The 54468-nt window shown below is 42.2% G+C and overlaps 1 protein-coding gene across 1 annotated transcript; it reads right to left on the bottom strand.

The window, feature by feature from the left end:
- Window positions 1–6085: 6085 nt before the first annotated feature.
- Window positions 6086–32699, bottom strand: midn (midnolin). The gene is made up of 8 exons (XM_086089167.1): window positions 32468–32699; window positions 30766–30997; window positions 29099–29186; window positions 28932–28994; window positions 17367–17900; window positions 16358–16481; window positions 15924–16247; window positions 6086–9707 (listed from the first exon to the last, which is right to left on the bottom strand). Exons 1-8 carry the CDS (start codon window positions 32538–32540, stop codon window positions 9445–9447), a joined length of 1701 nt encoding a protein of 566 aa, XP_085945293.1. The 5' UTR covers window positions 32541–32699; the 3' UTR covers window positions 6086–9444.
- Between the last annotated feature and the right edge of the window lie 21769 nt (window positions 32700–54468).

Raw genomic sequence — 54468 nt, forward strand, 5'->3', positions numbered from 1 at the left:
GTATGGGATTTTTAATAGGTTTTAGATGAACTAATGAGTACGCACTCACACGCACGCACACATGCACATAGAAAATAAAAATAAAAATAAAAGAGAGACAGAGAGAGGTAAAATTTCCAAATGAACTGAGCTCTCGAGAAGAATAAGAAGAAGAAAAAAAAAATATATATATATAGCATTTAGCATTAGCTAAAGTAACAACACAACCAGATTGACAAGCGGTTACAATTTTCATAAATAGTTTCTGGTTATTGTATATTTCATTTTCAGTGTAATTATAGTCTCCCTAATTTTTTTATTTTAAAAATGTGGTCACCCTAATTTTTTTTTAACTGGAAAATGACGAAAATGGTGGCGTTGTCTGTTCGATATCGACTTAAACGACTTGAGTGCGATCTTAGCTACTGTTGCTCAAACAGATAACCCGCCCCACAACTTTGTTGTTATTAGCACCACGCTCTAACCAAATGAACTGAACTGCCATGTGAAGTATGGTAATTTCCATTGGTTTTTTTTGTTTTTTGTTTTTTTTGCAACATCTGCTTTACTGGACAACCATTTCAAACCATGCTCAAGCATAGTGCAGTATATGCAGTTATGTAAAAGAGTGCTAAATACTGTACTTGAGTGCAGTCTGAGATACTGTCACTAAAAGCCACTGGCTCGTACGAAGGTCAAACCCACAACTTTGGAATTATTAGCATCATGCTCTAACCAACTGAGCTCATCAGCCATGAAGGGTCAAACATCCACATTAATGGTACATGGACTGAGACCAGTCAGCTGCTGCAGTCATCAAATTGTAGCTACCTTATTAATATTAAACCATATCCACAGTGAGTCCAAGATGTCCATCTTGGATATGATTCCACACCAGCTGCAGAAAGTCACTATGTGAACCACTGCACTGCCACTTTTCTAGGGCTCTCATCTGTGAACATGTGTTTAAATGGTCTCAGTGGACAAAGGCAACAAATGAGCATTTGGCTGTGATAAAAGCTCCATCTGCAGTGGGAACATATTTTTTTTTGCAGAGACTTTTTTGGTGCGGTGATGTTTGCACGGTCAGCAGGGTCCTTGTTGTCTTTTGTCTAGTTTTTGTTTGTGCGAGGAACAGAGTGGCCGTCTGTTTTGAGACATTACCTGGTGGATATTTATGCAGCTGTGAGGAGAACCTTTGATATCCCTAAACGCGCACGCTAGTCCAGAGACAGCACACACACAGGCACGCACACACAAACATGTACATACACATATATGTTGCAATTGAAGGTGTTCAGCTGTCCAACGCCATCAGTGCGTGCCCGTCTGCGAGCCTGTGTCCGACCTCGCAGCTTGACCCGGCGACACGGCCCAGAGGTCATGGTTAAAATAAACCTTGCAAACTGTGTAAACAGGATGTGTACACCCGCCCAGACATATGGCGCTCCCTAATCAAACGGCACGAATCTGAGCCGGGGTGAAGACATGGAAATCTGCTGAGGTTATATGGCAGTCTAATAGGAGCTAAAGTTGTATTCAAATATCTGCCTTTACAAAGAGCCTTGTGTCCAGTCCAGAATTGGCAAATCTAAGTCCAGAAGCAAAAAGCCTGCCACTTTCTGGACATGCAACCTGCGGCTTTGGAGACACATGTGACTCTTGTGGCTCCTACAAACAAAAAAACAAAAACAAAAAATTGTAGAAATTAAAAAAAATTCTACATGTTTGATTTTTTTTTATAAAATATTCTGTAAATGAATAAATGATTTAGATTTAAAAAACATGAATAATTACATATTTTTTTTAAAAATGTCGGAGTCCAAATTTGTCAGAGAAGTGAAGAAAAAAAAACTAAACATATTCAAAAAGTGACCATAAAATGTCCAAAAAGGAAGAGGAAAAGCAGAAAATGACCAGAATGTACACAAAATTGTCAAATAAAAGTCAGAAAGTTTAGTTAAAAATGGACATAGAAGAAAATATTCAAAAAGTAATCATAAAATGGACATAGAAGAAAATATTCAAAAAGTAATCATAAAATGGACATAGAAGAAAATATTCAAAAAGTAATCATAAAATATCCAAGAACAAAAGAAGAAAGGCAGAAAATTACCATAAAATGTCAAAAAGACAAAAAGATCCCAAAAATTACCATAAAATGTCCACAAAACTGCCAAAAATGTAATTTAAAAAATTGATAGCAAAAAACTGAAACAAATGTAAAAAAAATGTACAGCCATAAAATGTCCCAAAAAGGAGTAAGAGAGGTAGAAAATGACCATATGTCTATAAAATAGAAAAAAAAGAAGCTTACAATCAGTATCAACTTATTTGCTCCCAAAAACGAATAAATGCGTTCTATCTTAAATGTTTTAGTGTCCCAAAGACGCATTAATACGTTTTTATGGGTGTGTGTTTTTATGCTAGAGCATACAGAAGGCTTTGATGCAGCCTCTCAACTTCAAAGAACGGTTGAAGAAATGGTAGTTATTACACAAACGGCCAGCAGATGGCAGCAGAGTATAAGAGATCAACCAGGACCATGTTGAAAAAAAAAGTTATTAGATATATTTGTGAATAATGATGAAACTAATGCTAATTGCTGCAAAACGGAAACAGATAGAAATATACTTTTTTTTCCTGATGAAAGAAGAACACAATATTCTGTGAGCCTTCAATCAGTCAAAATCCAGTAAAACAGCCAGGAGTGAAGGCAATTGCTTCAGTGAAAATGGCTGGGAGTGAATGAGTTAATTGTGACAGCAGCTACCATGTAATTCAGAAGACCTTGCATACTGCACTCCACTTTCTCCTCTTTTTTTTTTGTTTGTGTTTCTCAGTGTTTGGTACAGTCAAAAGTCAGGCTCCTCCGAAAAACGTGCTAATAATCACAAATGTATACAGGACATTTTTCAAAGGGAAACAATCTCAGTTCCCCATTAACCATTCAAGTAAAAGCTATCTTGTGTTCATCACTTAACAGGGATATCTCAGTCAACCCCCCCCCCCCCCAGCAGGAAACAGCAGTTTTAATTGTGTGGGTTTAACATCTTGTCAGGCACCAGCTTCTAAGAAGCGGCGAAGACCGTTTGAACTAACAAAAAAAAAGAGTCCTGTTTGATAGCAGATCTCACAGGATGTCTGTGCGCACGTCTTCAGATCTGTAATTAGGGGCTTGATTATCCTTGACACCTGTATTTTATAAATTGTGATTAATTATTACCTTATTGATATCCTGAAATCATTTACAGCTGAGAATAAAGATAATAATACATGCCCGAGCATGACTGAAGTCGTGAGGTTCTACATGCATTATACTGGACTGTATTATTTGTTTATTGAACCACAAAAACATGGTGCGAATGTCAAGGAGGAACTGGATTGCCACGATAAGAGGAAACGGGTGACAGTAATCTTATGCTTAGGGATGGGATGGAACAGGATAGCGTTTTGAAACACAACATCTCACGGAAGCCGATTTCGTACATCTGTATTTCCTTCTAACAACGTTGCTATTTTCAGCCAATTAAAAATTGCTGATAGGTAGGCGTAGCGTTCGGCTGTCAGCGAGCGCAACGGGGTGAACAGATGCACAAACTGTCATCGCAAATTGCAGCGCGCTCGTCGGCGTGCGTGACTGCTGTTGACGTCAAAAATAAAATAGCCATGGAAAACAACACGTGTTAACACCAGCGTGACAGGTAGGCTCGCTTTGCTTTGCCTTGCCGTGCGCAGCCAGCCCTCATTATGACAAGCAAGCGCAACAACAACAACAACAACAACACCCGGCGAGAGCTGATGTGGCGCGTTTGCATCAATGTGTGTGTGTGTATTTTGAATTTTGATCACACCGAGAAAACCCCCAACTCTTTGGAGATTCTCTTCATCTTGCAAGGAATCTCTCTCTCTCTTTCTCTCTCTCCCACCCCTCTCTCTCTCTCCTCCCCCTCCCTCTCTCCCTCTCTCTCTCTCTCCCCCTCCCTCCCTCCCTTTCTCTCTCTCTCTCCCCCTCCCTCTCTCTCCCTCTCTCTCTCCCCCTCCCTCTCTCTCTCCCTCCCCCCTCTCTCTCTCTCCTCCCCCCTCTCTCTCTCCCTCTCTCTCTCTTTCTCCCCCTCCCTCTCTCTCTCTCTCTCCCCCTCCCTCTCTCTCCTCCCCCCTCTCTCTCTCCCACTCTCTCTCTCCCTCTCCCCCCTTCTCTCTCTCTCTCCTCCCCCCTCTCCCACCTCTCCCTCTCTCTCTCTCTCCCTCCCTCCCTCCCCCCCTCTCTCTCCCCCGCCCCTATCAACGAAGACGGTTGAGAGCGGAGACCGAGAGTGACAGCGAGAAAGAGGCAGCTACTTCTCAGAAGAGGCCTCCTGACTGTTGCAGTTTGACTGGAAGTCATGAGAAGGTTTGCTATGCCGTAAAAAAAAAAAAAAAAAAAAAAAAAAAGTGCCACATGACACATGTATTTATGATCAAGTGGTTTTTATTTATAGAGCGCCAATTCTCAACGAAAGGTGTCTCCTCACACCTTTAAAGAATACCAGCTGCAACTCACGAGCACTCTGGTGACGGAGGCAAGGAAAATTTCCTTATAAGGAAGAGAAACACAGCGAAGACGTTATCTGGTCTCGTAGTTCTAGTCAGTACTCGGGCAGTTGCATTTTGGACCAGTTGGAGAGTCCTGTGATCTGCTGTCGTAGTTCAAGTCGACATCCAAGCAGAGGCATTTTGGACCATTTTAAAATCCTCAAGATCTCTACTCATAGTTCTAGTCAGTACTCAGGCAGCAGCATTTTGGACCAATTGAGTATCTTGTAGCTTTTTCAAATCAGTCTCTCCAAAGAAAAAGGGGCCGTTACAACAATAAAAGTCGAGCAATGAAATGAGGCACCGAAATGTCCGTTTTCATTGGTCAGAATCGTTTCCGGAAAGATAAACACAAGAATGTTTGCAATGGTTAACTTATTTCTTAAAGCATGTGTGATATGAGAATAAATAATTTGTGCGATGTTCATGTGACACACCTGTATTCATTTATGTATTTATTTATTTTACTTTTATTGACACCTGTATGGCAGTTAGCAATGATTTAAAAAAAAACACACACGAAAAAAACGGATCCACAAATCACCCTTCACCTAAAATTGTGAAAAGATAACATATTGTGCCACGCTTTTTTGGTGTGCTCTTTTCACCACAATCTTAAAAGATTTTCTCCTCAGCCCTATATTCACCAATTCTTTATACAAATTAAAGTGAATAATCATTTTTGGACAAAGAAGTTTCATTAATAACACACCGCCAAGAACAAAGACTGAAAGGTTCCAAAACTGCTGCAGTTGATGTCGGCACTACAAAAACAGCTCTAATGTGAAGGTTTCCTTGGCTTTTGAGGCCTCGTCCTTTCATGTTCAATCCACCTTCAAATCCCGTCGAGTTGAGCTCACCCTTCTCGACGTTCGCACTTGGAAAAGTCCGCTGGCGGCGCCGACTCGGAAGCACTATTAACCGCTTGCACGTGTCAGGCTTCACTTGTTTTGATTCACCTTTGTTGTAAAAAATACATCTTATATATGTCCATGTTAGGGCAAACAGTACTTAATTTAGATTATTTAAAAATGCAAGGTTCTAGAGTCAGGGGTTTTGGGATGCTGAGCTGCCAGTCATGCAAGATCAATTTCACAGTTTTGTAAATTTTTAACCCAATTGCTGTAATTTTGATGAAAAATTTAAGAATCAACAAAGTACTTTATGCATTTTGTTAGCTTCTTTAAAAAGCATACATGATATGAACATAAAATAATTGTCTTGAATTTTAGTGCTGGGATTCAGTTTAGGGGTTCTTGAGCCCCTCTAAAATGTGCTAGAAACGCCTACGTATCAATCAAGTCCGTGTCATAATTCATGGATGTTGCCATAGGAATAGTTTTATCGTAAAATTGCCCGCCAGCAGAGGCAAACATGGTATGCTTCAGTCATTAAACGTCATTAAGGGTAAGATCATATGCAATCAATCCAATACTTCTCTATCACATTACTTGAACAAATAGATTCTATCATGAAATCTTAGACCGGCTAACAGTGAATGCAGATGTAATGAACACGCGTGGATACAAGCTTGTATTCTCATTTTGGCTTTTTTATTTATTTATTACCTAAAAAAAGAAAATGTTCTATCACAAGTCACACTGAAATGTATTGCTTAAGAAAAAAAATATATTCATATATATTTTCAATTTTTCAGTTTTTTTTTTTTTTAAAGAAACGTGGTTTGTTTCCATTATATTTCCACCAACAGGAAGAAAAAAAAATCCAGACACGAGCAAGAGCTGCTGCTTTGTTTTTCCCCCCCACTTAAAAAAATGCACAAAGAAATACGTAATTCACAGTTACCATTTTGGTTTCATAAATTAATACAGTCACACATGTGCTACACCGGTCTAGAGCTAGAACATTGTAAATTGTATTCTTGAGTCTGGTTCAATTCCAATAGTTGGCTACAAGTAAGAACAGGCAACTGAAACGGTTGTGATCAGGAATTTCATTGACGTCATGTTTTTTTTTTTTTTTGTATCCCTCTGTAATGCTCTATCATCTTTTGTCATCTTTTTCAATTTCACACAGAAGTGAGGCACACACAGAGTATAGTTCATACATATACAAAAGGAAAATAAATAGAATTTGACAGGGGAGTGAAGGGACAGGCGGATAAACTCCTTTTGGTAATGTTGGATCCGAGGAAAAAGGAAGTGCATGTGGTCCTTACAGGACCTTTCTGGCTCTTTTGTGCCAAGTTAATAGCGTGAACAGTTCAAATTTAGCCTCTTTTTTTTTTCTTTTCAGGGACGTGAGGTTGGGATGACGACATGAAAACAAACTTTTCATCGACACTGCAAGGGCAACATTTTAAGGCACAGAAGCCTTGACATAATAGAGACTCCACCAGCTAGAAAACACAAAACAACACATGCCCCGTGTCCTTGGGAGACCTGAGCCTCTTTTCGCACACATCCTGCAAAATAACCCGCATTTATCCGCCATTGCCTTTTTCACAGAGCCCAGCAAAGGCAGGACAATAACGCCATTACAAAATATCCTAATACACTGATCTGGTACAGTACTAGCAGAGGTTGGTAAATTGAAAAATGCAGTTATTTTTTTTTTTTTTTACATGCAAGTACAAAAATGGGCTACACAGGCTTAGATTATACCTCCATAGGTGGAACATTGATCGGTAATGTCATCCCCCAATTCTGTGTCGTGAAGTTTATACACAACGGCGACATGGAAATACGGGGTGGGGGGGGGGGGGGGCAATGATACTACCTCCAAAAAGGTGGCACTTCATATAGAGGAAAATTACGGCATTTACACACAATGGAAAAAATAGCTACAGCCAACCACTGAAGGCAATAGGCTGAAAATTGTTTATTCCGTGCTGTTGATATTTAACACAACACCGGCACGGGAAAGAGGGCAGGAAAATGCCAACAGATACTACCTCCAAAACTCCTAAGTGGAAAACTCAAAGTCAGCTTTGACCCCCTATTCCGCATTTGCCTTTTTATCCAAAATGCAGAAAAATGCCGTTTTTTTTTTAATGCAGTGTAAATAGGCTACACAGGCACTGTCCTACTGCCGTTTCTTCTTCTGGGGCTTCGGGCACTACATCCAAAAGCGGAGAATTGCTAGGTCCGACTTTCTACCCCAATTCCGCATCATTTAAAAAGAACAGCAACAACACAGAAAGAAGGCGGACAAACGTGGGCTTTTACAGGCAGTGCAAAAGGGGCTATGAAAAGTGGTGTCTTGGTGATAAATCAATACAGAAAGTTCAAACAAACATTCCCGTCCCCATTGTCCCCAATTTCTTAGTGAAAGGTAAGGCCACTTAACAAAAAGATGAGGTTGACCCCAAAAAATGGTAATCTCTCATTGCAATCTCTTGGGAGTGCAACCGTGGCGGGGCGCTCAATAGTTCGGACAAAGTTCCGTGGAAAAAGCTCCGCTGGTTCCTCGAGTGCGTCCATACGTGATCCTCGGTCTCCTGGCGTGAAAGGATGGGGGGCGGGGCTTCAAAGTTTTTATGGAGGGGGGGGATTGGCTCCAACTTCATTGTCACATAACAGGAATGTTCAGTTGGGGTGGGGGGCACACTTAACTTCATCTGTTCTGGTTTGTTGTTAATACTTTCATAGGACGTCCTTTTTTTCCCGTCTCCCCCGAACACGCACAAGTCAAAATTACAAAAACCTTAACAAAAGCAGCACTGTCTGTTTTTTTTAATTTTCATCAGAAATTCATGCATGTGAACCTTCACCTCTGCTCTTCTTTTTCCATTTCATTCCCACGTCATCAGCATGCAAAGAAAACTCGTCCTGACCCTTTTTTTGTATTTTTTTTTTTGTCAAGTGTGTAGCAGCAAAACTGTGATATGTTCATGGATGTCCCGGTGGAGGCACTAGGTAACACACTGATCACACTTTGCCAATAAAAATAGGAATTGCAAGGACTTTAAAAAGGTAGTAAGGGGGGGGGTGTTAGGTCAAATATGAAGAGAAGACGACAAATATGGGGGGACGAGCAACATACACCTTAACAATTCTTTGCCAATTTCCACGTGTATGTACACCATCTACTTGGCTTGCGATTCATTCGAGCGCCACGAAGCACATCATGAATGAACGAATGAATGGATGTTAATTGGTAGTCAACCACAAAACCGCGAAGGGCTGCTGCTTTTGGAAAACAGCAAGATAAGAATAGAAACAAAAAATAGATTTTGCTTTCTTATTAAATGTCATAATTTTCTTTTGTAAAGATTTTAAAATCCCCCATCTAAAGTACTTTCTGTTCATTCTGTTACCACTCCGATCGCTGAGGTTGTTATCAATACTTCCATATTATTTCTGCACACGAGTTAGAAATCAACATCCTGTGCAAATCAACGTTTTGAGCGTTTCTATGAAAACCTGAATGCTTTGTGAACAATGCTACATCTTCTTTTCTGCTTTATAAAATAGTATGTTTAAAAAAACAAAAAAAAAACAACAACAACAAACGACAAAAAGAGACATTGAACCAGCCTGTAACAGGTCAGAAGCGGACTGCTCGAGTGAGTTTGGAGATCAGTAAAGAATGCCCGTCGCGATATTCCAAAGAGTTCGGCAGCTCTGCCATTCTGGGAGTGGCATGGGAGAGAACACTGAGGCATTTGGTGCTTGTGTCCTGTTGGGAAGTCCACTTGGAGCTCTTAGTCACTGTCCAGAGTGCGCCGTATCTCACACACACGCAGGAAAAAGTCAAAAAATACCACCACCACCAAATTCTGCTATGCTCAAATTCAAGGTTTCATCTTCGTCATGAGACGAGTCCAAATCCGTCAGACAAAGTCCCGCTTGCTGTGAAGGATGACGCGATTGAAGTCTGCAAGGAGGGGGCTTTCCCCCGACTTTGCTCCATGCGTCCTTCCTCCTCTCAGGCCATGACGAACTCGGACTTCAGGTCGGCCTTGACGTCGGGCTTCCACACAGAGTCGTCAAAGTCCAGGTCCAGGGAGCCCTCGCTGGACATGCTGCTGTTGCTGTTGCTGCGGCCCGCCTTGCGGTTGGGCAACCAGTGGTAGGGGCCGCGCTGGTCCCGCCGGGCCTTCCGGCGCAGCCGCTTCTGCTGCATCAGCAGCTGCAGACGTTCCACCTTGCAGCGGGTGGCGCGGTTCTCCGTCTGCCGGACTCGGTCGCCTGGGTTGGGAGAGGAGAGGGCAAAAGTTAGCTTGGAAAACTTGCACACTATGCTTTCAATAAACAAGAAATGCATCTACAGCTAGAGAGGAGTTTGCTTTGTGTTCGTAGTCTGGCTTTTTGTCCTTTGTTCTTTCTTTTGGAGAAAATTGAATATGATTATTCCTCCCTTGGGGTTACACAGTATCCTGGTACTACAAATGTAACATAATGCTTTGCTTTCATAAATGAAACAATACCAAAAAATTAAACAATAGTTTGACAAATAGCGAGCATCCCGCCCCCCCTGTTGTTGAACTGTCAACCAAGATAGCATTTAGCATTAGCTAAAGTAATAACACAACCACTAGACTAACGATTAAATTTGTTCTAAATAGTTCCTGGTGAGAATTTATTGTAGATTTGATTTTCAGTGAAATTGTAGTGTCCCGGTTTTTAATTGTGAAAGTCTGGTCACCTTACGTACACATATATCTATCTATACTGTATACAGGGTTCTGAAGGAAGGTGCACGCAACCACAATCGATTAGCCAGCTCCATTAGTTTCAGTTTGGGAATTAAATAATGAAATAACAGGCTCCCATGTCGAGAAAGCAAAGCGGGTCGGCCCATCCCCGCGTTGTGGCTCCGATCCGGCATCGCATACTTGCGCGCATAAACACACACGTGCGGGGCAAAACGGTGCATGCACACACACGGCGCGCACACACAGCAACAGCCGCAGTAGCTTTTAACGTGGATCGATGGCAAATTAAAAAGACCTATTGATTAAACCTTAGCTCTAGTGCAGCCATCCATCTCGGGCGCGGGACAACGGTATTGGCTTTCAATAGAAAATGCAAGCGAATGGAAATTGTACGCGGTGAGAGAGAGCGAGAGAGACGGGAGATTGGGTTTTTCTTCTATTTTTTCTTCCTTTATGGCTTCCTACTTTCAGCTCATTGACCCAGAGCCCTCTTCTCCTCCCCATCTCCCTTTCCCACTACCTCCCACCCTCCTTTGCCTCCCCAGGGATGTTGCTAGGTGGGGCAGTGTGAGGAAGGGCACTGGAGGGGAGGGTTAAGGAATTCCTCCCCCAAGGGGAGAGCAAGGATGGAGGGCGGAGGGTAAAGGATCAGCAGTCTGTGGCAGTTTTCCCAATCGATTATGCCCTCCTTTGCTCTACCCCCATCGGAATGACTTGTGGACCCCGCGTGGGCTTCATCCCCCCCGAGCTTTTGTCCTCCGCCTCTGTAAATACTGGCCACAGTGAACAGGAAATTTGCTGTCATTGACTGCTAGAGATCAGCAAGAATGTTGAAATGGCATCTCTGAGGAACAGGCTGTGGTTGAGGGGGGGGGGCTCTCCTGGTTTTGATCCGTTATTTAATTTCCCCCACAAAAAAATTGGGGACCTCCATCATTGAAGTTGCCTATCCCTACCCTAACACATCACAGCAAGGTTTACACCCCCCCCCCCCCCTCTCTCTCTGGTCGTCCTGCTTCCCCTTACGCCAAAGCATTTTCAATTCTACTTTCCAAAAAGTAGTCGCTAATACAACAAACAGCGAGTATAAAAGGCAGTTTGATGGTGCAGTAGGAGGTCTAAGGCCTTTGGCTTGGCAAGTGTTTTGGGAATGTGCTTGGAGCGCCGCCAAAACGAGTGCGAGTGTGTCTTTGCGTGCAGGCATGTGTGTGTGCGACCATTCATCAGCGTCACTCCCGGAGCCCTGGGCGGCTGGGCCGGACACAGCTGGCCGCAGGGATCTCCAGTCTATGTTTATGACAGTAGGGCTATTATTAGGGCTGGCTAAGAGGGACAAACCATACACACACACGCGCGCACACACACACATGCATTCATGCTGGCTGGCTGGCCCAGAGCCTGACTGTAAGAGCTTTGACGTGAGCACAATAACCTTGGAGGACCCAGTGAGAAGTAGGAAGTGAATGGGAGGGACAAACAATTCAATTTCTTCCACTTGTGCTTTGAAAGAAGCCCGCAAAGACTTAGAAGAAGAAGACGAAGACGATGTGATCTATGAATAATCGATGTGTCAGCCCAGCCCAGCAACAAGACCATGGGCTGAGATAGGGAGAAGGGCGAGGGTGGGAGGGGGAGACGCAGGGTAAAAGAAAAGTAGGGGTGTAGTAGACAGGACACAAGGCAAACATGAATGCTTCACTAAAATCGCAAAGATTGGTGAAGTACAGAGCAACGAAATTTCTCTTAACGGACTCAACCTGAACAAGAAACATGAAAACTGATGTCCAACAGGAAGGAAAGACCGGTCGGTACGGTACTCACTAAAAAGCACCCCGAGATCTTAAATAAGAGGGGAAGACGCGATTGGGGGAGACAAGATTCAAGCCATGACTCCTAATTTTGCAAAGTCAAAGAAAAGGGACAACGAACACGCTGCTTGCCAACAGCACGCCCATTAAGGACTTCGCCCTGTCAGAAGTTGTCAGACACGATGACACTATTTAGTACCCACCATCTACAGGGTGGAGCTAGCTTGCAGTCTGTCGACTGGTCGACAGAATGAAGTCAGACCACAGAAATGCTGGATGGCCTCTATTGCTGTTGTTCTTTGTTTACGCTGTCCACTTGTTTTTGTGGAATTTGTTGGCAGGCTACATCGCATCAGTATGACGTTGCCATGTATGCAGGAAATTCAAGCCAGATCAGGCTAACTAACTGTACAAGACTAAACTGTTCTGCTTGGTAGAATAAAGGCGTTCATGTACTGTTTTGATTTGGTTTGGTTGACAATAAGCGGCATTTATTTGAACTTAAACACTAAGGGGTACCCATGTAAGTAAATTCTCAGTCATCCTAGTACTTGTCCGCAAAAGTTCAATCAAAGTCAACTGATGTTCTTTTTGGTTAACAAGCCTTTGATTCAACTTTTTGAGAACAAGAACTGATGCTGCATAATGATTTAAATCATTAAAAGTTTGCATAGAAGTGCTAAGCATTTAGCGCCTTCATCGACTAACGCAGTCAAAAACAATCGAACCAAGGACTGAAGGTTTCTTTAGTCCAATGAAATGACTTTAACTTGACATTCCAAGCCGCTGGTGACGGAAGCCACCTGGGAAAAACAATGTAGCTCTGCAGTACAAAACAGCAAAGCGGCCAATCAGACGCGCCGCCGATCAAAAACGGGGGGCTAAAATGAGCGTTGTGACAGCAAGTGAAAGGCCGCTGACAGCCCTGCAGGGACACACGCTCTTCAATGACTTTTTAGACTTCATTTGCATTCTCCCTTCTTCTCTCCTTGTCGAAAATGAAAGGGCACCTGATGTGCTTGACTGGCTTTTCATCAAGCTGTACTGCATCACCAGTCGCTGAGCTGCCCCGCACGTGTGAGCGGGTCTTAGCAACGGATAACGGGTGCAACGGAATCGGTTCAAGCCGGTCGAAGCTTAAATGCAGAGAGTCAAAGAGCTCAGATTCTTCCTCACCCACCCTTCTCGTCTGGCTTGCCCGGGACGCTAATGTGACCTGACAAATCTAAAGGGGACAAGTGGGGGTGAAGAGATCCGGAAGGGGGGGGGGGGGGGGGGGGTTCGCAGGAGCCTTCAGAGCGCTATTCTGTGGGCCTGTGTTGAACTAAGGCAGCTGCAGTGGGAGACGGACTAAAAGGCAGCCCTATAATCCCAAAGCCCTCCCTTCCTCTACTCCACAATGGCTCAGCCTGGTGCCCTGTATGCAGCCCCTGTCCCTGGCCCCTACACAATGGCTTTGACTGGGCAGGGGAGCTGAAGGGAGGTCCACCCTCCCCAGTAATGGAATTTATCTAACAATCAGCCTGCCAGGCCGTGAGTCCTGAGCTGAAAAATCCTCAAACTCAGCAAGTCCTTTCACCAGAGCCACGAAACCAAGCTTTTAACCAGCCGTTTTGAGGCCGAGCGTGTCAAGCTTTTTTATTTACGCTTGTCTTATCCTCCCCGCACATGAACTTGCAGTGGAAAAGGGTAAAGGCTCTCTGGAGAGAACCCAGCTATGTGACATTTTCAAGAGGCTGTCTCAAGTATAAGTGTGTACACATACTGAGGAGGACGGAACAGACTGGTTAGTCCTGCGGCTGAATGGAGGCAGGCCTCTGTGAAGTAGAGTTAAGCCGCAGTGTTAAGTCCAGTAAGTCATCCGTCAGGTGTCTGCAGATAAGGCTTCCTGAGCATGCTAAGTTAATGGCTTCCATTGGACGCCGTGCAGAACAGGATGCAAGTAGCCACACAAAGAGACCAGGGTTCATTGCATCAGTCAACCACACCAGGTTTGGTTCAGCTGGTACCCCGTTCAGATCAGCAAGATAGCAGGAAGTTGAGGCAAGGACTGTAAAGTCAAAACAGGGCACAAGACAAGCTTTTCTTTCACCAATTCTTTTTGGAAGCCATGGACGATCCGTGGGCAGTTGGCTCGCTGATGGACAGGATTTAACACCCTTATGATGAATGACGGCTTAGTGTTGTGGTTTTAACACCCCCCCCCCCCCCCAGTGTTGGAGTTCAGAATAAATCTATTTAAAGGTCAAATGAACACAGAGAATGTACAGTATTGATGCACAACACAGGCATGGAAAACGAAGCAGGGGAGGCTGAATAGGCGGAAGATGGACAGATGGATTTTTCAGGCGAGGCTGTTTTTGGACGGCAAATGGGGGGAGTGGGGGGGTGCAATGGCGTGGGCTGTTGAGTGCAGATGTAGCGACAGGACAAGGGGAGGATGAGAGTAACAGGGGTGGAGGCAGCGAGGGAAAGGTCTTCCCTAAGTTAGGAAAATAAGCCTGTGTTATTCCAACTGTTCACTGGACACTTGTGAGGGCACTGGGGGTGATACAGGACCGACTGCACATTCCCGGTCAGTCAGCTGCTTAAACTGAACCTCCATTCTGCTCTCACAAAAGCAAACATTAAACAAGATTCCCTGCATCTCAGGACTGAACCCAGCGGACTACTTCAGCAAACTCCATTTCCCCGACAGGAGATAAGGAGGCGGCACAAGACAATGCTGTTTTCTCTTAGTGTAACCTTACAACACTGGCTCAATGTTATCTGTGCAGGACATCTGTCCGACACTCCAAATCTGGTGTCTCCGGCCGGAAAAGTGCTTTAAAAGAGTGTCATCCGAACTCCAGCACCTGCACCAGCACCGCCCTTGGGCATGGGCAATGGGCATGTCTGATGTTCAGTCCCTACTCGTCCTGACCTGTACACACCCCTGTCGTCTTAAAGCAGCCGAAGCCTAATCTACTCTAAACATAGCTTTGCCCGGGGTGGAAGGGGTAAACCTATCTCCTTGGTGCGCATAAACAAAGCCAACTTGCTGCATGACAAGTGATGCCTGATTGAAAAAGTCAAGAGAGGGTTGTATCGCATTTCTTAGCAGAGCAACCCCTTCCCCTCTTCTCCTCCGTCTTCCACAAAAGGCTATTTTGGGGGACAAAAACTTTTCCTGCCAAATGAGCCCTTTTCGGACAAATATCTGGAGCCGCAAAACATTGGAACATTGTGATGCAGGAAACGGTGTTAGTGTTAGTCTAATGTACTGAGGGCCTAAATGCTAATTAGAGCTGCACCATAACGCAAATATATGCAGCATCCAATACGTACAGATTCATTTTTCTTCTACCTTTTGTCTTAAGTTTTGGGATTTTGGGGTAATTATGATCATTTTCCTTTTTTGGACATTTTATGGTTACTTTTTAAATGTTTTCTTTTGTGCCTTTTTATTCAATTCTCTGACATTTTTGGCAATTTCAATTTTCTTTTTCTGACAATAATTTGGACACTGGCATTTTTTGAAATATTTAATTAATATTCTTTTATCTAAATCATTAATTAATTTTAAGAATATTTTATCAAAATTAATAAAAACAATTGTGTAAAAAACATTAATTTCTACTAATTCTATTAGAGATCCACAGGGAGCCAAAGGAGAGGGACTTAAGAGCCAAATGTGGCTCCAGAGCCGCAGGTTGCATACCCTTGGGCTATACCAGCTTCTTAGGTTGTTTAAATCTACTTCTTCTTTAGCACATTATCGACACACAAAAAAATCAGCTGCTGATCAAGAAAATGATGAACTGGAAATGAACACACAGTCTTTCAAGGCAACAGCAGGAACATCTGTGTCGCGAGTGCTTCAAAGGGATGCGCAGTGAATTAATGTGCCTGTTTGTGTGTCTGTGTTTTTGTGTCACGCTTTCATGTGCGGAGTCACTCACCAGGGGGCTTGCACATGCGGATCTGGCTCTGGCACTGCACCAGTGGATGAAGGGCCGGTGGAGGGCTGCTGGGATTGCCGGTGGGCACCGAGGTAGCTTTGGCTGAGAGTCCCGTCGGGCCGACCACCGGGGGCGAGGGAGGCGGCGACGGGGACGGCGAGCTGGGCGTGCCGCACTGGGTTTGGTAGCGCAGTTGGGTGAGGGACGGCGGCATGCCCTGGTAGTGACGTGTGGCGCTCAGGAGGTCGTTGAGAATCTGAAGGATGGTACCTATATCTCGTCTGGGGCGCCCGTTGCTGTCCTGGCAGTTCGGGTGCAAAGTGCCTGAGAAGAGAGGAAGCAGAGTATTACAGCACGTCTCTAAATATAGCACCACTCGCACACTCCAGAGGAGCGTGTGCATGTTTATTGCCAAGAGTACCAATAAATCTCACCTGAAAAGGTCCCAGAAAAGACTCCAGGAGCATGGTTCACAAAGCTTTCAATGATGGCGCCAGGTTTACGGGAGCGTGCTGATGAACTAGTGCCACTACTCGGGCTGTTTGTGCTGCAGCTGGCCTGGAACAAAAAAATGGCAGTAAAGTGAGTATCATCATGTGTAAAACAGTTAGTTTGAGGAGCAAAGATTTTGAGCAACCAAGTGACATTTACGTCATGATGCAACCACTAAGAGAAATGCACACAAGAATCAATATGATTAACGGGTCACTCAGAGGTGGGCATTCCGTTAATATTGACGGAGGGTCTGTCAATCCGTCAATGACGGACGCCCAATTTGTTGACGATTGACGGGAAACTTTAAAAAATTTACGAGCTTAGCATTGATGGAAGGGGATTTTGTCCGTGAATGTAGTCGTCAATCCGTCAATAAATTAGGCAATCTGCCAATGTCGTATTTTGGTGACAAACTGACGAATGACAACTGACGGAACATTGACGGTTGCCCACTTCGAACGACGGAAATATTGAAAAATGCTAATTTTGTTGAGCAATAGACGATGACAGACTGACAGTTCAGCTTGAAATATTGACGGATTGACGTGGACGGAAGGGTGACCCGACTGTCAAAATTCATTGATGCACCCACCTCTGCGGGTTACACTACGGACTAAAATGACATGGTATAAAGGCCGGGCCAAACTTGGCACCTTAGGCAACTAATTAGACATTCGACAGTGAAAGTGAAACCTCTGCGATATCCTCTGGGAGAGGTAGTTAAGTCACACCAAAACTGACCTGTACTTCACACTTAAAAGTAAAGTTCTGTTGCACTTTCGGGGCGTTTTGATCGGACGTTTTGGTTAGACTTTTTGGTCGGGTAACTTTTATGAAAAGGCATAGGAACAATATAAACTGCCAAAGACGGTGGCTATGTTACTGACAAGCAACAATTTCTAGGCATGATCCAGTATCGTGCATAGTAAGATGATGCTTCAAACTTACCTCAGGGCACAAAACGGGGGCTACAGGGCTGGCCTGCCCCATGTTGTGGCTGGCCTGGCCTGAGGAAGGCTGGTGGTAGTGGTGATGGTCCCGCAGGTGATGAGGAGGAGACCGGAACAGACTCCCGGGGACATGCGACGTGCGAGGGGAGCGGGCAGGAGGCTGAGGGGTAGCCGGGCTGCAGTGAGGAATGGGCGATGGGGATTGATGGTACATGGGGGGCAGGGACTGGTGGTGTGCGGCGGGAAGAGGGAAGCTTGAGGTGCTCGTGGAAGAGGATGTGGAGGGGCCTGGCTGAGGCAAGTGGGGGTTGTGTGGATGATGAGGGAGGTGAGAGTGCGGTTGAGGGATACAAGGCTGTCCTGTGGGCTGGCCCGTTGCAGCGTCTGAGTTGCCCCGGGTGATAAGGTGCCTGTGCTGGAGCTGAGGGCCGCCCGACTGCTGTGCTGCCAGCTGGAGCTGGACAAACATCATGTGATCACCCACGCGGAGTGCCAGCGTGAGGGGAGAGCGGCCAGACAAGAAGTCGCTGACCTGTGGATGGAAAAAATATTTGATTTTCAAAGATGAGCGCTAAGGTCTGCACAACACTAGTTAGTGCTTCAATTGTCATTTGTTGATTGATCTGTGCCTAAAGGAAAAAGACATACAGGCCCACAACAACACAGGGGTGGCAAATCCAGGGACAGAAAGTAAAACCATTCTACGGTTTGGCTTTTGCCACAGGAGCTTCTACTAAACGGGCAGATAAGAGAGCTGCCGGCGTTTAAAATATTTAGTCATATAAACGCGATTGGTATACCTCATTTGAAAGGCAACCCGTTCACCTGCCAGATGAGTAGAAGCACCTGTGGCTAAAGCCACTCTGACAAAACTGTGACAAACTTTAATTTCTGGACCTGGATTTTTCACATCTGCAACAACAGCATTCATAACATGATACTTTGTCCATCCACTCTAGGGTCAGGAGCTACCAATGTTTCCTCATTTCCCCGCTACGCTGGATGACTAACGAGATCCAAAGTGAGTCTGCCAAATTGTAATGGGTTCATCCTCGTCCCGGGCCCTTTCCCAAAGTTAATATCACTATAATGCCTATTACCAACAAACTGACTGTGATGAATACAGCCTTATTAGCAGAGGCAACAGAACTGTTGCAGTCAAAAACCGAGAAGCTCCCCTGCGCGCCGACTTCCTCTTCTGTCAATGAACAGTGGACATCCGTTGAAACACAAACAACAGAGCTTTGAGCTCCCACTCTTATGGAGACACAGACGCACCACATTAGGCCAATCCTGCAATCAATCACTATTCTCTAACACTGGGCTATTTACATCTGCTGGATGAGGCTGACTGTTCGAAAACACACAAACAGAGCCCACTCTCACTCGCCTCCCACTGCCCTTGGGCCCGTTCTTAGTCAGCAGTGTCATTCAGCACGGGGACAAAAGCCACCCTTCTCTCTGGCTTAGGGCCTGAAAAATCAGTCCTACGTCCAGGAAATACACCCCGCCCGCCTCACACACACAGAATGGACAATTGTCTGCAGCGGATCTGGAAGGGTTGCCCATTTTTGGAGCACTCACAACAGCAACAGAGTCTAAATGGCATGTGTGTGTAGAGGGGATTCACTGACCCGCCAGTGGCCCGGATGGACACACAAGAACTCCACACAGACACAGCCGACCTGTCACAACTTGGCTAGAGGATTCGCATTAAACAACAAGAGTTTTGTTGTCCTGGCCTTTGCGTGCATGTGACTTTGCTGCATCTTTTTGCCACTCGTTGCTGAAACCACGTGTGCATGTGACTGCGTGTTTTATTGTGAAAGTCACTCAAAGCTTTCTTAGGGTCTGCAAGCAGTAGCAGATGCAAATGTATAGTATCTGTCCAATACGTTTTCAACAAACTTTGCACACAAACTGTCTGTACAGAGGTAGGGTTGGTAGGACATAATGGAGGGAGGATGTTAGGGGGGAAAACAGGAAGACCGAAATGAGGAGGAGAGTAGGAAGTGGCAAAATGAGAACCAAGCCAAGGCTTTCTTTCCTACCAGGTCTCTGTTATGTAGGCGATCTGATTGCAAGAGATGAAGTCAACCATTCAACTTTTAGAAAGGTGGAATGAGGGTGTGAAGTTTAACACCTGACATTGATATCATCTAATTAACTGATTGTGGGAATGACAAGTTGCTGTGAGAAAGCACCCACAATTGTGACATTTTTCTTCGTTTGTGCATGAAAAGCAGATAAATGCCGGCACTTCTCTTATGACTGATGAGTGTGAAAGAGGATTGGGGGGGGCAGAGGTGTTACTGTCAAGACTTTTGGGATTGCTCCTGAGATGTTGGCCGGTGGTTAACCCTGTGAATCAGCAGGCTCTGCCCTCAATCACTCTTCAGAGCTGCTTATTTATTTCTCTATCGACCCTCGTCTCCCTATATTGCCAGGGTGACCTTTGCACATTGTATTGACATAGGTGTGTGACGACAACAACACAAAAAGGAGAGGCAGGTGAAAGGACAAGGATGGGCTCACAGCTGCCATTTCAACATTGAGTAAAAGGAAAGCGATTACAATCAGCATACAAAGCAGGCTTTGGGATAAACACAAACTCAGCACTTTAGGAGTGTAAACGCGGCCTATCAGGGTCTTGTTGATACAGTCCACACCCACCATGATTACACTGTTGTGGTAAGACGACAAACCCAGCAGGCCTGAGGCTGGGTGTGATAGCATGGTTGGGCGCCGCATGAGAAGCTACTTGGGAAGGGCGTAATAGGCAAGGCGCAAAATCGGCGGGGGGGGGGGGGGGTTGATCACCTGACTGGCAGCTGTCAAGAGAGTGAGTATTGCTGGCCTATAGCACACAGTTAATTACACAAGCCATGGGGGGCATCAATGGTTGTGTTTAGTTTGAGGGAGGTTGGAAGATGGGGTGAAACTGCTGGCTCCACCCTGGTGTGGCCTTGCTTGTTTGCACGGGACTTGCATATACATTTATATAAAAAATATTCATCTATGACACATAGGTGTCCGATAAGAAAACTGATTGACTCCGCATACAGTATAACCATTTTTTTAGTGCATCTTGGTTCAACCTGGATTAAAAAAAACTACTACTACTGTCCACTTAAAAATTTACTGAGTGACAAACCACACTATATTGCTCTATTAGCAATATAAATCAGGTTTCATCCAGATCTAAGCCACAGATCAGATCAGATTTTCATTTGGTGGAAAACCTGGTTACAATGCATTCCCTTTGATCCAGAAGAAATTTCAGGCTTGGATTTTGTTCGTGTTGTTCTTCTAATGTTGTTGTACTTGAATTTCTGGTAGATGGCGCACGATAGGCCACGCATACAAGTAGATTTAGGATTGCTTTTGGATAGAGCATGCGCAGAACACAAACCAATGGTGCTTTCAAACAAAGTATTTCGATCGCTTTTATATGACCAACTATTCAGGTTAGACAAGGGGTAATCGAGGGTTCTTATTCAAGTTTTTCCAGGAACTAGAAATCAGAAGATGATAAGTATCAGTTAAGAACTCTTATTGTTATTGGTCTGGAAAAAAAAGTGGCATCAAACATGCCTAACTCTAAGCATACAGAACTGTTTTCTGAATACACTTTGTCTGTGTCTATTAAATATGCACATTTTAAAAAGTTGGAAAATGTTTAAGCAAACATCCTCATTAGTCACCCAAACGCAATTTTCCACTAGCCACAAAGCAGTTTTTAGATGGCCTTTCTCCTAAAACTTGGCCATAGTCTGAGTTCTATGGGTGCTCTCGTTCCTCCTAAAATTATATTTAAGTACATGTTCAATAGACCGAGCTCCCAACTCAAGTCAAAGTGTATAAAAAAAATAAAAAAAGCCTCAGAGTATTTTTTACCTCATACAGTGAATTTTTTGTCACCGTTGACTCATAAAGTCAATTTGGTCCCTCACACTTGCATTTCAGAGCTAAACATGTTTGCAAACCGACAAGTCGGACTCACAAAAGGGTCTCCAGTTGTACATGCTTGCACTGCCGCAACCTTTTCTTCAGACAAAACAAATCAAAAAGGGCAAGATCGGCAAACGCAAAAATAACAGAGCGCATATTGACGACTTTCATTTCGACAAATGCAGGTGCGGAATGCAGACGCGCACGAGAAGCAGCTTGAGGATCCGGAGGGGCTGCCGAGTGGAACACCTGAAATGGGGCCCCGTTTCCTGAGGGAGTGGAGAAGGGGGGCGGAGGATGATACAGCACAGTCTGCTTGCCAGCGGCCACATTGGCGAGAGCAATCGTGTAGCAACAAGCCTCTTTCAGACGGACAGAGACTGTGAGAGGGAAACAAGGGGAGGGTGTCTGTTAAGTGTGTACGTGCGGTAAGGGGATGAGGAGGGGGGATTGTGGGGGGGGGGGGGGGCGTTCGAGTGCTGTCGAGCTGGCTAGTGAATGATTCCCAGAGGTCTCAGCTATAGCAGCTCAGCTCCAGTCCAAACATGCCTGTCTGCTCTCAGGAGCCCGGCCAAAAGAGAGCCAATGTGGCTGGCTAGCATTGACGTCAGGACAAACACCAGATAGAGCTTTCTGGAACATCACAGGCAAACAAAAGAGAGGCTTCTAGGCATGTCTGAAACCCTCCTCCTCCTCCTCCTCTTCCTGCTCCTCTCTGCAACCTTTATTTCCCCCCACCGGTGCTCCTCGCAGCACACTTGAATTCCAAAGCTTTACAAAAGCAACTTGTGTAGTGGTTTGTTATGAGAGACTCAAGAAGAGCAGAGCGGAGGGGCCTCACTTGAAGCCAACCTCGCATTGTTTCCTTTCACATGCGGCGCCTGCGTGGTATGCAAAGGGAAGAAGCAAGGTGTGGATTTGCCGAACCCGACACACACGCGTGATTAGCTCAGGCTGGGTGGTGCTAATGAAGAAGACGTTCTCTCGTTAAATACCACAGTGCTGTCTGATTCAGGTGCTGATATTTTGTTTAGTGGGAGGCTGTGGTTGCCATGCAGAGATGGGGGAAGAGCGTGATAAGGGGCAGTGAGAGAAGGAGGGGTTGGGTGAAGATGGTGAGAGAAGGGGGGATGGCGGATGCGGGCGGTGGGGGCAGGGTGTCAGGGAGTATTGGTGGTGGTAGTAGTGGTGGTGGGTGATGAAATATTCAGTGAGGATGTGCCTCTGGCTCCTTCCCTCTTTTTTTCTTTCGACATCTCTGGCTGACAGTTTTATTTATTGGGGTCCCTGTGGTTCAAGGAACTCATTTGCAGTCGTTCTTCCTTTGCACACTAAGCGAAGTACGGCAGTGGAGATAAGGAGGGAGGAGGGGGAGGAAAAGAAGATGGAGGGAGCTGGCAGCGCCGAGCTGACATTCATGAACAACTGAGCAGCTTTGTGTTGGAGAAAAGAGGATAGAGGCTTGGAGGGCGGGATAGGAGGGTGGAGAGAAGAGGAGGGGGCCAGCTGTCTCCTGCAGCCATATTCTGGTCTCGATGAAGCCGCTCACCTGTCGAAGCCATTTTGTTAACCTGCCTATCGACTGGGAAGGTTTGATCGCACCAGGACACTATCGACAGTCTTTGTGCGGACACGTACCAGCTAAAGATGCAATAACGGGCACTCAAACGAAGAGAAGAAGAAAAAAAAATCAATGACTTGCATCATGCCCTAAATCCTGAAAGTAGCCAAGGGGCTCTTCAAAGACATTAGGAAGACTGGCATGAGTAATACTGCCTGATATGAAACAGAGACGGGCAGGAAATAGCATTCATAACGGTGAAATTAAATTCCCACTAAAGCCACTCCTTGTGGTCACGGCTCAAGCCAAGCAGAAACTAGAGTAGCCTCAATGTGAAAAGTCCTGATCTCATTGGTTGGCACAATATGTATGTTTACATCACAACAACCCAGTAAGAACGGATACATGCACTGGAAAGTTTCATGGAGATATGACATTTGGCAAAATGGACTTAGAAAAATATGACTACTCAAAACAGTCTTTGAATACACTTAATTGGCATAGATATAATTAATTATGTAAAATTGTGATAAGTAAAAACAATCTGAAAGACAGCAGTGTTATAAGAACAACTGCTTCTTCTGTTTTGGCTGACATACTCGCACATTCCCAGACTGAACACATTTCCTAGTCCAATTTTACATCCATTTTCAAATGCTCCGGTTACTGAATTATCTGTGAACCCAGAGAAGACCCTCTTTGTTTTCTCTGAATAACTTGTGATTTGCCCCAGTCCTTTGACATTGCAATGTAATTGACCTCATTAGACTTAGTAGTGGCCATCATGCGTGCCATTTTTCCATCTCCGCCCACCCACTCGGCAAGCCTACCGGTCACGACGTCTGCTACTTGAATCACAAAAGCTCCACATTGCCGGGAGAATACAAAAACAATGGCGGTCACGACTCGTAGAGATGGAGAAATTGTTCTTGCCAACGAAAGAGGCGGACATTAAAAATGGATGCCGGCCGATGCACAATGAACAAAACCCCCTCAAAAACACCTTGACTACCCACACCGCCCATCCCCCCTTTCTCCTGCTGTGCATTAATACATCACAAAAGGGGATTACACAGGTGCAAAAAGGCTGTGTGATCATCTTATTAACGGCATTACCAAGGCCTCCATTTACATGAGCGGCAGCTCGATGGGGTCTAACCATTATTGGACCATAGTCTTTTATCTCAATTTTAATTCACATGTTTAGGTAACAAAAAGGCAAATTACCATTCTAAAGGAGAGAAGAACTTTTAGGTATGCGCATTAAAAAAGCCTTTAATTCAGATGGTGGCTGGGAGGGCATGCTATTGACCAATACATTGAGTCATGTTTTAGTTTCTTGGCGCGCCTATGTCCTAAATTCAATCATAATGATTTCAAGTAATAATAATAATAATAATATAATAATGCATCGGATTTATATAGCGCTTTTCTAGACACTTAAAGACTCTTTACAATGGAATGGATACATTATTCATGCACTCAAACATTCACACTGTGGTGGCGGTAAGCTACTTAAGTAGCCACAGCTGCCCTGGGGCAGACTGACGGAAGCGTGGCTGCCAGTGTGAGCCTACGGCCCCTACGACCACCACCAAACATTCACACCTTACATACACCAGTGTGAGTAGTAGTGTCAATGCAGCTGATTAACTATCATCCAGGTAATGTGCATGATCGGAAAGGGAAACATGACACACAACGGTATACAGGGTGTCTGTGAGGTCTGGACACAGGGTAAGTGGATATTTTGCATTTAATTGACTATTGCCAATATTTGGGTTTTCAAAGGGTTATTAACTCATTCACTGCCAGCCCATAAAAATGATGTCCATAGCTGTCGATGACAGTGAATGAGTTAACTGCATGTAAACGTAGTCAGTGTTAAAGCCCATTTACCATGTGTCCAAACTTTACGGACACCCTGTATATAATGTTCTGCCAGATTGTCACTATGAGTTCATTCCTGTTCTGGAGTGTAATGCAATAACTCTCCAATCCGCCCATTCATAAGAGGCAAAGCAAAGGAAATGAGGTGAATGTGACCCCAAAGGTTCCTCTTCAGACTTTCACATCACACTCGTTCGCATCACTCTGCTCTGAGACCCAATCATGAGCGTGATCTGTCCCTCCCTGTGGAGGAGGAAGTGTGCAAGGATGAAGGAAGCGTGCGCAAGGACAGCAAGTGTGTATGTGGGGGGGAAAGTGGGTCAGCTATGTAAGCGTCCTCCGCGGGGATGCCGACAATGGCAAAACACGGCCTCCTCCCAAAGCAATCTGTTAGCATTCAAGGGGAAATTTGTCAATTCGCAGCCCAAGCCGGGGCCAAGGCATCGATTCGGGAAGATGCTGAGGTCTACCTATGGATGCAAGCAAATGAAAGCCAACCATATGTGCTGTGGGTTCAAGAGCCCACCTCAAAGCCTCAATCATCGTGATGCCTTGAAGGGCTTGTCAGTTGGTCAGGTTTGGTGCTTTAAGACATGAACAAAGAGGTGGCTGCATGCGGGGGAAGGGCAACGGGGGGATGGTAAGGGTGATGCCTGCTTGCCTGGTTGGGTTTTATTCCAACATCAATGTGCATCAATGAGTAAATAGTCCTGTGTGATGAGAAGGGACATATAATCCTTCTCTTTCTGTCAAATGCCAAGATCAATAGTTGGAGAAAGGACGTGGTTGCCAACAAATGCCCCAAATTTGTGAATATTCCGCTTTCAGCTCTCGTCTTTCATTTTCCTAAGAGGCATCTCCTCAGTCTCTGAACAGGAGCACAAATCCTCTTAAAAATATCCTTTCCACGCCGCTGTTCTTCCGGGATGTGCATATGTAAGATGTACACAAAAAAACATAGAAGGTTGATGAGAGTAGCCCGGCCTAGTGCTGTGCTTTGATGGGCTGTCAGTAGAAAGGGGCTTAACGCCACTTAGATGTCATGCACAGAGTCTCTAGCGAGGTGGCAGAACAGGAATTAAAAGCAGCCAGGATTGTCCTTGTCATCACGGTCAAACTGAGGCGGGGAGTTTGTTTAATTGATAGCTGCTTGGGAGAGCCCCAACTCATTTCAATAAAGGCTGGGCTTTATACTTTAAGTATTTTCACACATACACAGAAGGTGTTCATTTCCGATCACATTTATAAATCCAAATAATCAGGTGAGAAAAGGAGTAGCCTGGGGGTCTTATTGGGATTTTTAAAACCCCCAGTAAGAGTGTATTTTTGGGGGGTTTGCGCCTGTTTGCGTCGCCTTTCAAAAACCGAATATTGCCAATATTTAGGATTTGAAAGGGTTATTGACTAACCTAAACATCGTTAAAGATACCCGTTCCACCTAACTTCATTATCTTGAATGTGTTACAGGATCTCATTAACGACATGCAGTAAGACTACCCAATCTGAGAGATTGTTTACATGCATTGAGAAATTCTTCCATTGTGGTTGCAATAGCCCAAATTGGCTCACAAGTTTACCCGCCCGTGTGTTAACAATAGCCTATAAACTGAGATAATTACACTTACTGCTGATTTTTTCCCTGATGGAACAATTGAGACTTTATTTTCTTAAGTGGATGACGCATCTTACGTCTAATATGGGCGCGGCATCTATTAGCGAGAACGCCACTATTTCAGGAAATGCAACATATTGTGCATCCAACTCACATGCCCAAAACACATGTGGGTGTTAGGAGGATATGAGAGGTCTGGGAGGGTTCATAGGTTAGTGTCTCAGGCTACCAAAGCTAACCCCACCCCATCGCCCCAACTCTGCCAAACATGCACACATTTCCCCAAGGCTATTTTTGGGTGTATGGTTGTATCAGTTATCGTGTCAGACACTTTTAAGAGCTAAGTGCATTGATTGATTTTTGATATCCCCAGCATTAAAGGGGACGAGCGAATGGGGGTCAAACGAAAGGAAAGCTTTGGTGTTTCTATTTTCCAATCAAATCTCGCTGCGATCTATATCGTGCCGTTCAGCTTCATGAATTATAAAGCGGAATCAATTTCTTTGGATAAAAACACACTAAAGCAGCCGAATGCCTTTATTGTAACCTTTTACCCTGCTATCAGTCTGACCGCATTGACCCAGACTGTGCAATTGTGATTAGTTTTGCAATCAGGATGAGCACAGCAATAACGTAGCATAAGAAATTCCACACACACACACAACACACACATGACTAGTAATGCGTCTGAGAGGCCAATGAAGACAAGGGTGACGAATATTCTAAGTTGATGCATCACCTGACAGTAAAGATGCAAAGATAAAGCGCTCGATAGGCAGCTCACTATTCTAAAGTGCAAGCACTCATCCGCTGACACACACCTACACACATGGAGTCCTTGGCTTCTTCGCTGCTACGAGTTCACACGCTCTCCGCGGCCAACAAAGTTCACATCAGGGAGCAAAGTCAGGCCAAAATGTGCTCTGATGTCACAAGGCAGATTTTTGCAATAAGCGCAGAGCAACCAGAGCCTTGAAAGAGGGAGTTTGCATTTAAAAAATAAATTATAAACATCAGCTCTAATCAATTGCACCTTGCAACGTAAATCCAATCTTTAAGAGCCAAAGGTTTGAGGCCTCAAAACCAAACAGTTTTGAAACCAAACCGTTTTTGTAATTTCACAAATGAATTGCTAAATTAGCATCACCATCTATTCCGTTTTTGAAATCAACACTGACGCGTTTGCACATATCTGGCAGTTACTCAACGCTGCAAAAGGAAACCGCTAAGCGCACTTCGCATGTCACGCCGTCCTCTATGTGCGCGTTTACCCTCGCCATCGATCGCCGAGGTTGAGTCATACCCCGACGCGGCCTAAAAGGCGTACGAGCTTTTCGGCGGAATCCGGAGGAGCGGTTTTGCATCAGATGCAGTTGTTCACGGCCCACTGCCGCACAAATTGGCTTTCAGGAAGCTGGCGTTCATCTGACAATCCAGCACTATGGTTTATGAGCGTGTGAGGCCCCAGCGCACTTCCTGGAAACTTGCTTGCGCATGTGAGCGTTACATGAAAGCATCACCGCAGAGGTAGAAGGGCTGGCGCTTCCACATAGAAACCGCAGATGTTACTAGGATACTAATTTAGATGCTCCCTGTTATATCTTAACACATGACGCTCGCTGGTCTTGTTTAAGAAGTGGAGATTAAGACAAGCGAAAGAGGCTTGCGCTTTAGAGGCTCATCCGCTCGCTACTGCATTGCTGGAGTGACAAAGTTGACCCTTCTCACAAACACAATACAGTAGCTCAAATCATGCTTTTGCACGAGCCCCCTATCTGGTATAATTGGAGTGCAATTTAATTGCCTTGACATTTATGGCCTAGAAGCATGTTCCCAAACAAATATTTACACACACACAAGGTTATTTTAGTTAAATAAAACAAACGAAATAACTCAAACTAAAAAAATAATAATAATGTTTTAACAAAATGAAAACAAAAATGTTTTTGTTGTTTTAAACTAAAACTACATTTTACATTTCCAAACTAATTAAAACTAACTATAATTACAGTAAAAATGTCATTTTTATCTTTGGTAATTAATTTAGTACATGAACCTTTGGGGTTGATATTAAATGAGATTTAATATTTATTTAGATGATAACCGGAATAAGGAAGTTTGAAAGTGTGTCACGCGGAGGTGACATCATCTAGTAGCAGCCAATAGAGAGAGGCACCAGAGCCACCCTGAAAACTAATTAAAACTAAGTACATTTAAAAAAAACTAAACTCAAAGCGAAATAAAAAACAACTATAATCAAGTTTCCAAAACTATAATAACATTGCTACTGCATTAATGTAAGTTAGAGATGAACTATGGTGCATTCCAATTTATGTACGAGTTCATGTCACCACTGAAAACCCTGCATATGTTTGTATTATGGCAATGCATGGGCATATGTCATATGTTTGGGGCTCACTAACAACTTCCAACAGTCTGGAAAACTCAAGATCACTAAGACAGCCATCTCATGCTGTTTACTATGAAAAGAAAACCAACCAGGATCAAGTTTACAAATCCATCAACTAATAACCACGCTGACTTCTCACCTGAGTTTCAGTTAAGCTCTCCAAAGCTTGCATTACGGACTGCTCGGGTCTTGATGCTTGAGACTGCGAGGAAAAACAAAGCAAATATTTCATGTAAAAAAATAAATAAATAGATGAAATGAATGACACATGTTGAAACGGCGGACGACTAGGCAGGCTGGCCTCACCATTAATCCTGCTTCGACGGTCGGTACGAGTGTTAACTTGCTCCCATCGGAGACGCCAAGATCCTGGAGTTTGCCCGAACTTAGTCTGCTGCGGGGTTCGGGAAGGAACAAGATAATTAGACTGTGCTGACAATAGCTCTCTTCACACACGCACACACACAAACAGCCGTGGGGGCGCGCCGACTTCAAAACCAGTTTGGAAAAAGAGCTGAGGGTGAAGGGGAAGTATTGATCTGGCTGTCATATTTCAATTTCAAGTATAGCGAAACTCTGACAATTGCTCGCTGTGGCTATTTGGCGGTGTTTGAGGTTACACTGAAAAGCGCAATTTATGAACCACAACCAGATTGTATATAACATAAAAAAAAAACAGAAGACACAAATTTGGATCAAAAATCCTGCTTGATAATCAAGTTGCATTTAAAGGGAGCTTTCCTTTGCATGTAAAGTGACGCAATCCACACGACTGCTACGACGACACTTGCGATGGGGCAGCTGAGTGAAAAGCAGGCGTGACCCAAATCTCACCCTGCACAGCTCAACAAAGACCCCCGGCACAGACTTGCTGGCTGGTCTACAGTTACAAGGGCAGGAGGGGGGTTAAAAAAAAAAAAAAAGGTGGGAGGCAGGCAGACTCTAAAGGATGATGTGATTACAATGGGCAAGGGTGGGTATAGGCTAAAAAACAATACGTACTGTTTGCATCTTCTAAAGCGCCCCCCCCCCCCCTTACTTACTTTTTGCATAACACCACCTGTGCTTTTGGAAAGCTTGCTAATGGTTTCGCTTCACTTCGAACGAGAGAGGCCATCTAGGCGGCGCCCATCCTACCGTGCTACTGCGACGGACACACGCGAGAGCATGACTCACCCTTGACATGTAACAGAGTTACACTTGGGTGGAAAAAAAAATATGCACCACAGATGGAAATGTAAGATCGGATTCGCATTGACGTTTATGAGTCACAAATGCACGAGCATGATCAATTCATTCTGGCCTCCCTGTTTAGAAGGTGGGAGGGATTGATCAATGCACCGTCCCGTCAATACCATCCCAGTGACCGACGCGTCCCCTGTGTGTAATTGCAATACTATTGCCGCAGCATTGGCTACACCTGCGCAATCCGCGCCTATGCTCAGGTTTGAGAAGGTCTATTTAGCTCAAAGTAGCCCTGCAAGCAGAACAATAAACAAATTCTTACCTGAATACCTCCCGTAAAAATAAGGGACAAGAAGAGGTTGCTTTTTAATTGTAATACATTTTTGTGTTACTGCCAACATATTCTTGAAAACTCATTTCAAGGGGGAAATTGACTGACACAGAGCCAGACAGGTGTCAAGTCAATGTTATGGATGTTGCTGGTGTCGAGCCGGAAACTCCCAAGTCAGATTTTATTTTATTTTTTTACAAATCAATACTATAGGTCAGTCCACACGTATGGGTTTTATTTCTACAAATTATCAACCAATCTAAAGTATTTAAAATGACTTGCTATTAGGGCTTTAAATATGCATCTTCCAAGGTTTTATTTGATTTTAGAATTGTAAGTCAGGCCCCCCCCCCCCCCCCCCCGAGCAGAAGGTTTCCCCACCCCTGCAGCCAGTACTTCCTCAGACTAAACTAATAGCTTTTCCCCCTGCTAAATCTTAATGAAACATTTGACTCACGTTTCTTTGTGCAGCAACGCGAGCCTCTCTTTAGGTACTTTGAGCCGCTGCGAGAGTCTCCTCTTCAGCCCGTCCACGGTCTCCTCCTGGGGCAGCGAGAGCTCGAAGCGGGTGCCGGTGGTGGAGTGGATGTGCAGGTTCATGGAGGGCTCGGCGGGGGCGGCCTCGCAGGACGAAGAAGCCCCGCGGCTGGTGCAGCTCCGGGCGCTGGGATGCTGGTCCATCCGATAACCTGTGGGTCGCGCGGAAGGTGGAAGATGAGGTGGCTGGTATCGACGAGGGAGAATTAAGAAGAAGAAGAAGAAAAAAGGAGGACGACGCGGAGGAAGCCGATCCGTGGCTTTTAGTGTCCCCGCAGCTAAACGCTACATGGATGGCTGAATAAACACCACAAAAAGGGTGAGGTTCGTCCACGCCAAACAAAAGCACGTATATTCCACTCGGGTTTAAAGTACGCTTTCAACTTCGACGCACCGCGACGAGACGTTTGGCTTCACTCGTACCCACACAGTCTCCCCGTGCAACATGAGTGACAATGAACGTCGTCGCACACAAAAAGTATCCCAAAGATCCAGCGTCGGCTCGGAAGCCAAACCCCCTGCACGGCGGACCAATGGGGAGAGAGCTCACCCAGGACGAGCCAATGGGGGGGCGAGGAGTACACCCACGTGGAGGGAGAGCGAGTTAAAAGCCATTCATAATAAATGACAGCCTTGAATAAGCGAATGTGGAGCACAAAGCTTCCATTTCACTATTTACACTAATATATGTTTTTAAAAAATATATATATATTAAACAGCATCTTGTTCAAGCATGTCAACTAATGAGGCTGGATACTGTTCTCTCCTTTCTTGATGCAAAACCTTGCAATACTATCCATCTATCCATACAAAAGACAAAACAATTAAATGTGCTTTCAAGTGATTGCATAAAAGACGCAGCACTGTGTGCACAATCATTTCACTCTGACATCTCTCCTTGCTTACTGCATGTATGACTTAAATATCGCCATTATTTATATAATTATCATTTATTTGAATACAAACAAACAGAACAAGACTAGATATTTGCACTATTTGTTCTCCAAATTTCTATCATACACATAACTGTAGTATTTTGCATGATAACATTATTAATTTTGTGTGTTATTGCTCTGTTCTTCTTAAGAAGTTAGCCACCCTTCCACGTTAAAAGATCTCGTTCGCCCCCCAGTGGCCACCGCGGAGACTTTCACTATCAACACCAGTTGATGACTCAGTTGTCTTTCACAATGGTATTTGATTGTTACAAAATGGCCAATTATTAATATAGACTCAATTTTATTTATTATTTTTTAAATTACAAAATAAAAACAAAGGTGCAATGTACTTTGTTGTGCCGGTGGTTGGTTGGTGTTGGTCACTACAGCATGGACATTTTGTGCAAGTTATAATTTTAATTAGCACTAGCCAGCTGCTAATTATATATTTTAATTTACTGTAACTGCCTGGTTTACACCATTCGGTCGATACGAGCCGTGCGGTGAAGTTAATAACGTCCAACACAATTTACACGGCACTCCCTTGACAACATGCTTTATTATTGATCCTTCATTACCTGTCGATATAACAAGCGACTAACCTCCGTAATGTTTTGGACGGAACGGAACATAATATGATTGACTGTTTATTAAAAAAAAAAAAAAATGATGTTCAATGCTTACCGATGACCGTGGCGAGAACCGCGAAGCTTCGCGTGGAAGTAAAAGGTCCAATTTGTTCCCCCAGCTTTGGCATGTAAAGTACGAACCGAAAAGAACAGCAGCGAATTCCCAAAAGGAAGGTGAGTGAAATGAAATATCCACAAGGTGGTCGTAACGCTTCCACCCGTTGCTTCTTAACTATCCAGACTGCCGTGCCTCCCTCTCGGTCTCGAGAACAGCGGCGAGTCAGTGAGACGCCTCTTAAGGACACTTCTCGGATGTGATGTCAGCAATGTTTTTTTTTAAGGTGGACTCGTCCTCCAAAGGTTACCGTCGCTACGTTCTATTTCCGTAAACCGGTGGGAAAGAATGTTCCGACGCGATGATGAAACGTTAAAATAAATACTTTGCAGTGTTGCTAAATGTCTGACGCGCACAAATGGGGAAAGGGACACTTGAGAACTACATACTTGTTTCCGTACGACCTTAAGAGCATAAAAAAAAATAAAAAATTAACCGTGCCGGTTTTGACAGTGAGCTGTGACGTCAGAAGGGCAGGTAACTTACCACGCCTCCTGGATACAAGGTACACTTGTAAACAAACTCGTCATATCCAGGAACAATCAGTTTTGTACATTTGCAAGAGTAAGTATCTTAATAGAAAACAACTTTATTACTTTATGACAATATCACTAATTTTATCTTGGAACAAACATTTTGTTCAAGCTTTTATTTTGCAGTAGTGTGTGAAGAAGGTGGTAGGGGGAAACGTAACGGAGTGAAAGTGTGTATTTTAATTAGGAAAAATAGTGGAGTCAAAGTGAACGTTGACAGAATTATAACAGAAAAACTTTACATAAGCACAAAAAAAGTATTTGGGCTCTGTTATATTACACAGCTGCCACAAAAAAAGTACAATTCAACTGATAAGAAGTTTGTAGTTGCAACAATATTATTGTATTCATTTGTGATAAGTTATGCCATTTACACAACACTATGTTTATTGACTTTACGATTAAGCAAAACCAAGAAACAAATTATGTTTGTTTTAAGGAACTCTGGGATATCTACAATATTATCTACTTTAGATTTTTTTCAAATACTTTTTTTAAGAGCATAAAAATTAACCACTGTGTAAATAAAGCTAAATGAAATTGAAATAAGAGTGGAATGGTGTACTAGTGGTTAGCGTTTCTGTCTTACAGTTGAGAGGTTGTGGGTTTGAATCACATCTCCTATGTCAAGTTTGTATGTTCTTCCTGTTGCTTCCTCCCACATCACAAAAACGTTAACATTAGTTTCCATTAACTATAATTACTTTGCATGTTTTGGGAATGTACTACATGAGTACCCGGAGAAACCTCAATGCAAGCATGGGACGAACATGCCAAATCCACACAGGTAGATCGGAGACAATATTCTAACCCACAACATCAGAACAGTGAGGCAGATCAACACTAGCTCACTAAATGAATACTTCATGAATGTTCAAGGTTGCTTGCGTCCAAAGATGAATGTAATCTGACAAAGATAGAGTGTTGTATGTATTGCCTTCCAAGCGTTGCATGTGTACATAACACTGGTAAGGATTGAAATGCTTGTAAGATAAGATGATAATGATCACAATGCGATTCACCTCAAACATGCCCAAGAAGCGAGCTGTACAATGTGTCCAGAAGCAGCACAGAATGTCTGATCACAAGCACAGCGGGGAGGAGACGTCGCACACCCCTACCCTTAGTGAATGATCACGCTGTCTGAGAACTGAATCATCCTGCTATGTATGTGTTAGTGGTGTGAGTGAGAGAGACAGTGTAGTGTGTATATATATATATAAAAAAAAAAACAGGTGTTATCTTCCAAAGACTCCACGTACAAACAAAGACGAGATAAGCCTTTGCTTAGCCCACACGGCTCGCTCGGTCTCTTAATCTGTCGTCATCTCTCATTCCCGCTCGCACGATGAGTGTGTGACACGATCTTCGCGTTAGCTGCTTTCACACAGAGGTCCTGCAAAATGGCTGCATTTGAGCCAAACAGTCTCAGGATTTACACTGCAGGTCTAAGTTAGTTCCCATTTCCGAATTAATGCCTACATAGTGGTGCCTTAGTTACGTGTGAGTCGTGTGACTCAATTTAGGAGTTTTATTTAGATACAAGCTGAAGTTTTAATGATATTTAAAAATATACATATTTTTAATAAATCACTTTAAAAATGTTTTACTTTTACTTGATACAAACGCTAGATGGTGGCAGGGAACTCAATTCTTCTTCTTCAAAAAGAAAGAGGCTTCAAGATGTTTATTTAATGCCAGTAGAGGTTTCCCGTCATAAAACAAAGACAATTACACTTTGTGTATTTCAAAACCACAACTTAGCCTTCTGCTAGCTTAATGCTAACACACAATCCAAAACGCCAGATGGGCTAACGAATAGTTCTATCGGTCGTTTCATGCCAGTTGAGGTTTACTGTCATAAAACAAAGACAATTACACTTTGCTAACACACAATCCAAAACGGCAGATGGGCTAACACTATCGGTATTTATGGTGTTTTAACACCAACACATTTAGACAAACAATATGACAATACTCATAGGCATATATTTGTTAACCTCGGCAAAAAGCAAACAAACAAAAAAAGTATTACTGCAGTTTAGTGAGTCATTGATTTGAATGAGGGTAATCTCCACATTACTACAATTATTTTGTTTATTTAATGTTGAGAAACTTTTAATGTAGTGTAGACCATATTTAATTGCCAATGTTTTCATTTAGCGTTTTTTTATTGCGTTCATTTAGTTTTTCAGGCAGATGCTGGTTGATTAGACATAACCAATCGGTGTATTTTGATGAAGCCATTACAGGTTATATCCGATCTGACCGTTTCCGCTGCACTCGCATTAGCAGAGGCAATACGTATCGGTATTTCATCCGCATTTGGAAGAGGCTGGATTCCCATCTAAAGATATGGGACTCCAGGCGCTCTTTTTCTGTCATGACACATTTCTTAAAGCAAAATTTCAGCGTTACGTCACTTGAACTTTTGACACAGAACACTGCCAAGTGAACTGTATGCACTTCTTTACAGCGACACAGAATCACATAATTAAACTGTTTCGGGGCCATCATAAAACTTTTTCTAACTGTATGGAGGTTTTTTTAAATCAATATTTTTCCATTTATTCCATATGACACAAATACAGAGAAAGGAAATTCATTTTCAAGCCATCCAAGAAACATGAGAGACAACAATACTTAATAAGAGACAGAAAGGAACGAGAAGACTGACGGGTTGCCAAGCGGTGCCCCAATTTCTTAGATAAGAATGGGGAAGCAACAACTTCCAAAGTATGCTTTTATTGGGGGTCAAAGTGTGGGTCTTAAACAGAAAATTAACACACAAGTTTTGTGCTACTTTAGAGGCATAGTTTGTCGTTCTCGTCAACCTAATGACATACCGATTCAATTCTAGTCCAGCCTAGTCAGCTCATTCGTTGTAATTCACTTCAGAAAGAACAAAACGTCCCAGTTTTATCTTTTATTCTAAAGTAAAGTGTGTTAATGCATGCATTTGTCATCAAGTGGCCTAGAAAGCAAATGAGCTGCACATCAGTTGTTCCGTGATGGAGGACATGAGTACAACCCCCGTACGTGGACGCCATAATGCATCTCACATACTTCTGGGAAGGCTTTATTGACAGGGGAGGAAGGCAGCGGCGGCGTGGGCGGGTTGTAAACATTTCACAGTGGACATGAGATCTGGTGGGACTGTGCAGCCTGCGTTTGTGCCTGCCACGGTCCTGTGTATGTGTGAACAACATGTGTGGGACATGTGTGGGCGTGTGTGTGAGAGCAACATTCCTATCCATCAAAATCACCAACGAGGGCACCCTTTGTTTCGGGAGAAAAATGAAGCATGTCCCACACGGTCAGCCCACCGTCGCTCTTCCTGTCGTCGTTTCCTTCTGATTCACTCTGACTGATTGAAGAAGTGAAGGACTGACTGAGTGAGTGCGGGTGCGACCGCCGCACCTCGCTGCATTGTCGATGCTAGCATACCTTGCCATACCTTTCTTACTTAGGAACTGATCTAACGTGTCACACGTGAGACACGTTGTCACCTTTTGCGCTGCGATTTCAATCATAAAATCATTGTAAGTGAAGTAAAATGATCACGGCGTGTATGCAAGTTCCTGCATGGCGACAAAAATGCAGCTGTGTTGCATGCAGCACAATAATTTGCGGAGGGAGCAAAAGCATGGCAGAAACAGAAAGGTGTACTTTGGTTGAGAAGAAATGTAAGACATAGCGTTTTAGCTTTAATTGTTTGCCAGGGTTGTCACGCAGTCACGTCGGCACCCCAAGGCAACACGACACATTTATTTAAAGTACCTGTTAAGTGAAAAAAAGAAATGTAAATTTGACACACCAGAGAGAAGAGTGTTGCTAAAAAAGACTGCCAAATTTGAATTAATAAAAATAAATAAAAGCGGCTTCAAAACCGTGAACAATCACGAGCTATGGGCTTATCCACAAATATGCTAAAAACACCGCTCAACTTTAAGATGTTAATGCCATTCAAATTCTAAGTTTGAGCTGCAAAAATATATCTGCTTAAAGCCACTGGAGGCTGGACTACATCCCATCGAGTCGTACGGGCTTTTCCACGCTCCGACGAGAGGTGCTAGCCATCAGCTAGCTTGCAGGCTAACAGGCTTCTGGACGCCATGGGCCCGACAGCAGGTTTGTCCAATATGACATCACCTCACTTGATGTTGTGTCCATGTGCGGGTCCGCAATAAAAGAGACACCTCGAGTAGAGTTAACCTTTCATTAACTTAAGTTATTCAGCTTGTGGCTCACACTATGAAAGACATTAGAGCACGTTTCCTTCTAGTTATATAATCACAATGCTTTACGTTTCAACAGTAGCCAGAATAGCAAACTCAAAACCTTCAAACTTGGGAATTTCAATAACAAGAGAGAGAGAAAGAGAGAGAGAGGGAGATGGAGGGAGAGAGAGAGAGTAAGGGAGAGAGAGATGGAGAAAGGGAAAGAGAGAGGCAGGGAGAGACAGGGGAGAGAGAGGGAGGGAAGGTGAGAGAGAAAGAGTGAGAGAGGGAGTGAGAGAGAGAGAGATGGAGAGAGGAAGAGATAGAGAGAGAGAGGAACAGAGGGAGGGAAAGAGAGAGGGGAGAGGGAGAGAGTAAGAAAGAGAGAGGGAGGGAGGGAGAGAGAGAAAGAGAGAGAGGGAGGGAGAGAGAGAGAGAAAAGAGAGAGTGAGAGAGGAAGGGAGCAAGAGAGAGGAGGAGAGAGAGAGAGAAAGGGGGAATTTTTGGTTGTGTTTTTTGCAATGTTTTTATTTGTAGTAGTTTACCTGTTTACTTGTTACTAGTTTCTTTGTGGTTGTTTTGGGAGTTCAATAAACACCGTTTTTATTAATCATGATTTATTAATCATGATTTCAATATCTATCCAAATATTTGTGATTATTATCTTTGCCATAAATGTCCAAACCTATGAAGCAGACATGACAATTTTCTGCCTTCAGTGTTAGTGTCACATCTGTAACCGAGGTGGGCTAGCATGTGTGTAACCCTCTGCAATTATTGTCCCGATTGCTGTTGTAAAAAGCAACAATGACATGGAAGTGGTGCGAAGTCAGACTTGCAATTTTCTGCCTTCCGTGGTAATATCGCAGCTGCAATGGAGGCTGGACAGTTATCTGTGTAGGCTTTTTCAATCTGGCAAAAGCCATCTCTTTTCCCATTTGCTCTTGTATAAATGCATAGACATGAACCAAAAGTTTGTCGGCTCATCAATTTTCATCTCCTGCATGGATGCACTGTAGCTCCACTTCCCATTCCATTGCTGACACCTTGTTATGACTGAATCAACATCTGCATTTTGCCTGCGTTACTGATCAATCAGCAGTCAATTCCACATAATTGGCAAGACTTTTAATCAATTCTTATGCTCGTCAGTAGTGCTGACGACAAAGATTTGTACTGATACGACCCCCTGGTTCGACATTGTTAAGAACGTGTTCAAATCAATAGAGGTCTTTCTCACATTGCCCTTGTCATCACAATCATCCAAGAAAGTTTAAAGAAGGTCATTTGAAAATGGTTACTGGCAGGAATTACGATGTTCTGCCCCATCTGCTTTAATCAAGGAGAGGATGTAATTACAAATCAATGGGATTCCTACTGTGACAGAAGCATAATACTTGAAAGCTTGACGACATTTATCTTGGCAGTGAAGTACCAAGAAGAACATGCACCCAATTGGGTCTTTGTCACTAGCTACCAAAGCTAAACAACATGGATTTAATATAATTAGAAAGGAATCTTGCTACATTGCTATTAAGGCATAATCTTTGAAAGTTTGAACACGTTCAGTTTTTACTTCTGAGAAGAGGCACCAATAGGAAGCTTTCCACTTCAGTACCCTCAACATCAGGGACGTTAAATAAAAAGAAAAACCAATCATGTTCTTGTGCTGACTTGGACCCTCGCAAGACCCTGTGGAAAAAAAACAAAAAAAAAACGGGAGTCCATCTCATGTGAAGTGCCACTCGTCCCGCCTCTCGACTCACAGCACAGATGAGCGATGACACATCTCCAACCCGGCGGCAACTCGTCTGAGGAGTGCGCAGAATGTGCCAAAGCGAACGTGCCGCGGCATGGGGGACAAAAAAAGAACGTGTCACTTCAGACTGCGACGACGTAGTCACAGTTTACAGTAACTGTGAGGTCGGACACTATTTACTTCAAAGTGAGTCACGACAACGACACGAAGCGGGACAAAAAGTTTGTCGCGAGCTAACAAGAACAGTGGAACACAATGACTACCAATTTGTTCCCATTCCAAAACGCTCCCTTTGGAATTACAAAAAGTGGTTTTATTTGTTCCAACCTTCAACTGTTAGCATCATAAAACCTTTATTAACGCAGTCACTGCCATTGACGACTATAGACGTCAAAATTCATGTAAACTTTTTCTTTTAGTTTAACTTTTTTTTCATAATTTTTTTTATGAAAACGTAGAAAACATTTTTACTGTACATTTATAACAGATGAGTCAACTATTGAAGTCATGCAATTAATTACGAATACAATTTTTAATCGTCTGACGCCCCTTATTTTTAATAATTTTGTTAAAATTAGGGGCATCACGCGATTATTTTTTAAATTGTAACCACATGACTTCACTAGTTAACTAACGGTTAATCACAAATATTATATCTGTTCGGAATGTACAATAAAAAAAAATCTAGGTTCGCATATTCTTGTTAGCAAAAGTGGAAAAAAATGTTAAACTAATAAAAATAGTTCAAATGAATTTTTGACGTTTATAGCCGTCAATGGCAGTGAATGCGTTAACTGCCATACAAGTATACATTGAAGTGAATCATTGTATAATAACATAAAAATAATGTAAAACTACTCGTCATTTTTGAGTCAGTGTTTCATTGACGAGGTAGCAGGAAATAGCTAGCCTACGCTTTAAGCTACATGCTAATGATTGGTAGATTATTATTAGGTCCCTTAAAAGATATTATATAAATTTAAGATATTATTATTATTATTATTATTATATATATATATATATATTTTTTTTTATTATAAAATAAAAATCTGCCTGGTACAATAAATTTGATCGATTTGAATTGGTATTCAATTTATTGTGTCACTCATATTTTAGAATTTTGATTAATCACGATCAATCACTTAGATTAACCATTTAAAAAGGCTTTAAAAAGCCCACCAAATTTGAAAATCACCTATTATGTGTTCATTCTTTCAACATTTAATGTTATGAGGATGTTTTCAACCTTTTGTGATCCACTGAAAGTTCGCATCCTACTTTTTTTTCTAATAAGTTAATTACTTGCATAATTTAAAATGAAAACAAAAAATTACCCCAGTAGTTTGACATAAATAAATATTCCGAATGTCATACGCAAACATTTATTAAATGCTTTACTTTAAAGCATGTCGTTGTGCTCATTGTTCAAACACAGCCTGTGCTACCTTTAACATAACCATCCGCTCTCAAGCTAAAGGATCATCTGCGGTCCACATTAATAGTGCGATTAATCTGAGTTAATGCATGATTAACGTGATCATCTTTTGTCATAAATCAATGTGTTAATGCTTTAACTTTGACATCGTTGTCGACTGAAGTAGGGGAAAAAAAATCATACAAACTTTTAAGTGAATAGTTGTGAATATAGGCGAGGGTTCGTTCAACTCATATAACTGGCATTTACTCTATTACTCCAATGTGACGACTTTTCATTCTTGACGGACATGAAAATGATATATTATGAAATTTATGATTCAGCTGATTTCAGGAAGAAATATCTCAGTCTGAACGGCGCCAATGTAGAAAAAACGCTGGACATGGGCCAAAAATATTTCACAATAAAGCTCACTGTAATATGGCTCAACTCCTCCGCATGTGACCGTTTTTTGGGGGGAACTGATGAGGAACACGATGTCTATTTTGTTTCTGTGTGTCAATCCATTCATGCCTTTTAGTCACGACATTCCAACGTGGCGGCGATCGTCGAGTCAACAATGTGCGCGCATGACGTTTTCAATGCATCGTGTCTTGACATGTGATACGGACACGGCTCTAATCACAGTGACTCAATTAAGGTTCAGCCACAGGTGAAGATGGGTGGTGACTCTCTCTTCTCTTTCACACATCTGCCGGTGACATTTTGATTAGTCATTCATTCAAGCGTTTCAGCAAAGGAAAGGAAATACCACGCAGCATTTTTTTTGCAAATGAGCACAGGAAGAGTGATTCTTTCACCATATGTCTTTGAATGGGCACACCCAAACAAAACACGTGTGGTACTGTCATTTTGGGATATTTTTAAAAGGAAACTTGTGTACCCAACTGAACTGAGTACAATAAAAATGGTGACAGACTCCAAAAGCTGCCCCCCAAAAAACAAAACAAAAACAGCAGTCCTATATGTAGCCTGCCTCTAATAATTACATTTCAGTAATTAATTGCTAGTCTGTCCTAGGAGAAATACTTTACTATGATGTCATACAAAAAGTGATGCAATGCGATTAGTCATTCACTGACTAAAAGTGATGACTTTCAAGGAGTTTGTTGTCACTCTTTTCAAAAGTTAATCATGCTTGTTTGTTTTTGATTACTTGAAAGTGTGTAAGATTTTGTCCAAAAAGTCTTGCAGTCTAATCATGTGAAAATTTACCTTGATTTCTTTGGTTACTTTTTAAATTTGGTAAGATTTTGTCCAAAAAGTCTTGTTTTCTAATTATGTGAAAATGTACCTTGATTTCTTTGGTTACTTTTTAAATTTGGTAAGATTTTGTCCAAAAAGTCTTGTTTTCTAATCATGTGAAAATTTACCTTGATTTCTTTGGTTACTTTTATAAATTTGGTAAGATTTTGTCCAAAAAGTCTTGTTTTCTAATTATGTGAAAATTTACTCGGATTTCTTTGGTTACTTTTATAAATTTGGTAAGATTTTGTCCAAAAAGTCTTGTTTTCTAATCATGTGAAAATTTACTCGGATTTCTTTGGTTACTTTTATAAATTTGGTAAGATTAGTCGCACAGTCTATTAACACTTTGGCTACGAAAATTCTTGCACTCTATCCATCCATCCATTTTGCTAATCGCTTAATCCTCACAAGGGTCGCAAGGGTGCTGGAGCCTATCCCAGCCAGCTTTGGGCAGTCGGCGGGGTACACCCTGAACCAAATTCTTGTACTCTAATGGAGCAAAAATGTACCTTAATTTGTATGTCAACGTAATTTTTTTTGTACGATTTCCTACCAAAAATCTCACACCGAAAGATGACAAAAATTGTCCTAGATTTGTAGAATATTTTCTTACTTTCATCCGAAAAGTCTTACCGTCTAATATTGCAAAAATAGACCTTGACCGAGTACTTGAAAATGTACGTTTCATCAGAAAAGTCTTACACTGAAATATGGTGAAAACCGACCATGATTTGTTTGGTAACTTGAAAATTGAAAGCAAATCAAAGAATTGTCAGCACGGCTTGCGTGTAGTAACACAGTGAGGCGTCATCACTGTGAGAATACAATGTTCTGTTATGGCTCAGCCTATCACGTTTGTAACAAGAAAATTTGACACTGCTACTCCATATTATGCAAACCTTGTCACTTGTGTGTCACCGTGCTTGCATGAATCATTGTGGAATTACTCACAATCTGTACTTGAGTACAAGTACAGATACCTGTAAAAAAAAAAAATAATAATAATGAATAAATAACACAGTGTGAACTGACCAAAAGTATAGATTTGTGAAAAAAATATTACATTTGCCAAATTGTGCCCGTACTTCGCCGTCAAGCAAAAATCCAAACGGCGTCGACCAAACACCCCCACAAACTCGCTAATCGCCGATTGCTGCTGGAACTTGTGCTAAATGAGCTAATGAAATCCACCCACCGGGACGCGACGAAAACCTTTATAGAGGCCGGCTTGTTTATTTTGACAGCCAGTGGCGCAGCGCCCGAGGACGTTGTGGTCAGGCAGAGGTTAGGTGTCGGCGTGGAGTGAGTGAAAGAGAACAAAGCCGATACGAAAGTGAAGGGGAGAAAGTGAGCGAAGAGTGGGAGTTTGGGTAGGTGGATTTTGGCAAAGCGCAATGGACGTCTTGCACATTAGTTGTGGCAAAACAAAGAGCGCCGACATTCAGTCGAGTGGTGATGGTGCTCTTTGGGGTCAGCCTGTGTAGAAGTGTGTGAGAGGGAGGAGGGGAGACATACGCGCAACTAATAGAAAACGGGACAAATCACAGCAGTAGTGGAAAGTATAAATATTTTACTTATTAAAAGGAAACCCGACTGTAAAGACATTTTTGCTCTGTATTATTTATCTGGTTGTTGTAAGTATGAGATTCATTTTTCAAAGATCATTTCCAGTTCAATACGTTTTGTGGAAACTTTATTTAGATGTACGCCGCCATTGTTATTTACGTTAGGGGTGGGAATCTTTGAATGTCTCTTGATTCGATTCGATTCCGATTTTTGGGTGTATGATTCGATTCAGAATAAATTTTCGATTGAGAAAGATTTTTGATTCGAAATGATTTGATTGACAATGATTTCTGCTTTAATTTATAGATGTTCAAGGAATCGTAATGATGTACTCCAGTTTGACTCGCTAATGCTAATTAGTGCTCTACTCGCGGAATTTTTATCACTCAAAGGAACGGCTCCACGCTGCAAAAAAAACTACTTTTATTGAAATAACTTGATCGGGACTGTTTTCCTTCTACTCTCTCATGTGGCTACAACTTAACAGTGTATCAGACGCGTGGAACCACACTGCCCCTAAGTAGCCAAATCGGGTACAACATGAACAGCGCTCCCAATAAAGGCACACACAAACAAAAGGAAGACAGTATAAAATAATTTAAATAAAATTGATTTTGGGACATTTTAAAATCGATTCTGAATCATACTAAAGGAGAATCGCGCTTCTTATGAGAATCGATTTTTTGGCACACCCCTAATTTACGTCGCAACACATTCAGTGCGTAGTGACGTAGAATGGCGGCGGCTCTCTGCCGAGCAATGTGAAACGTCCATAAAAAAAACAAGGTAAGCCTCCGTAGCGTTCCTAAAGGGACGATCAAAACTCTTGAATGCGTCTGGTGAATGACGAGAGCACGGCGTGGGGGAGGGTGACTCTACCGATCGCATGTTGTTTCTTTAGGAACGCTACAAAGGCCTAACTGCCGCCATTCTACGTCACTACGCACTGAATGCGTAAATAACAATGGTGCCGTACGTCCAAATAAAGTCTCTACAAAATGTATTAAACTGTAAATGATTTTTGGAAAATGAATCTCATGTTAGTAACAACCAAATAAATAGAGCAAACTTGTCGTGACAGTCAGGGTTCCTTTTAATATTTATGTAATTATGTTAATTATGTTTTTTAAAGTACTATAAACTATAGTAGCCGACATACGTGTTCAGTCATGAATATCGTCAGAATTTTGCAAACTTTTTGGAGCAGTTATGAAAACAGTTATTGCATATAGCTGACAGTAAAAATTTAATGATTACTTCAGTATATTTCAGACTTTGTACTTTTCTTTACAATGCACATAGAGGAAATTTTGTGTGTGTGTGTGTGTGTACAGTAAACAGTGATGAACACCAGATGCAGGCATTTCCTTTGTTGGTGCAAGAAGCAAATTTAGGAATTGCCAAATCGCCTTCCTCCTCCTCCTTTTCCTCCCACGCTGTTGAAAACACACACACGCACACACACAATCCCTGCCCACTAATCCTCCTCCATCGGGGTAGCCGAAGCTGCAGGCTAATTCTATCTTGGCCGGCCCTCCTCGTCTCTTTTATAACTCTCTCGTCACTTTTTGCCTAATGAGGGTTTTTTTCTCTCTCTCTCTCGCTCTCTCTCTCACCCCCCCCCCCCTACTTTTCCAAAACAGACCCCCGCAGCCCCTCTCCAGAAGGTCAACATGGAGAGTTTGCACATCAGCCCCTTTCACCCTCGCTTGGGAGGAGTTTAAGGGGGACGCCCTTGTCCCTATTCCCAAAATAGCCTCAATTGGTGACGTCATCCATTCCCCCCCCACGCTGTTGTTGTGCTTGAACGAGAGGTCAGTGTACTCTCAACTAGTGGAAATATAACAGCAATAACAGCCAAAGCACACTTGGAGAAAATACGCCGCCACTTCCGAAAAAGGCTCAGAGCGTAAACAGAATGCCAGCGATGAGGCGTAGTTAAATATTTACTACGTATGGGCGGAATAGCGCGCAACAAAAGTGAGTTGCAACTAAAGTTCTGCTTCCACGTCATTCATGTTCAAGGTTGAATTTTCATCCATTCGTCCACGTTATTGTCCTCACGAGGGCCATGGGTAAACTGGATACTGGATTTATTTTCAATAAGCATTTATTTAATGTATTCACGACGTAATCCATTATCAGTACCTCTCCAAGGAAAAAAACTAACAATTGTACACTTTGGCATATGTAATAACAACCTTTAATCTAATGTAAAAAAATAAATAAATTATATCCTGTGACTAACACTGGAAGTTCTTTACTGATTATATGAAACACAGAGCCACTAAGTGACAACAAACAACAAACAATTGTTTACTCAGAACAATGCCTTAAAAAATCATCTCAGGCACTGAGCCACATGCTGCTTCACAACATCCAAAGACGTTTGTCTTTGATCATACGTACCAGCAAGCTCTGGTAAATTTCCATTACAAAACAGGGATTTCCAGAAGCAATCGGAAGATAATTGGCTTATGATGCAACCAAGACATCTTGGAAGTAGAAAATGTGAAAAGTTCAACTTCAAAGCATTCCGGTCATGTAAAAAAAAACAAAAAAAACTTTGATGACTGCCATAAGCAAAATTTCAAAACAAGTTGCACTTCTCCTAATAGGAGGCATAAAGTTTCCTTGTTTCCTTCAGAAAATACAGCATCACTTTATGTTGCCCACCAAAACAAATGAAGTGCATTAGATTAATGCTACCTGCTAATTTAGTGTATTCCTTTCAAAAAATCTACCCAAATTGCACATTTTCCCAACCCTTACGACCTATCAGAAGCATTGTGGTTGAATTGAAACGGGTAGAAAAAGCTCAAATTATGCACAAATATCAGTATGCGTGTACCAAAGCTTCAGTTGCTTGCCAAGCATGCTATGATGTATTGACCATGATATCTCTGGCCCACTAACCTTTCCTTCAGCACCGCCATGACATTCACTACGACCCCGACTATTACGCTAGTTAGCAAATGTTAGCATGCAGAAACTCTGAGCGTGATACACGCACGCTGCCTTTTTTTTTTTATCATTCAATATTATGACCTTACATAGTTACCACATGTAATGCGTGCCTCTCTATCAGACTCTCTGACCTTTTCAGTGTCGCACATTGGCTTTCTATTTGGAGTAATGGAACAATCCCACCTCTCAGGGCTCGCAGCGCGTAATCTGTCAGTGGCGGCATTCAGAAGATGTCTGGCCCTCTCTGAACCCGAGCAACAGGCACGAAATGTCATCTATAACACAGAGGCTATTGTTTGATGTTACAAAACTATTGCAGTGTAAAAGGGGCAAAGTTGAATTTGGGGTGTCCGCATCTTAAATCAGTGGTTCCCCAACTTTTCTAAACCAAAACCGACTGAGCTGTAGTAGCGCAGTAGAGACAGATTAGAATTTGAATTAGAAAATAATTTCTGCTAGACAGGTATCTTTATCACCATAGACATTTTAATTGGTTATACACTCCCAAAAATAAAACCGGTAATAATTTTGTGCTTTAGTAACACCCCACTACAAAGAAGTCATGCTAACAACATAGCAGTTTTTGTGTTTTTTTACAGTGCTAATGCTAGCTTAGTTTTGCTAGCGCTGTTCTTTTGTTGAAGCTAAATAAGCATTCTCTGTGAATTTGAGAATGCACTTGCTTTGGTCAGAAACTTGAATTAGTGAAGTGAAGCTACGTTCAAATCTCGCAATTTATAAAAGTTAAATACAGTGATTCCTTCAAGTAGCCTACTGTTAAAAGGCTAACCACTAGTACCACACTCCACTCGCTTAAATAACCCATCCTTGAAATTTTGCTCTTGGACTTGTACGTATAACCCATTTTTAGGATTTTGCTCTTTAAAGAGGGTGTGTCAGAAGCAGGAATCCCCCAGTGGAAGGAAATGCCCATGTTTAAGTTCTCATTCCGAGAGACACACAAATAGTTATCTTAAATTGAAGAGAAAATCCCCAAAGTTAACCACAATCTGTTCCGTGATGCTGGTTGACTTACAAGTTGTTCTCATTTCAAGATTTAAATTTTTCGGGCCAGATGCGAGGCACACCCTGGGCTGGTCGTTAGCCAAACAAAGTACAATTAACACAGTAACAGTTTTAATCAATATTTTAACATTCCTGACTGCCTACTAAAATTACTCAGCCCAGGAAAGACACAGATCCTGTCACCTGGGGGCAACCATATTTATTTGCTGTAATTAATAGTAGTCCGGAATGTTAGCGTGTATATGTTAGCATACGCTTGCTAAAAATGTTTATGTTGAAAATCATTTCGAAAGATTTTTGTTAGATGTAAGCTATAATTACCAAGGCTACATAAAAAAAAAGCATATTAATTAAATATTTTACATTGTGTTAGTAAACCAACGTAATGTTTCACTTTTTGTATTTAACTGCTGGAATATATTAAGTTCTCAATGATATTCTAATTTATTAACATGAGCAAGTACAAGGTCTAAGATCAATGCATTCCAGACAAACGTAAACAAATAACATGGCCGCCAGCTGCCACTTAAGCTAGTAGGAATTTTGATAGTGTATTTATGTCGTTAGAATTAATTTGAGCATGCAATTGAAATCTAATAATTGGCATAGGACCCTTCCCTCTGACACAAAAGTTCCATTTTCTGTTCGTGGTTATCATGTCGCTTTAAAGTTCATCCATTAGAGACTCACACGCGAGTGTTTGTACTTACAAGGTTTCTTTTCTTTCTTTTGTGCTTCATTTTCCCAAATTCCACTGTACAACAACAGTAAGCTAGCAGCATGGCGGAAAAATGCCAGCTTGGATCGAGGGTGACCTTTCACAGATAGCTTCACCCGGCGCTGAGGGATAAGCTGGACTGTTGAAGGTCAAAGGGGAGCACATTAGCACCTGCCACCTAAAGGGAAGTATGCATAAATAATGTGCACTCATTGAGGCTTGAAAGTTTGAAGGAATAACCGGTATAATAGAGTGGCTAGCAGCAAATGCTGGCTATTCCACTTTAGGAGTGTGCGAATGGCTTTTACGCCTGAAATCAGTCAATGTCAAAGTGTGGTTTGTGGCCCGCTAGTGGTACGTGGACACCATCTAGTGGAAACCAAAAGAATTACTTAATTAAAAGTTTAAATGATGTATAATGTTACAGTAACTTTTTAAACTTTTTTTCTCAGTACAGTTCAGTTGTATATAACTTGTATATAATTTGAAAATGTTTCTATTACCTTTATTTGAATTAAAGGAAAATCCTTTTTAGGACCTTTTCAGGAAGTTACACCACCACAGAGATTTTGAGAAGTTTGTGGCCAATAAAAATGTGAGTTTAATACTGCTAAAGCAAATTAAGAGGTACTCTGACGGTAAGACCAACTATTTATGCCACGACACTTCTGCTTTCGGTATGTTGTGGTTAAAGTGTGTGAAAGCACAAAACAACAAAACAAGCTTGCAGCTGTGGTATCACATACTTACAGTGCAATTAAGAGAGCAAAAAACAATTGAGAGAACTTTTGTGTGCGCGCGTGTTTTGGCAACTGGCAACATCATTATTGAACTTGGCAGCAGGAAACCGACGGAAACAAAATGAAAAATTCCGGGAAAAGCATAAAACTAATCATAACCAATAATAACACAAATTTGTTTGAGTGTATTTCTTGAGAAAACATTTTTTATGAATTTTTTTTTTTTTACTAACTAAATGATTCAACTAAAATGAACATAAACGGTCAAGAAAAAAATGTATATATATTTTGTTAGCAAAAGTTCTTAAAAATGAATGTAATGAACTTAACTGAACTGTACTTAGGCAGTGAATTTTTGGCATAATACTTGAGAGAGGGTGTGTGTGTGTGGGGGGGGGGGGGGGCTGGAGGATGGAAATGATGAAAATTACATATAAATAAATAAATGAAAGAATTACCAAGCACATTTGCAACCAGGATGATGCTTTTGTTACCATTTTCCCAACAGGAAATTATTTTCAAAATCAGCTTCAGAGAATTGGTTCTGTTTGCATGTCGTGTGCCAAGTATTTCTTTTGTGTCACTTTTAGACACACAATTAAGACTTTCAAAAACACACTATGCTTTCTGTGTTTAAGTTCTCCATTTCTGTGATTGGCGTAAATCCTGCATGGCACGGCAATTTTGCGCAGAGGCAGGTTAGACCCGTTGTTGGTAATTCTGCAGATGAGTGTGGGCGGGTGAATCTGCAAGAATCCGAATGAACAATACTGAACTCTCCAAAACAAAAAATAAATAAATAAATAAATAAATATGTATATATATAATGAACGTCAGTTATATGCGGATTTTTGCCCGGTCCCTTTTTCCCCGTCAAAACCAAGGGTCAACTATATTTCTATTTCCATTATTATATGAAGAAATGTTTCTATATCTGAACCGCTGTATAAATACAACTAATTATAACACAGTTTAGATTATGACTGACAAGAAAAGAGAGAAAATGTAACACAACAACTTCGGGCCGGGGCACAAAAACGGTGCAATGACTGCAACAGGAAAATGGCAGTCGTCCAAGCCATGACTTAACGACGGGAAGCCATCAGACGTGTGCTGCCTTGTTTGGGAAGACTCGAGCGTCCCGTGCCAGGATTAGCGCCATTCTGCATTGGGCTGCCAGCTGTGGGCTCAGGTGGCCTAACGCAAGCTCTGGCGGGGCGCACGGTGACGTCAACACCGGCGGTGACGCACAGGTGGGACATTTGGTGAGCATCGGGCGTGTAAAGCCGAAGCTTGGAGCGAACCTGTTCGCCAGCCTCGAGCTAAATATAATCGGAGATCCGTAGGACCGATCAAAGACAAGCATCAGTATGCTTGTGTGTGTGTGGTTTGGCTTTCTATTACTGTAAACCACGGCACTCCTATCTAAAACCTCATCTTGCTGGCACGATATTCGACTTTACTCACACACACACACAATCATGTACAAGTCGGGTCCCGCCCTGCTGATGAACTTCTTAGAGGCCTAAAGCATGTGACACCCCCACTTGGAATGCCAAACAAGTACAATCTCCTTTGTCAGCAGCTACAGGGAAAGACAGATATTCAACATTGTTCGCATACACGCAAACTTGTGTCAAGGGGACACATAACTGGCGTGATGCAATGTAAGGACCCCGTCCTTACATAACTAGTCTTAGTTTAAATCGAATCAAAATCATTACTGATGTTGACATGAGATGATCAAGGCATATTAGAGGGCATATGTAAAGTCAATGTGCATCAAACTATTATTTCGCGCATACCTTATAATTAAATTACTATTTTGTGCACCTATTATAATTATTGTCGCAGTAAATTACTATTTTGTGTTCACGTTAAAATGATAAATGAGTATTTTGCGCATGTTATACATTTTTCTCAGACACACAACATAATTTTGTGCACTCGTTATAATTATTTTGTCGATGTTTTTTTGTTTGTTTCATAGCCATAAATAAATATTTTGTGCACACAATTATTTTGTTGTCATAAATTAGTATTTTGTGCACGTTATACCTTATGCTGTACCTATTTCATGTTCACATGACAGATATTTTGTGGCCAATAATGTCATGTTTGGGTTCTGTTTTCCTTGTGCATTCTCCCTTGGTCTTGTTGAGTGTGTAATCCCGCCCTTCCTCGTGTGAACCAATCAGTGCCCTCAGCCACTTGTGTCTTGCCCCAGGTGTGTCTTGTTGTGTCATTAGCGTCTGTGTATTTAGTCTCCTGTCTCCCCTCTGTCTGTGTTGGTTCATTGTCTTTTCCCTCATGTCATGCTGCCCGTTTTTGCCTTGTTGTTCCCCCCATGTTTTGTTTGTCCTTGCAATTTGGATCTCGCTTTTTGTTTTGTAGAAATTAAAATCCCTTTTTGCACTTCACCTGGGCCTCCTTGCCCTGCTTCCCTGCGACTGGGTCCTCCATCAAACAAAAACCCCTTGACAAATAATTACTATTCTGTGCACGTTCTATCTATTTTGTGTTCACAATTTAGTATTTGGAACACACTCTATAATTATTTTGTCACCATAAATTAGCATTAGTGGCCAGATTTGTTTTTATTTTGTGTGTATGTTATACTTATTTTATAGGCACAAATGAGTATTTTGTACACGTTTTAATTTATTTTCTAGTGGTGTCAAAAAGTGCGTTAATTTTGAGTTATTTTAAAGTTCCTTTAACGCAAATTTTTTTATTTTTTTTACGCACGATTAATTGGAAAGCCTGTACTGGGGGAATTCCAGTTGCAACACAGCAGACACGTCCACGTCAAAATTTAGCAGTAATACATTTTATAATAATGCATATATTTGTGGAGAATTTTAAAAATGTGCCGAATTTCACAAGTTACTTTTAAGGATTAGATTAGATTTAAGTTCTTAATATGAAACAAAAAATGCACTGAGCTGTCAGCAACGTCTTACAGATACAATTATGCTATCTAGTGGCAGAAAAATGACCTCATTGCAAATCAATATCACACTCATTTTTTACAGTACAGTACGTTTTTAATTTTCACTCAATGTTATAAATTATTATGAAATCACTGTATCAATTACTAAAAGATGCAGCCATATTTCTATTAGTTAAAACAAATTCTACTTTTATGTTAATATTATGAAAACTAACTAAAAAAAAGTATTGTACATTTAGAACAGCTATAAAGTTTGCGATTAATTGCGAGTTAACTTTTGAAGTCATGCAATTAATTACGGTTAAAAAAAAATTATCGCCTGACCCCTAATTTTGTCATAGATTTGTATTTTGTGCATGTTACACCTATTTCTAGTCACAATTGGCTTGTTTATCTTATTGCACTTATTTTGTGTGTACGTTATAGCAATTTTGAGTATTTTGTGCAACATTGTAAATATTTTGTGGCCATAAATTAGCATTCGGTGCCAGAAATTAGCATTATACCTATATAGTGACCACAAATTTGTATTCTCCATAGAAACCAAATGTGTTTGTATGTTTGTTTTTTTAGCACTTGTATAAACTATACACCTGAGTGCCAAGGCTGCTTGCAGAGAGGTGGCAGAACACGCTACATTGTTGTGGCGCTAAGCGGGTGTGAACGAGGTTGTGAACCAGACAATACGCCGCAAACGGCAACGTGTGTAAAATGTATGAAAGCGGCACAGTGGAGGCGGGCGACGTGATTGTGACCACGGCATCTGTGATTTTGACGCCCTGGTAATGGTACCTGCGCGCCTGGAAGAAGGAAAAAAAAACGGATTATCTCTACCTTTTCACAGCAGGCTTTGCCATTTTCTCCCCCAAATGCCCACACTTTTGCTATTTGCAGCACTGCTACCTGGCTGGAACACGCTGTGTGGAGGCAAGTGTCTGGATGCGCGTTTGGACGGGTGGGTGGGTTGTTTGTGTTATGCGGGGGGGAGGGGGGTGCGAACGGAGGGATGGATGGCACATGAGAGGGCAAAGTGGTGGGAGGCTGGTGTCACGGCCCCCCTCCCACTGCCAGGCTGCACGCAAGGAGCTGACAGCTGACGGAGAGAGTCTGCAACAAAGTCTCCAACAAAAGGTCGCAACTCCAATCAGATTGCTCTCCGGACGCCTCTCATCCTCTTGTACCTGCCGCCGAGGCCTCATTTTGCACCTTTATACGCACTTAGCTGTGCTTGACCATGTTTATTGAGTAAAGAAAGTATTTTTAGGGGGGCTAAGTGTGTAGGTGTCTGTGTGGCTCTGACATTTCTCAGGAAGTAATGGAAATAGAAATGATCCATTCCAACAGTTGTCATCATAAAATTTTTACATAAAAATGTTTATTAACTGTACATGCAGGCCATTTTAAAGTAGCACTGCAACATTCTTAGCAGTCTTAAAGGTGTGAGAAGTTAAACACTGCTAATAGTAACACATAATGACAAATACGTTTGAATTTTCAAAGCAATATTTCCCAGGAAATAATGTACAGTAGTTAGAAGTGATCCGTTCAAGGGTAAACAGGTTGCTTGAAAACAAATAAAAATGTGTTGAAAGAAGTTCATCTTCGGTAATACCATTAGATGCCACAGGATGGTGGCAAAGGAATATCTTTGTCTAAATAAAGCTCCTCAACTCATTTCAATAGTTCTTTGGCACCAAGGTGCCACTAGATGGCACCAAAACAAAATTATTATTGTTTGGTCTGACCACAATAACGATCTGTTTCCGTTTTGCAGCAATTAGCATCAGAATATAGCTAAGTTTCATCATTCTTCACAAATCTGTTTAAACACTAGGTAAAAGAGCTTTTTTTACAACATGGCCTTGGTTGATCTCTTATACTCTGCTGCTACCTGCTGTCCGTTTTTGTAATAACTACCATTGCTTTAAGCGATCCCTTCAGTTCAGAGGCTGCATCAAACCCTTCTGTATGCACTAGCATAAAAAACGTATAAATACGTTTTTGGGACCATGGCAATATATTGCAGTCATTAAATCAATATTTCCAATAGGAGATCATGTAAATAGAAGTTAAGCATTCTAGGGTAAAACTGTCGCAACACAGGTGTGTTATCACTAGTGTTCATTTTGTATGTAGTAGACCCGGAAGTGGCCAGGACTCTAAAATGGATGCTTCAAATCAAAATGGCATCCATCCATTTTCTTAACCGCTTATCCTCATCTTCCTGTTTTTCTATGTACAGTATTCAAACCATCTGTATACTCGCATTCACATTGCAATTTTTTCCTCTAACAAATTGATAGCCAACCAGTGTAAAGCCAGTTGTCAATACGACTAATTGAGTGTCACCTATGTGTATCTAGTAAAGAAGATAAAAAAAAATAAATGTAAAAGGCTTAAAAACGTATTTTTTCAAATGGCTCCTCCTCACTAAAATGGTAGATTTCCTGTGTCTTTTCGAGCACTGCATCTTATAAAGACTTTTTTGTGTGTGGGTGCACTCATGATAGACATGCGGACCAAATTTCATGTTTTTCATGTTTCAACAAAGAAACGAAACAATTTCATTGATGCTATCTATATCTAATGTTGTTTAATACGATTCTAAAAATAAGATGCCGAACCGTCTGCCCTATTTCCAGTATAGGCCTAAATAAAAGCCCTCGGCTACTGGCTGAAAAGACGTTATCTGTGGATGAAACTTCCCTTCCTGTTTTTGTTTTTTTTTAACTTTCATAACCGCCGGCCAATTAGAGGGTCTCGTTCTTGGTGGCGG

Source organism: Leptonotus elevatus, chromosome 11 (assembly GCF_054856555.1).
Source record: "Leptonotus elevatus isolate MCC_2025b chromosome 11, RoL_Lele_1.0, whole genome shotgun sequence".
Classification (NCBI taxonomy): Eukaryota; Metazoa; Chordata; class Actinopteri; order Syngnathiformes; family Syngnathidae; genus Leptonotus; species Leptonotus elevatus.

What these genes read in the sequence shown, in the direction of transcription:
- midn (XM_086089167.1), bottom strand. Translation starts at nt 32,540, where the DNA reads ATGCCAAAGCTGGGGGAACAAATTGGACCTTTTACTTCCACGCGAAGC. An exon ending in GGTTCTCGCCACGGTCATCG is followed by an intron (nt 30,998 to 32,467) that starts GTAAGCATTGAA and finishes CGCGACCCACAG; the next exon opens with GTTATCGGATGGACCAGCAT. An exon ending in GCGTTGCTGCACAAAGAAAC is followed by an intron (nt 29,187 to 30,765) that starts GTGAGTCAAATG and finishes CGAACCCCGCAG; the next exon opens with CAGACTAAGTTCGGGCAAAC.